The sequence below is a fragment of the Sprattus sprattus genome (genome assembly GCF_963457725.1).
Source record: "Sprattus sprattus genome assembly, chromosome: 5".
In the NCBI taxonomy this organism is placed as follows: Eukaryota; Metazoa; Chordata; class Actinopteri; order Clupeiformes; family Clupeidae; genus Sprattus; species Sprattus sprattus.
This window is the reverse complement of record NC_137924.1, coordinates 23362105-23434193: the sequence shown is the minus strand read 5'-3', so window position 1 is coordinate 23434193 and position 72089 is coordinate 23362105. Positions and strand designations below refer to the sequence as shown.

The 72089-nt window shown below is 40.6% G+C and overlaps 3 protein-coding genes across 3 annotated transcripts; 2 read left to right on the top strand and 1 right to left on the bottom strand.

Annotated features, from left to right (window-relative positions):
- Positions 1 to 12671: 12671 nt before the first annotated feature.
- LOC308365273 (CMRF35-like molecule 9) lies at positions 12672 to 14444 on the bottom strand (the record flags this gene model as incomplete). The annotated part of the gene is made up of 4 exons (XM_080838648.1): positions 12672 to 12942; positions 13249 to 13411; positions 13961 to 14296; positions 14405 to 14444. The coding sequence occupies 4 exons, from the start codon at positions 14442 to 14444 to the stop codon at positions 12672 to 12674; spliced, it is 810 nt and encodes a 269-aa protein (XP_080694774.1).
- Positions 14445 to 28369: 13925 nt separating this feature from the next.
- Positions 28370 to 38320, top strand: sh3bp4 (SH3-domain binding protein 4; the record flags this gene model as incomplete). The annotated part of the gene is made up of 4 exons (XM_080839160.1): positions 28370 to 28490; positions 28690 to 31028; positions 37480 to 37668; positions 38096 to 38320. The coding sequence occupies exons 1-4, from the start codon at positions 28373 to 28375 to the stop codon at positions 38318 to 38320; spliced, it is 2871 nt and encodes a 956-aa protein (XP_080695286.1). The 5' UTR covers positions 28370 to 28372.
- Positions 38321 to 47165: 8845 nt separating this feature from the next.
- On the top strand, positions 47166 to 47744 carry arl4cb (ADP-ribosylation factor-like 4Cb; the record flags this gene model as incomplete). Its single annotated transcript, XM_080839902.1, has 1 exon — positions 47166 to 47744. One exon carries the CDS (start codon positions 47166 to 47168, stop codon positions 47742 to 47744), a length of 579 nt encoding a protein of 192 aa, XP_080696028.1.
- Between the last annotated feature and the right edge of the window lie 24345 nt (positions 47745 to 72089).

Genomic DNA, 72089 nt, shown 5'->3' with positions numbered 1-72089 from the left:
CATTTTTGAGTTTTTTTTTTCCTCTTTAAAAAATAAATGTGTCTGTGCTTCAGCGCTCTGTGAAATCTTTTGTTGTTCGCCGAATTAAAGTAATCTCCGTTAAAGCACTTCTTAAACGCACGAGGGGGGTACCAGAACAAAACCTGCATTTGAGTTGTGATGGCTGAAGTGATTTCTTCGTGAGATCAATATGTGTTCGTTTGAATTCATTTGAAAGTGGAGCAGAAAGAGCCCATGTTGGTATCTCATAAGAACCAGTGGTCCAGGTCGCTTTTTAAGTTTCTCTGCCTCAAGCAGATGAGTTATCTCAGTTGTTTTTTAGTTTTTTTTTATTCCTTCCTGAACATGTCCTGGGTGTTTGGAATAATAATAGGATACATTTGATTGCTCCATAGAAGTCAGTAAGAAGGGGAAAAAAACTAAAGAAGAAAATGAAAGCTGCCAGATTTTAATGATCCATTCAGGAACATAAAATGAAACACTGATTAAAAGCCAAAATAGAAGTGGTTCTGCTCCCGTGTTGAAAGAACTCGGAAGAAAACCTATGAGTAACAGAAGTAGCAGCCATGGCACGTGGATGAGGATGCCAGTAAAACAATTCCCATAAATCAGTGTTTGCACTATGGTGATTAAACTGTAAATTGTGTGACATTCTAAAGCCTTCTCTGTTTTCTGCAGCCAATTAAAAGAGCTGCTTCTGTGGATCAATTCTCTTCAATTATGAATGATGTCATTAATCGATTTCCTGGAATGTGTACAGAGTGTGTCTGGTTTCAGATGCCATGCAAGTATGACCATCAGTGCACAACTCATGAAACGTGTCTGATGTCCTTGGCATCAAATTGACACTTGCTGGCGTTGATTATGCTGAGTAAAGTGATCTGTTACGCACTCCTTGAAGTCATGGGTAATGTGACATTTTGTGTGTGTGCCATGTGACACGGATCAGTTTTTCTAAAAACAGACTAGCTATGCCACAGAATGACATTACACTACCTTGCATTGTCCTCATATCATATAGCGTGTGAGACCATAAACTTTTTACATTTGAGTAGGTACAGTCTTTTCAACCTTGTTAGCAAAGTAAAAGTAGATGTGTATCATGAAGATCAACTGTACTTCCTTACTGACCTTGAAAAATCAAAATGGAATTGCATTTTTTTCTTTGAGCATGTATGTATTTATTTATTTATTTGCCTTTTTAATCATTTACACACTGAATGTGTGAGGAGGAACATTTCAAGACGTTTGCTAGGCCTGCTAGGACTGTTTGTCCTTCATGATATTATTGGACTTCTTTCTTTTTTGTCAGTCATACTTATGTGTTGTGTGGAAATATATAATCTTTGTCTGCCTTTGCCTGAGATAAAGAGCTAGAAAAAATTGAACTAAAAGAATGAAATGTTTATTTCCAGATATCATCTTCTAAACTTAAAACAGCTGGACGGCGTATCTGAGATTGGTGAAGAGAGGGAGTCAAATTCATCACGCTTGTTAATCCCCATTCCCACAACAAAGGTACAACAGTGGGGATCTTGAGGGGAGGGGAAGGAGGCAAAAAGGGTCTGTTTGTTTATTTATTTGTGTTTGGAATCATCAACAATTATATTAATTCCACAGCCCACAGACGTTATCCTTAATTTATCTGAAGACTCAGATCTTTTATGCTTACTGCTTTGCACAGTGCTTTCTTCACATCTGAGGTTTGATTGTGAAGCTGCTTGCAGCGCAGGCCTTGAAAGAAGGCCTTTGTGGGCGAGGGCAGAATGAGCATCACCATCTCTTTTCCAGTAAACATGTCAGGGTTTGGACTATTGGATCAGGGGTTACTACACACCCTCTCTCACTCACTTTCTTTTCTCAGTGCATCTCTAATGCAACTAGATACCAGGTGTGAAGAGATGTTTTAAAGAGAAGCACAAATTACATTAAAATGTCACACAAAATTATTCCCATTGCCAAAACTGGAATCGTAAAATGCTCAGCGCAAAATGTTGTTGTAGTATGCAGTATGGTATCTTTGTCTAAAAGTTTAAAAATAACTAGTTGCTAGCCAACAAGCAATCAGCGAGCTTGCTAGCTTGATTACTGATATATAACAGTGTTATGTTGTGATGGTGTGCTTTAAAAATTGTTCGATATACCACATAGGGGATAGTGGACAGCTGATGAGAAAGACACTGGTGTTTACAGTATCTCCCCTTCACATGACATTGAACCACAAAGATGAATTCAAAAAAGCTCCACTTTGTAATTTAAGAGACCATTAAGATAAAAGATAAACCTGCTTACTCATCGAACCTACTCTAATGCTCTCTTGAGGGCCAGCACCGATGCTATACCAGCCCAGAGGAAAGAGGAAATCATGTTCAATAATGGGGCTATGAAAAAGTGCTAAACTGTCTGTTCTTTCTCACATGGAAGAGACCCTCTGTTGGTGATACCCTGGGAGCTTTTATCTTATCCTCAGTGCTGCTAAGGGACATTTTAAACTCATGTCTGTCCATCAGAGAGTGGAGAAGCTTACAAAGAAAAGACGAGGGGGAAGCAGAGAAAATGTACCCTCAGTGTCCCCGAGGCTTGCGAAAAACATGACATGCTTTTAGGGCACTATATAAATGTTTTGATACGAAAGCATAGGGAACCCTCTAGATGGGTTGTAGCTGTAGTACTTCTGTAGGCATGTGAAATAAGTCTGTGTCAAACTCCAGCCTCGGGCAAAATTGATTTGATCCCTTAATTTACACAATGAAAGTCGTTTAAACTTTAGACCACGTGATTGATTATTTGCACCGATTTAGACATCGATTCATGAATAACTCATAACTAACATCTCTAAAGGATGATAACATATGGTTTATTGATCTGGTACAACCACAATCAATTTTTACAGATCCCAATATTAAGGTAAGATCAGCATTTTGTTAAAGGCAGGATGGCCATTAATGCACCAACACATCCCTAGAGATTGAAGATGAATAGGAGGTGATTTGTCACCTCACAGAGTGCAACTAAGGTTTTTGGAGGACCAGGTTCTGTGTGCTTGGCATCTGATTCAGAGATTGGTTTCGCCCCCGTGAGGAGTGCGTGCCGCAGTCCACCACGGCAGAATTGTGCATTGCAGGCACCATCATCCATCATCTTGTTTAGTGTAGTGAGATTCCAGGTGACACAACTCCTGGAGTGTTCTACCGCTGTCAGTTATTTTGGTGGCAAACTTTCACTCTGCGGCACTGCATGTTAAGCAAAACACAAGTGACCTTAACTATAAACGTGTGTTCCTCTGAACAAGGCAAATGTTCTATTCATTCCCCATGGGATGAAATATAATGACCTATTTCAAGCAGCTCATTGATCTGACATTGCTTACAGAGTGTTCAATAGTAATTGTTGACTTGACTATTATACAGAAACAATTATACACACAAATAGTGCTTACATATTGATAATTGTGGCAACCTCATACTAATACACTGTTAATGTCAGTTCAGTGCACAGGACCGTCTTGAAATCTTAGATATTGAAATGTCTTATTGGTGCTGAATATGCCAAGCTGTCTCTGAAGGAGGACTTGTTAAACAGAGTGTATATGCTGGACAAATATACAGATAAATAACTCCTGTCCCCCACCACCAACCCCAGATTATGCTTTCGTTTGCCCAGGTCCTGTGGCAGTGCTGACTGATGGTATGCTGGGGTTGTTTTCATCCATCATGCCCTGGAGGTCTAGGTAAGCAAAGGGGGAAGGGAACCACAAAATCATTGGTGAAATTGAGGTTTGGGATTTGAGGAAAAGCAATGTCAAAAGGATCATCTTCTTCCAAAAACGAAATCCTAATACAAAACATTGAGAGGTGAGTGTGCCTCCTCTTTCAGACCCCCCCCCCGCACACACATACACGCACACACACATTACCATCACCTGTGTTGCATGGGATGGACTGAGATTTACATTTAAGCAATTAGAAATAGCTTTTATTCAGAGTGACTTACAGTATAGCACCGATACACGTAACCCATGACCTTTATATCTTTGGTACCTTGCTCTACCAGCCAAGCCTCGGAAACACCCGGAACATCACATAAATAATCACACATGAAGTAAATGCGTATGTTATAAATATGTCATAAGTTTTACACATTCTATAAATCAGCCTTGAGGCTTGTGATATAGCCAGTGGCCAAGGCAGTTAAAGATAATGTAGACATATACAACAATGCGTTGCTGGTGGTTTACAGCATGTGATTGTGCATATCTATTTCATGTCAGGCACATTACAAAGCATCACAAAACCATTTGACTGTAGGTCTATAATTAAACAATTAATCAATTTATAATGCACTGCTGTTATTAAGTCTGGTCAAATGAGCACCTGCCAACAGCACGAGGGTAAACAAATAATAAGATTAATTGCCTCATTCTCTGCAACAAGGGTATTTGTTACTCGATTTGAATGTGGGGTGAATATTGATAATAGCCAAGTGCCTGGCTGTTTGTCATAGATTGCGTCATGACACCAGTGTCATTTAAAAAAAAGAGGACCAGGAGGAGTCTCTTATGTAGAACTGGCTGAAGCAAAGCTCTTTCTAATGCTAGTACTCATTAACATGAGAGCAATGTAGATGTGGTATATGCAGCCCCACATCTGCATTTAAATTCATCCCTGTTGAAGGACCACACTTCTTGTTGAAGGGGATTAGAGGCAGACAGTGTTCGCAATAGGGAACGTATCTATTCTTCTGTGAAAAGGAGAGCTCTGGTGTGTGATGACATGATGTATTTAGGTTGTGTTAAAAAGACTGCAATGCTTGCGTTGTGAGTGAAGGTGTAGTAGTCCTTACTTTTAATACTGATGGATAATGATACTGTTTAGATGGATGGAAGGACAACAGCTAATAGCACATTGAAGGTGGTAAATGCATAAGCACTGCTGATGTACATGGTCTGTGTCTGTTATCCTTTGCAACATACACTCTGTGATATCCGTATCTCAGTCTCTTAAGGTTAACAGGAAACTGGGTTAGTGCAGAAGTCAATGCCTTACTCAGAAGTTAATGCATGCAACTAATGACAACCACAAAAGTGTGCTGTTATGCACATATTTACATAATACATGCATGATTCATTTAAAGTAGAGAGAAAACAATGATAAAAGAAAAATGTACATTTTGGTTTGAAGACAAATTAAACTATTTATTGGCATTTGTGCGTTTCTTTGTAGTAATGTGTACGTCCTCTTGCAGATGCATCTGATAGAGTTACACTATGTGAAAGCATGCTGAAGGAGGACAAAGGAAATGAAAAACAAACACACATGCTGCAAGACAGAGCTTGGTTCTGATCCACAGAACCTACAACAAGAATCAATTGTCATGCAAGTAGCACCAGGGATTGTGTGGAGAACATGTCGATGCTATTTTCTATATGGATGGTATAGTTTCCTGTTTTACTGCCTTGAATTGCAATGGACCAAGGATCATATGGAGGCTACACTAACATCTCTAATGAGTCATACTCCGTGACCTCTTCCTGCCAGAGCTCTGTGAAATGTTTAATGGCAATACTATCTTTTGTAGAATGGTGCCAGTAAGCAATGAGATTTGAACAGAGCTGTTAAAGCTCACTGAACAGAGGTGTTGAACTGCCTCAGTAATTTTCCTTTTTTGTATCTAACTCATTTCAGAACATTATAATATACAAGTGTAAAAGTGTTAACAAACACACAAATGCAGCTACATAATGTGTATGATTTTGAAGGCAAATGAGAGAGTGGATTTGATAATGCTCTTCACAATCCACCAGCACCTTTCTCTGATAACAGGCACAGCCATGTTCACGGCTCATTTACGTTCATTACCATATCCTGTCTGCCTGACCGCATCAGTTCTCAGTGTGCCCTTTCATCTCGGCACTCTACCAGTCACTTACAGGCAGTTCCTGCAGGGTGCTGTTCAGTTCTCGGTTTATGGGGATGACGTACTGCTGTCTGCTCTGGGGAAAAAATAACAAAACCAAAAATCATGTTGCTCACAAAATCATTCAGGATGCCATATGTGTGTGGAAATCCAAAATTATGCTAAAAGGTTTCAGAGGGGATGGTGTAAAACTTTGTTGAATCTAAAAGTTACACAACAATGTATCCCACTTTAATGGTGGTCATTTTTTTCTGGTTGAATGACCAGAGTAGTTATGTGCTTGATTCAAGGTAGAGTTGTTGCTCTTGTCCTGTAATAATTATTGTGGATATCTTATCTTGGAAGGCTGAAACTACAGAGCCTTTACAGGGACTCTGGCTGATAGCTCTTGAGTCATGGCCTGCCGTGTCATTTTATCATACTGAAGGACACACAGATGAAGGAAACTGCACACAGAAGCTGAGCAAAGGTGTTTTTTTTTTATCTTGAAATGGCAAAAGATCAAACTTAGCTGTCCTCCAATTGTCAAAACGAAGCATTTCCATTGTACCATTTACAATTTACAAACTGTGAACGTGAAGAAGAATCTTCAGAGAAAATGTCACCTCAGCAAGTTTTCCTTGCACTTCAATGCTTGGCACACCAAGCAACAATAGCATCCATCCCTTTGGAGGTTTGGGATGTAACTGTGGCACAAGCAATGCAACTGGAGCATGAACAGCTGCTGCATCACCTTTCAATGACACACTAAAAGTATGGGCTGTGCAGCAAAGGAGACAGCATTTTCTGTATATGGGCCATTCTACCGAATTGATGCAAAGTCATGTCGGATATATTTTGAATTTTTTTATGGTTTATTCCCAAAACTTTGTCCATATGTATATTGTACCATATCTAAAGTACACATATCTAGTAAAAGAACAGTCAAGTTTTATATTGTATTTTCAGAATGTGTTGGAATGTTTTTCCTCTTCCAAAAAATGTCACTACCGAAACATCACATTTACTATAGTAAAAAAGTATTATTATTGACCTGTTCAGATTGTGTATTCTTCCCTTCTCTGAAGAGTATTTTTACAAATATTTCTTGAAGGTTTTCACAATGAAATCCATAGAAATTAATTTTTTACCAAATTTTCAAGTTCAATTTATCTGTTTCGGTAGTGACTGCACTGTTTCGGTAGTGACTGCACTGTTGGATGGATGTTAATTTCTCTTCCCAAAATCATCCTAAAGGTGCTCTGGGCCGCCCTTTAGTCCACACAACACATTTATTTAAAAATTATGGGATTGAACTACTTACCATTTCATTTTGTCACTACCGAAATCATCTGGTCACTACCATATGTTTCGGTAGTGGCTGTTTCGGTAGTGACAATTCTAGCTAACTTTAAGCATAAATAAAGAATTGTAGCAAGTACACGGCTTGCAAACACATCTTTGAAGAGGTGAACACACATACAAACATAAGATTTTCCATGAAACCCCAAAAGGTTTACTTAATTGAAGAAAACATGCGTTTCGGTAGTGACAATTCTTAAGGTTACACATCGATTTTCAGACTTTGGAACACATTTATATAAAAACTATGGGAGTTAGCTACTTACCATTCAACCATGAGGGACAGAGATGCAGTGTCACTGCATGGTCAAAAATGCAGAGTCGTGGCTAAAACACAGGCTCAGCCAATTAACTAAAACTCTTGTGTTTTGGTAGTGACATGAAAACTAGGGACATGATTTTTTGAGTATAGTAAATTGATTTAAAAATTAAACCCACAATAAATCTAAATATTCCAAGTTCTGTTTCAACCCAATCATAAAGATCTTTGAAATTAAATCATTGAAAAAAATCTAAAAAAATTGAAAAGTGTTATTTAAAGGCATTGAAATTTAGATGTCAGGGTTGGGGACAGCTACTTCCCAATAGAAAGTACCCTATAAATGATGATTTTGTATATATTTAGCTTATCACTATCTCATGTAATGCATTGGGTTTATATAGACCATAACATTTTCTAATTAAATATCTATGCCTAAATACCTAATTGTTTTGTAAATAGTTTTTATTGTTGAGGGACTGCATATTACACAAATTCGGTAGAATGGCCCATATGAGTTGACACAGCATTTCAGACCTGAGATGTTCTCCTTAAAATCAGGCAGATTTTACAATACTGTTAAGTGAAATGGTTCATGTTCAAAATCTCATAACACGCAGTGTTTTTACGTTATATCGTAATACAAAATCACTTTTCATGAAAGATACCCACAGTCACAGGTACACTGGAACTTGAGGTTGCCTTCCGACACCAGCCAGCAATCTCCCATCCGGTGCATTGCCCCATTTGCCAATACTGCTTGCACGTGCCTGGTGTCCACTGCCCCTCTTGCACATTATCCCTGTCATTAACCGGCAAAGAGGTAACCTCAATTTGGGTGGACATCATAAAAGGCTCCAACAATAAATGTAATGTGCTTAGCATCCATACCCCACAATTTTCCACAGCTGACCTTCCTCTTCTCGACATTATGCCAGTTCATCCATTGCCCTTGCTTTGCTTGAAAAGCTGCTGCTGCTTGCTCGTGAACAAAGCTGGTAACCATCTGCCTCCTCTCTTCCAGTGCAGCCTTACCCCTTTCCAACTAGTCCAAACCCTGCTATCTGAGCCTGCCAATTGATCTCACTAGGCTGTAAACCACTGTTCGTCGTCTTAGCACATTTGAAATCCTCCACCAAGCTGGTCATTGGTCAGTCCAAAATGTCTTCCATACAATGCCACAGTACTTAGACAATGTGGCTTTTCCCAACTCCCTTATTAAAGGGGGACTTAACAATCGTACTGATTGCCTTGACAATCAATTCCCCTAAGCTGTTGACAATTAATTCCTTTGGTCACTCAATGTGGAATTTTACCACCTGCCTTAACTCAATGGATTCTCTACAATAGAGGGAAACACCTCTGCATCAATATAAAAACTCAGTTTCAGTTTTCCCTTACTGATAGATACACTTCTAAACTTTTACTTTTATCCTTGCTCATTTCGGATTGTCATTCAACTTGGCTTACAGCCGGCGGTATATGGATCAGTTGTTGTAAGCGTTGTCATGTGATCCATATAAGTTGGATGGGAGGTAACCAGGTGTCATCCTGCAGCCTCTCACCACCAACAACCCATTTAGATGCCCTTCTAATGACCTCCACTGCCATGGTGAAAGCCAACTGTCAAATGATGCATGCAGCCATGATACCAATCTCGAAAATGCTGCCAGGATGTGGTGTAGTTACGCAACTAATATCCTCAAAATATGCTTTGACTAACGCTGATACCTTCTCAGGAACCTGACAGTAACTAAATGCCTTCCACAACAGACTTTATGGCACCATTCCAAAGGCATTAGGAAGGTTCTTCTCCTTCAGAATGAAAATGCCACCAGCCCGACGCCACATCCTCGGAATTGTTCCTTTTTTTCATCAATCACCATAAGCTTGAATAGATACTTCCAAACATCAGGCACCGGTTCAGGTAAAGACATGCAGACGACACGGCACAATGAAGTGTTCCCCCCTTGTAATCCAACAGTTTGATAAAGAGATAATAAAGACCTAGAAGAGGGTCAGGTGTAAGTATACTGGATTATGAACAGCTATTAGTTGACCGCAATATCATCTGTTATGGGCTAGCTGGCAGCTATTTTAGCAACAATTAATTTTGGTAAGTAATCTAGGTAAGTATATAGTCTGCGTCCGAACTAACAATCCAATATATTGTTGATAGTAACCTATGTGTGGGCGCACGTGCGAGGTAGAACCTGTGAAGGCCATAATTGTTTATTATCATGGTCGTAAACTGTAGGCTATGCTATACAGTATGTGTTTGCGTACTTGTTTGTGTCCATTTTTGGAAAATGGGCAAAATTGTCTCCATCTTCTATAAGATGTTGCATGACGCCCCTGTACCCACAACAAAAAGTGAATTGATTCAGTGAATGATAATGCACACAAAATATTTTCTTTTTTTAACACAGTTTGTACTTGGACGTTACCGAGAGGGCATAGGTTTCTCTTTTCCGAGGATTGCTGGTTGATAAAATCTTCCCATTGTATTAGTTTGAAATGGGAAAGTGTGGAAAAAGAGCACACATTCTCCATAATTCTTGTGGGTCATTTTTCATCCTTAGAGGAATGGTCTCTGCATGGCCCGAGCACAATAATTATTCATGTGCTGTCATAATTGCACCAGAGCATGCAGTTTCACTGGCTGCATATTTAACGACAAATAAGCCTGGAAGTCAGTGCTCTCATGTCTGTCAAGCCTCCAGAGAGGATTTTTTTCAGTGGAAACATTGAAATTGGATTAATATTTTTTAAGTTGAGTGATTTAGCTCTAGATTTGATACATCTTTTTCTTTAGTGTTGTGTGTCTTTTGAATATGTTTATGTCTGATGATGCTCTTGTAAACAGTAAATCATGTCATTGTGATCTTAGCATTGATGACATGAGCTACTAGTGGATCCAGTCACTGTCAATAAGATTTGGATAAGTGCTTGTTATCTATGCCCCTAGCCCAGTATCATTCAAATGGAACAGTTCTGAACAACAGTAAAATGGAATGGAATAGGTCCATTCCAGGCTAAAAAACACACCATGAAACTTTACTAAAAGAAATGTTACTTAAAAGGTCCAACTGAAGTCTTATTATGAAAGTAGTCAACTGGGTTGCTTGGAAAGTAAATCCAGGTATCTTTGAATCTAGGCAGTAGGTAATGAACCACTGTTTTTGTTTGGGTTTCGTTCCTAGCCATGCTCTTTCAGGGGGTTTGTAGCGTACACGTTTTGTCCATCTAGATGGTTCTCCTTTTGATCCTCCATCAATACCTCAGAATATTAGCTATAATAACTTAAACACAATTTATTTTACATTAGGGGTGATACAAAAATCAGATGTCTCTGCAGTACTCTGATTTCACCTGAAGTAGTCACATCATGTCTACACTGGATAGAAATATTAGCTTCACAAGATCTGTAAAACCATAGAACCTTTTATCTTAAAGAACCAAACATTTTCAGACAGTTCATGTTCAACTTTATTTTTAATGAAGCCTGGTGAGGCACCAATATAGCAATTCGAACATCAAGCGTCCAGTAAATAAAATTGCACTTGTAACACTGATTTGAGATTGAACGTCAATGAACATGAAAAGGCATAACTGCTAAATTGGATGATCTTACAGATCAGGTGGTTTTCTCAACGTTTTGATGACTATTACAATGTTGGAGGATGACATTGGTGGACAGAACAATATCAATCATGCAGGAGAGGAAATTTCATATAATCAAAGCCACTGATGGCATAACCCAGGCTAAGTAAAACAAATAGACGCATAGCGGTGTGTAATATGACCCAACACTGACTGTACAGTCTTTTTCGACAGTTCCTTTAGTTATTGAGGTAAACAAACAGGTGTATCCCTGTAGGGATGATGTCCATGTTGTTTGACCTCTGTAATAACATTTATGAGCCTGTCAGTGGCAAATCAAGTGGTTTACTTTGTCATACAGGCTCACCCTCACAGAAGTCAACTGGACAGATTTAAAAAAAAACCTGGACCCAAAATTACCTTAAAATAGGGCCCTATGTTGAAAAGTTTCCCTTTAAGATATAATGGTTATTTCATCATTCAATGAAAACACTGTGAATGGTACTTTTAAAGTAATGTGCAGTTACTTTTCTTTCCCACATTTCAACTACCATATATTTCAGACACCACCAATCTTTACTGAATCTCTAAATAGGAAAAACAAAACTAAAACTAAAGTTTAAGGAACTGTACTTTGTGATTGTGTCGGCTGTAGGCTACACTATAAGGGTGCAGAGTAGTAACACTGACACGGACAAGACAGGAGTATATATTATCTTAAATGAAAAAACAGTCATAAGCAGCAATCATCTGGCTCCAAGCACAATGTGCAAACTGGCCCAAGCAGCGAAAGATTGAATGATTTTGTTCAGTAAGGATTTAATGTCAAAACGGATTTTGAAAATAGACTAAACCATGTCAGAGGAACAGGGGGAAAAGATGGTGTAACTTGTTGTAGCGACATCTTAAGGTAGCGAAGCAACTTTGAACTTTTACAAGATATCGTAAGATCACACGATATTGGCTAGTGAAGTGGTAGTTTTTTGCATTGACCATTATTCACTAGATGGTGCTACTCCACAATTTAATCAAAATGAGATAGGGTTATGTACCTCCTAGAGGTGAAACATGATTTGAGCCTACAGGGGGCGCTAGCACGAAGGGAAACACCCAAAAACGATGTATTCCGTATCAGCCATATGGGGATACAATCATGACAAGTTTCTCATGGATTGGTGAAGCCTAAGTATATGATATTCCCGATCGAAATCTGTGAAATTTACTAAATATAAATAAATATTACTATAAAAATAAACAGATAAAAAAACTAACTTTGACAAGCACTATATGACCTTCCTGTGGAGCAGTGAGGGTCATAATACATGCTAGTGGAAATCTAAGCATTACAACTATGGAGTGTTTTAGCAACTCTGTACCTTCAGGAAGCTAGTAAGCCTGAAGGGTGCATACAGAGTAGAAAGTTACAACTGCCCCCATAGAAATAAAAAGATTGAGTATCAATGCTTTTTGTTATTGTTCTTGTAACAAAATGTCCTCCATGATCAAGAATCAGGTTAAATTCAGTTTTAGGTTCTTTTTCACACTTTTTTTTTTACTGTTTTCTATGAGTCTCAAACTGATTACCCCCTTTTGAATTCTTCCAGCCACGCTGTGTGCAACGCTGTTCATGCTGCTGTGCTGCAGCCACCTCTAAAGATAAGCTGCGACTTGATGCATTTGGTCTCATATGTGAACTTGGCCTGTTGCATCCAAAGTGACAATATGCTGTAAAGCAAAAGAGGTAAAGAGAGAGGCCAAGGAAGAGAATCCAACGTGTGATGCTCCACACACTCCAGATCAGATCTTGAGGTTCGTAGGTTGCACTAAAAACATAGATATGAACGATATGTATTAAAATATATGTAACATACATATAAACCCACAAACTCAACATATGTTTTATAGACTCAATATGAAATATTGAACACAGTTTTTTTTTTTTTACTTTTAATAACTTGTGTGATGAGACAAAATTTAAGCAATCAGCTATCACAGCTTTAATATTTTTTAAGGAACAGCAACTGATAACATTTACTCCTCCTAGAAGCAGTGAATACCATATACGTGACATTTGATGTAGACATACATGATCATTAAAATGTATTCAGTAATAGAATTGAGTTTGTTACCTTTCTCTTCTGCTTGTCAAACCGGTAGGGCTGCTTGGTGCTTGTTTGTGTTTATTTGTTGTAGATGGTAAAAATAAAGACGTCTGTGGAAAGCTTGTGGTCACCTTCACTGGAGAAGGCCGTGTACTTGTTCTTGAAGTGACTGGAGACTGGTATGGATGGCCTTAATGGTGAAGAAATTAAAACATGTGCATCACCATTATTGCATCAATATAATCACACAACTACACACACCAGCACTAGAGGAGGTTGTTGCAAAAAACATGATCTTACATACAAAGGCGTTGGGTGTATGGTGTTGCTGGCATCAAAAATAAATGCTCAAGGTTGTCTGACTACATGCCTTTGGCTGGAATTGCCATGGAGATGGGAAAATCCTTTGGTTGTACACAGAGCATCATCTTGCCTGTAATTTGGCTCTGATGTTTATTGGCAATAAAGACCCCTCTTAAAGAGCTTAGGTGGACACACAATTTGAGATGAAGTTCAGTTCAATAGAAACACGTGTCTGTACCAACCTATGGGAAGGATTCAGTCTAGCTTTAGACCGGAGATGTGCACATATGATAGTGTAAGCAACAGAAAACAAATATGGAACATGGATTGATGGCACATTTTGTAACATCTCACTTAAATCTCTTGTAGTTTACAAAACATACAGTCGGCTACCATTCAGTGCTTGTGACTTTAAAAGCCAAATGACATACATTACCTGCATCAACATCAACAGTTAACATCACAGCAACTTTTAGATGCTTGCTGACTCTTTCAATAGCACACCAGTACCATCCACTGTCCTCCATGCCGACATTCTTCATACTGATGGTAAATGTCCCATGGAGTTTGTCATCTGCTATCTGCGTTTTCTCTTTCATTTGATCAGCCTCATTTGTTTTGATCAAGATTGTGCAATGATTCCAGTAGTACCCCTTACACCAGTATTTCACATAGTTATGGTAAAATGAGTGGTAATGGCATGAGATAAGAGCAGTATCACCCACAACAAAACTCACTTCCTGTGGGCCAGACAGTGGAGCACCTAGGACACCTAAGACAAGCAAATGACAAGAAGCATGGTGATGACAGACACATAAAATGTAAAGAAGCAAAAGTATCAATTTGAATTAAGTTGAATATTTTGACTGTAGATTCTTACCCTTATTCAGTATCAGAATTAACACGATGAGGGTTCTCATGCTGGCCACTCAGTGTTCACAGAGGTAGAGATTGAGAGGAAATGATACAGTGCATCTTCATCACAATGTGGACAGTAACTTCCTGTGACATTTGTCAAGCAGAAACCACAGAGAAACTTTTTCCACTTTGTTCTATTACTGCTCACTAGCCACTACTGTTTGAGAGAGAGAGAGACAGAGAGAAAGAGAGTGAGAGAGAGAAAGAAAGTGAAATTGGCACAGGTTATTTTCTTGAGACCTCCTATCCTCCACACTGTGTCATTTGAATGCTCCCCTTGAAGCACAGCTGGGACGTCTCAGCAGCTGAAGCAGTGTCTTTGCTGCCTCACCAGATGTTACTCCTCTACAGTGTCCCAAATGGTATAATTGCCTCCCTCTCCACCCATTCCACTAATTTCATATAAAAGTAAGCAACCCACATGATAATGTCGCACATATGTGAAACCATCTTAATGGGCTATTATTTAATGCAGCAAATCCAAGGGGAAGCGGAGAAAGATTTAACAAGATGTTCATTAGATGATGCTTTCTGTAACAAAGTAACATAAGACACCTTTCACATGGGACGATGACAAACTGTGCATAACCTGGTTCCTATCTCTCACTGTTCCTCTAGGACAAGTTAGATGACCTTGGTCTGTGCAGCAGAACCGCTAAGGTTGGATGGTTTACGGATGTAGGTCTTTACTGATTGGTTGCCTCTTCTTCAGTCCACACTGTCAGATCAAACAGACATACTAGACAAAAAGTCAAACGGTGGTGAAAAACATTCAAAGCATAAAGACAAAATCTTCCATGTAGACAGAAAGCAGAACAGGAAGTAGTGACAGTAAACGCCTCAAATTTATTACATACTGAGGACATGATTGCTGATCCAATGCTTCCTGTAATCACTATAGATTTTGTTCCTTCACCTTCACAGGTACCTCTTAGTCCTGATGCAGCATTTTAACAGATAGTATAAAGATAAGGGGGCTGTACCAACATCAATATGACTTTAAACAGTCAACTCAATGTACAGTACTTTATGAACTGAAGCCCTAAACGTGTAAGGGCATCACATTTGTACATAAACACACCTAATTTTGTATGTTTTTCTTTTGATTTTGTACTGTGACTGACAGGAAGATTAACAAATGACAACTATACAGTCCAGCTGTACAACATAAGTATAACATTTTCTGCAATACTTGAAGTTGTCCTGCAAATGTTATTGTTCTGTAACTCCTTTAATGAAAAAACAGACCAGAATGACCAGAGCTTTTTTACTATTCAATTTAAAATATATAAATTATCCATTTTCAGTAGGCTATCAATGAGATGGAAACTATCAAAGATTGTATTAAAGAATATATACTGAAGAAGCTTAATACCAGTTTTCATGTAACATAATATCCAAAGTAATATGAAACATGCATATGTAAAAGGGCAAAAGGAAGAGTGGCGTTGGATAAATGCATACACCAATTTCAGCTGATTCAGCAATGCACAGTGAAAGGTTTTTTTTTATTTTCCAAGGTGAACTCCTATCACAAACCATATGCTAAGGTCCATCTGTAAACACCCAAGTGTTCTACTTTCTGTTGTCGGATACACTTGTGTTGGTGATGGCAATGCTATGGTCATGTGAAAAAGGCCTGATGCTGCTGAAGTCATGGATGGAACAATACCACCACCTTCTGGTTGAAAAGAATGTTACACACATATATGCCTTTTGAGTACCTCTAACTTTCAACAGTGACAAAACATGAAAAGAGAGTTTATGACATTACTGTTTTTTTTTTCATTACTATCATTCTTTAAAGAAAAATTTCAAGAAACAAAATCATATATCTGATATTTAAATGATATAGGAAAATTATATATCTAAGCATCCAGACCCCCTATTCAGTACTTTGGAACAAACTCTGAAAATACTTTTCTTGGACAAGTGCATAAAAGCTTTACAAATGTGACTTTGGCCCATTTTTTAGGCAGACTCTGTAAAGTGGAGGTGTGATCAAAAAAGTGTATTCATGTGCAATTTATCCATGTTTTTGTTGTTGTTGTTTGTTTCATTATATTCCACTTGTTTTCATTTTGAGGACCTGGAAAATGTAATGCAACATACCTAAACAAAAATCAGCATGTATAAGACGTTTTTTTTCACAGCTCCACTGGAAGGGTATCATTAATGTAGGTATTTTAACCGATTGCAACACTTTCTATTCATTCATTTGTTTGTTTATTTTTTAAACCCTTAACTGCTCCAGTGCACATAGAAACTACCTCCAGATCATATTTATTGAGAATTAAGATATTGAGCATTGAGACTGGAAATCTGTGGTTTTGAAATACAGATATTATAATAAAGGCCCAAAATGATAATCTGGCCAAATGTTATCCATGAGGACATTTAGATTACCTATGACAACAATATTACCAACACACATACTGTAGCTCAAATTGAATTTCTAGAATGATTTTTAATTGTCTCAAATATCTATTTACTTACTAGTTCTCTATGCAATGATGTTTTGTTTTTATTTAGAATTTGTTTAGAATAAATAGGCAGTCACTACTAAATATGGTGCTGGATAGAAATATAAGCTGCACAAGCTCTGTAAACCTATAGAACGTTTTATCTTAAACAACCAAACATTTCAGAGAGTTCATGTTCAACTTTATTTTTGAATGAAGCCTGGTGAGGCACAAATATAGCATTTTGAACATCAAGCGTACAGTAGACAAAATTGCACTTGTAATACTGAATTGAAATTGAACATCAATGAACATAAAAAGGCATAACTGCTTAATTGGATGATCTTACAGATCAGGTGGTTTTGTAAGTGTCATCACAATGCTCAACGTTGTGATGACACTTACCATGTTGGAGGATGATATTGGTGGACAGAACAATATTCATCATGCAGGAAAGGAAATTTCTTACAATCAAAGCCACTGGTGGCATAACCCAGGCTTAGTAAAACAAATAGACGCATAACGGTGCGTAATATGACCACTACATTAGGTGAAAGAATGAGCAAGATTTAAGTAAAAACTAGGAAATAAAAACAGTATAAATATATAAAAAGACAGAATGAAACCAATTTTCTTACCATAAAAGAACTTCTGAGGTATGATCTTTCTGTCAGCATCATGAATTTAAATTACCTTAAATACTTGCTGTATCATATTTCTTACTTGATGTATTTACCTTAAATACCTGGTGTATCATATTTGATACACACATTTTCAACACGTACCGAAAGGGGTGATATATCAGAGACTGGAGGATAAAACACTGACTGTACAGTCATTTTCAACAGTTTCTTATCAGTATATAAGGTAAACAGACAGGTGTTTCTCTGTAGGGATGATTTCCATGTTGTTCAACCACTGTAATAACATTTATGAGCCTGTCAGTGGCAAAATGAAGCGGTTTACTTTGACATACAGGCTCGCCCTCACAGAACTCCATTATATAGAAATTTTGCAGTTGCGGATTTTAAAAAAACCTGGAAAGTTTACCTTTGAGATATAATGGTTATTTCATCATTCTATGAAAACACTGTGAATGGTAGTTTTAAAGTAATGTGCAGTTACTTATCTTTCCCACATTTCGACTACCATATATTTCAGACCCTACCAATCTTTACTGAAGCTCTAAATAGGAAAAACAAAACAAAATTTAAGGAACTGTACTTTGTGATTGTGTCGGCTGTACACTAAAAGGGTGCAGGGCAGTAACACTGACACGCACAAGACAGGGGTATATATTATTATAAATGGGGGAAAAAACAGTCACAACCAGCAATCATCTGGCTCAAAGCACAAAGTGCAAACTGGCCCAAGTAGTGAAGGATTGAAAGATTCAATGTCAAAATGGATTTTGAAGTTAGACTAAACCATGTCAGAGGAACAGGGGAAAAAAGATGGTGTAACTTGTTGTAGCAACTTCTTAATTATGATTTGTTTGAAACTGGACAAATAGCTTATAGAAGCCATTATTAATTAACGTCCATTAAGAATGGCTATTCACACATTTATGTATGAGCTGCTAAATTTTGATTGGCTTTAGGTAACCATTTTGTTGAGCAAGCCAAATGTTACTTTAGGAGATGGGGGCAAATGTAGCCAAGTACAAGCATACCACATTTCCAAATATTAGCTCATGCGTTTCCTGAGATCTTGAGAATTGGTCAGTTGCAGCAGTATCGAGAAAATTCATGATATTTGGTGTGCGGTCAAAGGTTTTGGTAGTGAAGCAGTGTGTCAATTCCGTGAACTTTTAACTTTTACAAGTTATCATAAGATTACACGATATTGGCTAGTAAAGTGGCAGATTTTTGCATTAACCATTATTCACTAGATGGCGGAGCCGTGAAGGTCATAATAAATGCTAGTGGAAATCCAAGTATTGTAACAATGGAGTCCTTTAGCAACTCTGTCACCTTCAGGAAGCTTGACAAGATGGCAGATCAAACGTAAGCCTGAAGGGTGCATTTAGAGTAGAAAGTAACAACTGCCCCCAAAGAAATTAAAAGATTGAGTATCAATGCTTTTTGTTATTGTTCTTGTAACAAAATGTCCTCCATGATCAAGGATCAGGTTAAATTTAGTTTCTTTTTCACATGATTTTTGACTGTTTTCTATGATTCTCAAACTGAACACCCCCTTTTATATTCTTCCAGCCACGCTGTGTGCAACGCTGTGCATGCTATTGCGCTGCAGCCACCTCTAAAGATAACCTGCGACTTGATGCATTTGGTTTCATATGTGAACTTGACCTGTTGCATCCAAAGTGACAATATGCTGTAAAGCAAAAGAGGTAAAGAGAGAGGCCAAGGAAGAGAATCCAACGTGTGATGCTCCACACACTCCAGACCAGGTCTTGAGGTTCGAAGGTTGCACTAAAAACATAGATGTGAACAATATGTATTTAAATATATACAACTACATATGAACCCACAAACTCAATACATTTTTTATGGACTCAATATGAAATATTGCACACAGTCTATTTTTGTTTTACACATACATATACATGCTCATTAAAATGTATTCAGTAATAGAATAGAGTTTGTTACCTTTCTCTTGTGCTTGGTAAAAATAAAGACGTCCGTGGAAAGCTTTTGGTCACCTTCACCAGAGAAGGCCGTGGACTTGTTCTTGAAATGACTGGAGACTGGTCTTAATGTGAAGAAATTAAAATATGTGCATCACCATTATTGCATCAATATAACCACACAACTATACACACCAGCACTAGAGGAGGTTGTTGCAAAAAACATGTTCTTACATTCAAAGGCGGTGGGTGTATGGTGGTGTTTGCATCAAAAAATAAATGCTCAAGGTTGTTTGACTACATGCCATGGAGATGGACAAATCCTTTGGTTGTACACAGAGCATCATTTTGCCTGTAATTTAGACCCCTCTTAAAGAGCTTTTTTGGACACACACTCTGAGATGAAATTCAGCTAATAGAAATACGTTGCTGTACCAACCTATGGCAAGGATTCAGTCTTGCTTTCAATGGACAGGAGATGTGCACATATGAAAGTGTAAGACAAAATAATTGATGGATTGATGACACATTTTGTAACGTCTCACTAAAACGTTTTTTTTTTTTTTTTTTCAATCTTGTAGTTTACATTACATACAGTCAGCTAACATTCAGTGTTACTGACTTTAAAAGCCAAGAGACATACATTACCTGCAATTATAGTTAACATCACACGAACTTTTAGATCCCATTTATGTCTTTGAATGGCACACCAGTACCATCCACTATCCTCCATTCTGACATTCTTCATACTGATGGTAAATGTTGCGTGTTTGTCATCTGATATCTGCATTTTCTCTTTCATGTGATCAGCCTCATTTGTTTCAATCAATATTGTGCAGTCATTCCAGTAGTACCCCTTACACCAGTATTTGACATAGTCATGGTAAGACGAACGGTAATGGCATGAGATAAGAGCAGTACCACCCGCAACAACGCTCACTTTCTGTGGGCCAGACAGATCAGCACCTAGGACACCTAAGACAAACACATGACAAGGTGCACGGTGACAACAGACACATTACAGACATTTACATGTTAAGAAGCGACAGTATCAAATTTAATTGAGTTGAATATTGTTTCTGTAGATTCTTACCCTTATTCAGTATCATAATTAACAGGATGAGGGTTGCCATGGTAGCCACTCACTGCTCACAGAGGTAAAGAATGAGAGGAAATGGCACAGTCCATCTTTATCACAATGGGGACAGTTACTTCCTGTGACATTTGTCAAGCATACATGTGGTAGAGCAGAAACCAAAGTTAAACTTTTATACTTTTTCTATTACTACTCACTAGCCACTACTGCTTGAGAGACAGAACGAGAGAGAGTGAGACAGAAAGAAAGAAAGTGAAATTGGCACAGGTTATTTTCTTGAGACCTCCTATCCTCCACACTGTGTCATTTGAATGCTTCCCTTAAAGCACAGCTGGGACGTCTCAGCAGCTGAAGCAGTGTCTTTGCTGCCTCACCAGATGTTACTCCTCTACAGTGTCCCAAATGGTATAATTGCCTCCCTCTCCACCCATTCCAATAATTTCATATAAATGTAAGCAAACCCACATGAGAATGTCGCAAAAATGTGAAACCATCTTAATGGGCTATTATTTAATGCAGCAAATCCAAGGGGAAGCGAGAAAGATTTAACAAGACGTTCATTAGATGATGCATTCTGTGACAAAGTAACATAAGACACCTTTCACATGGGACGATGACAAACTGTGCCCAATCTGGTTCCTCAAGGACTGTTAGATGACCTTGTTCTGTGCAGCAGAACCGCTATGGTTGGATGGTTTACCTATGTAGGTCTTTACTGACTGGTTGCCTCTTCTTCAGTCCACACTGTCAGATCAAACAGACATACTAGACAAAAAGTCAAACGGTGGTGAAAACATTCAAAGCATAAAGACAACATTTTTCCATGTAGACAGACAGCAGAACAGGAAGCGGTGACAGTAATCACCTCAAATTTATTACATACTGAGGACATGGTTGCTGATCCAATGCTTCCTGTAATCACTATAGATTTTGTTCCTTCACCTTCACAGGTACCTCGTAGTCCTGATGCAGCATTTTAACAGATAGTATAAAGATAAGAGGGCTGTACCAACAACAATATGACATTAAACAGTCAACTCAATGTACAGTACTTTATATACTGAAGCCCTAAACGTAAGGGCATCACATTTGCACATAAACACACCTAATTATGTATGTTTTTCCTTTGATTTTGTACTGTGACTGACAGGAAGATTAAAGGCACAATATGCAACAATTATGCTTCAGGATTAGGGTTAGGATAAGCAGTTTAACCTTAAAATAACAGCTTAAAAAAAATTGGGGTGCTACAATGACTTTTAATATGGAGAATTGCGTCCGTGCCAATGGCATAGCAGGGTCGATAGGCATATAACTGCCTTCTGTAGTTTTGCCTGCCGATGCCCGCCGACCTGACTTTGATTACCTTCTGCCGATCTAGTAAGTAGCTTATTTGCGTCTTGCTTAGTCTTGTGTTGCACATGATTGATGTTTGACTGTGTAAGGACAGTCGTTGAGTAATTGGTTTGTCATAATGTCAAAGTCAGCACATTTCAAGAAATTTCGTTAGTTTTAGCTGCTAGCATACCTTTAGCGAATAGCTATTAATCCTTAATGCACCTTTAACAAATGACAACTAAACAGTCCATCTGTACAACATATAACATTTTCTGCAATACTTGAAGTTGTCCTGCAAATGTTATTGTTCTGTAAATCCTTTAATGACAAACAGACCAGAACCAGAGCTTTCTTCCTATTCAATTAATTTAATCTCTCCTAATTTGAAATATAAATTATCCATTTTCAGTAGGCTATCAATGAGATGGAAACTATCAAAGATTGTATTTAAGAATATATACTGAAGAAGCTAAATACCAGTTTTCATGTAACATAATTTCCAAAGTAATATGAAACATGCATATGTAAAAGGGCAAAAGGAAGAGTGGCGTTGGATAAATGCATACACCAATTTCAGCTGATTCAGCAATGCACAGTGAAAGGGTTTTTTTATTTTCCAAGGTGAACTCCTATCACAAACCATATGCTAAGGTCCATCTGTAAACACCCAAGTGTTCTACTTTCTGTTGTCGGATACACTTGTGTTGGTGATGGCAATGCTATGTTCATGTGAAAAAGGCCTGATGCTGCTGAAGTCATGGATGGAACAATACCACCATCTTCTGGTTGAAAGAATGTTACACAAATATAGTCAAATCCAATCAGTGCATATCGCACCATTAACCCTCCTATTATGTTTGGGGTCAATTTGACCATTCAATGTTTAAAAACAAGTGAGTTTATCAGTTTTGTTAATAGATTATATCTAAATTCTCTTAAGACATGCAAAGAAGATCAGCTGCCTTTTGAGTACCTCTGACTGTCAACAGTGACAAATCATAAGAGATTTTATGACATTACTTGTTTTTAATCATTCTATAAAGAAAAATGAAAGAAAAAATCACATATTAGATATTTAAATGATATCGGAAAATGAAATCTCCCTTATCTAAGCATCCAGACCCCCTATTCAGTACTTTGGAACAAACTCTGGAAATTCTTCTGGCCTCCAGTTTTCTTGGACAAGTGTATAAAAGCTTTACATATGTGACTTCGGCCCACTTTCTGAGGCAGACTCTGTAAAGTTGAGGTGTGAATAAAAAGTGTATTTGTGTGCACTTTATCCACGTGTCCGTTTTTTTGTTTGTTTATATTACATTTGCTTTCATTTGAAGACCTGGACGATGTGATGCAACATACCAACACAAAAAGCAACATGGACAAGACGTTTTTTCACAGCTCCACTAGAAGGGCATCATTTCTGTAGGTCTTTTAACCGATTACAACACTTTCTATTCATTCATTTGTTTGTATATTTTTTAAACCTTTAACTGGTCCAGTGCACATCGAACATTGAGAATTAAGATATTGAGTATTGAGACTGAAAATCTGTGGTCTTGAAATACAGATATCGTAATAAAGGCCCAAAATGATAATCTGGCTGAATGTTATCCATGAGGACATTTAATAGATTACGGATGACAACAATACTACCAACACACAAAGCTCAAATGTAATTTCTCAAATGATTTTAGTTCTGTAAAATACCTATTTACTTACTAGTTCTCTATGCTTTTTTGTTTTTATTTTGTTTAGAATAAATAGGCAGTCACTACTAAATATGGTGCTGGTAAAATACTGCTGTTATTGACCACCAACTATAGTCCCCATAGAAATTGCTGCTTATATGTTTATTATAATGTAATATATTAAATCCTGACACCACAACCTACCTTTTTGGCTGCATTAATAATTGCTCACAACGCACTGAAGACCTATTCGTTAAAGCCAAGGTTGGGAAAGTTCCTTTTGGAATGTATTGATATAGCGATTAGTAGTTATCCCGTTAAAATGGAATAAGTATTTATTGTTGTATATTTAATTACTTAATGTAACTTTGATTGATTACTTTTGATTGGCAAACGAGAGGCAGTGCTTGTGCAACTGCCAAATGAATGGAGCCTGTCTAGACGACAACAAGATGCAAAGCAACAGAATGAATGTTGTGTTCTAGATATAAGCTTTAAGCTTTTTATCAAAAATATATCGGATGTAACCCCTTTGTAACCACCAACATTTTGATTCGTAACTGTTATTTAATTACATACTTTTTCTTAGTGTCTGTCATAAATAACAACCACATTTATTTTGACAGTTAATTCTTAACATGAAGCTAGTTACTCCCCATGATGAGGGTTCTCCTGATATAGAATACCTACTTTTTAAATAGAAGGCACTACTTTACAACAAGCAGCCCATTCATTTGGTGGTAGCCTTGACTATTCAATGTGTTTACATTACCTAAAGTCAGAGTTTCCATCAGCTGTCACATTTTTTATGTTTGGAAGTGTTATTGGAATGTGCTTATCTGTACTCAACTATTTTCCATTCTATGCATCTTGAAACAATTAAGATAGCTGTAGGAGCAGTTAAACGCAGCCTTTTCTGACGGTCTTCAAACTGATTTTAGACAGATTAGGCTAGAATGCATAAAAAAATGAAATGTGGTCTTTACCGTATGCAATTTCTTTGTATCTAGACAGCTACGTATATACAAACAAATATAAAAAAATACTTGAACATGGGCACCAGTGCTGTAATCCTGCCTTGGCTAAAATCCAATATACATTTTAAGGTTTAAGACATCTGCCAGAAATTCCCCCATTGGGCTAAAAAATCTATCTGGAAGCTTTTCAATCAAGAGCATTGGACTGAAGCCACTACCAGTTCTGATGTTTTTTTCTTCTTCTGATGAGTTCGTTTTTAATAATTATCATAACTATTTTTCATGTAGCCTACTATTTAGACATCCTACAATCTGTTTTATATTTTAATTTGATTTTCCATTCAAATTGGTGGAAATGCATGTCTATTAATAACAGTATAAGATTTCACACCACTGATTTTCTGAGACCAAAGTATAACTTTATGTTTTGTCTGTATCAGTCTGAAAAATATGACATGCAATGTGCAATGCACAAAATTGCACGGACACTGTTCTGCGCTGGTGCTCATCCTTTGCCTAGCCCATTACTTTTTCTTAACGTTGACACTTCAATGTGCATTATCCCTTGTTCATAATGTGTATGGATGCCTGTTGCACAATGTTCACAGAAAAGCTGCGCGTTTCTTTGTTTCCTTGGGGTGGTGCTGTTTGCCAGAAGAAACATATGATCTTGGCGGAAAGTGTTTTTATATTCTTACTTTCAAATGAGCGTGTTAGTATGTGTTACAGGAGTAGTCGTGCAAGTTGGTGTTCTGTAATTACAATACATCTAATGACAAATGAATACGGTTTATGATAGGACAAGTAGTCTCTTAGGTCTAGATACTGTAGCTTATGTTAAATACTACAGCACATTTTCAAGAAAGTATTTGTTTGGGCTATCAAAAACAAGTTTTAAAACACATAAATGTTTCATATCACGGACAAAATTTTGAAGAAAATGAAAAATGATCAGGAAATAATACATTAGAAATTGGACTCCCTTTTCTTTCGCTCCTCCCTTAACCAGTGACATCAGCATGGGCTTCTCTAGAGGGACTTCGGTAAGTGGCAGAGCATCACAAAGTGTCGCGGGGAAGTGAAAGGATTGAAGACCTAAAACCTGAACATGTGTCCGTCCAAACTAACTGCGGTATATCTTTTCACCTAGGTAAGCAATTGCACTTATAAAGCCTCTTCTGGTTTGTGTGTAAAAGTGCGCTACTCGATAGAGGGTTAATGTGTGTCTCAGAGGAGTAGCCTACCGTGGGAAATTGCCGACCAGTATTCATCTGAGACCATTCATCTATAGTTTGTTTAAACCTGTAGCCTACTAACGAAGGCCAATATGGTTAAATGGATGGAAATCGCCTAGTCAACGAACAGTTCAGTCTCCTAACATGAGAAAATAGAGTAGGCAAAACATTAAGTCACTGTGCAATAACTAAATGCCAAACGATTCGGTTGTGAGGTTAATGGAGTATGAAAGTTGGTTTCGCCGACAACAATGCATGTTTCTTAACTGATGAATGGTTAAGAAAACGATATCTCTGGGGTTGAGGGAACGTATCCATTGCTACCAAGCACTTCTTTGGACAGTGCTCAAAAGCGTGACGTTCGTTGCCATGGCATCAAACATTCCACTTTTATCTGAGCAGTTGATGCGCGTTCTCGGAATGAAAAGGATATGCCTGTCCAAGAAGATGTAAAAATGGAAAACGTTCTTTGTAGCCTCACCTACCTTGTATTCTGTAGTCTATGACAAATGTTTGCTGTAAATGCTGGTCAAACAGCTACAACTTAACCCAAGAGCTAGTTTCTAGGTTTCTTGGAAGAAAGGCTCCACACTATTTCAGTCTATTGCTTCCTGGACGCATTTTAAAGGTCTTGGGCGTCTAATGGATTATGCGTAAAGTACTTTATTATAGTGGACTACTGTCTTCAAAACGACTTTATAATTGAAGTATTTTGTTGTTTGCTGAGGTTTTGGCTGTTGAAAAGACTGTTGCCAGATGCCTGAATCTTCTGTCAATCTGTAGCCTACTCAGGCTTAGCTACATTTGACCAGGCCTTTAACGTTAGTCCCATTGCGAGTTAGTTTGTGACTAAAATAACTAGTTTCAGTGACTGAGTAATGCTAAAATATATTAAGCTATTCCAGTTGAAGCATCACAGTACTGTTGACTGCGATAATGAAACTACGTTCATTGTTAAGTAGGCCTATTGTTGAGCTCATTGTGTAAATGAGGCGGCATGTGATCCGAGATTATCTGCATTATGGTTTTAGCATGGCAAGATAGCCTGCCTGATGCGGGGATGTTTATGATGGGGGATTTAAAAGTTAGCAGCCTGCATAATAATTTCACATTTAAAGGCAATTACCATAATCACTTTGTCATATAGGCCTATGTTTTTTGGGAAAGGACAGTGACAATGCCCGCTACATTTGACCACTTGTGAATATTTTACAATAAAGTGACCTTAAGTGTTATGTAACGCAGCAAACAGACCCTTTTACTATGTTTGTGATAAATATTCTCAGGGGTAAAGTAGCCAGGCTTTTGAGCCATCCGCGGGTGTAATGCTTCATTTGTCCCCAGCGGCTGTAGTCGTGGAAACGGTCTTGGGTGCCTGGAAGGAAGAGTGCTGTATTAGAGGGAGATGCATAAAATATTTAGATACACTTAGATGTATTGATTGCTAGTCTCAATAGCTTTTAAATGAAACTATTGTAGTAACAATTGCTAAGTAAGTCTTAATGTATGTAGGAAAACATAAATAACTTTCACAACACAGCACACAACCCTAAAACATTTCATTTTGCAACTCCCAACATGTCATCAAATAATTATACTTTAATGCAAACTAGCCAGCTGTGCCTGTTACCAAATCATGCATGCAGAAAAGTGTAAAATTGCAAAAGGGCCTTCAAAAGCTACAGGCATTAGAAAAAAAGAAGTTATTTAAAAAGGGAAAAATATTTTACATACCATGGACCACATAGGATAGCAGTCTTACCCACATATTCCAAATGATATTTATCATATCACTTTGGAACACTTTGGTTTTATCTGTCTACTTTGTATGTCAAGTATGACATCTCATAAATATGTCTAAGTTTACTCTTAAATGAAAATCTTTATACATCTTAAAGTAACACTATGCAACAATTTGACACTTTTTGAGGTACGGTTTTATAGGCAACTAGTTTTGGTACCATCCACAAATTCTGTTTGATAGCATATGGTCATGTGAAGGACAGATGAACACCTGTGTCTTTCCCACTAGCCATTCAGGATATGTCCTATGTAGTTCTGTATACCGGGCTGGAATACCCTGCAAAATTGGAAGAAAAGCTTTCACAGCATTACATTGCTAGCTATACTGCCAAATGATACCGGTTAGTGTGTTGGCAAGCTTCTTTTAGTGTCAACTGGGCTGTTAGTGGTGTTTGCTAGGTTTTTGCATGCCTTTAAGGTAGATAGCCTGCTAGTTTAGGAACAGAACTCCTTATTGCTGCTTTAAGGTTTATTCATTGTAGTCTCATGTTTATTCCTGTTTGTTTTCTGATTGCAAACACTACACTATACAACCCCAGACAATAATAACATGTCTTTCAACTTTCCACCAGACTGTACATAAACTTACAGACTGACATATCCTCCCTGAGTCTTGCTCATGCTCTTTGTCTTCCTCTTCCCGTTTCTCTTCAGACAACATGGCCGGCTGCTAACACTTGACATGTGCTACTGGCAAGAAGGGAGACCTGGCTGAAATAACTGGGATTAAAAAAAGAACTGAACATGGCTGCACATAGAATCAGAACTACCAACAATACAGTGCTACCCCGCTGCAAGTCAGAGGGGACTCTAATTGACCTCAGTGAGGGAGTGACAGAGGCCACTCTCACAGATGTCAAAGGTGTGTCCTTATTTTGATATGCATTTTTGCTTTTAATTGTGCAGCAGTTTGACTGATTAAAAGCGTTGCATAAAGCTAATATGCATGTAGTGACAGAAGTGTACAATATTAATGATATGTCATTACTATCTTAATTTTTGGCTCATAACTAAATGTTGGTGTGTATTTTGATTTTTGTTTTTTATTATTTTGGTTTTAGTACTTTCTCCAAGTGCCTTGAGACTCGATACTACTGCGGCTTTGGGTACTGCCAGGGAAGTTGTTGCCATCAAGGATTACTGCCCATCCAGCTTCACCACCTTGAAGTTCTCAAAGGGAGAACGACTGTTTGTGCTGGATACATCAGGTGGGGAGTGGTGGTATGCCCACAACAACACAGAGATGGGATACATCCCAGCTGCGTATGTTCAGCCTGTTAATTATCGGGATTCCTCGCTCAGTGACAGTGGGATGATTGACAGCATTGGGGACTGCAGTGAGGATGGGGCCAAGGAGCTGGATCTCCTTGGAGAGTGGACAGGAGTAGTCCTGAAGCCCATTGAACTTCAAAATGGAAACCCTTTTTCTACCAGAACCTCAACAAACCCTTTTCTGAACGGAGGTGTTCAAGGGTCTGTTGATCAGAACAGCAACAGGAGCTCGGTTGACATGCTACTTTTTGACACTTTTACTCCATCAGTCTCCAACACCACCAGCAGTAACATTAATGTCAGTGGTTTTGATGGCACCATGTTTGATACAAGCACCACCACAAACATGGCATTAAACAAAGACAACCCATTTTTTAGGAGCAAGCGTTCTTACAGTTTGTCAGAGCTGTCTAGCTTGAAGGCCCAAAGAGATTCCCCTCAGGGGGTCTTCTTCGGGGGGTTAAAAGCTCCAGCACCAGAGCAGTTTCAAAGCAGGGAGGATTTTCGGACTGCTTGGCTGAACCACAGGAAACTCGCAAGGTCATGTCATGATCTGGACTCTCTGGGTCAGAGCCCAGGGTGGGGACAAACACAGCCCATAGAGACAAATATTGTGTGCAAACTAGATAGTTCAGGTGGCGCTGTTCAACTGCCAGACACCAGCATCAGTATCCATGTCCCAGAGGGTCATGTTGCTGTGGGTGACACCCAGCAAATCTCCATGAAGGCTCTCCTTGACCCACCGCTCGAACTGAACAGTGACCGATGCACCACGGTCAGCCCTGTGGTTGAGGTTAAGTTGAGCAACATGGAGACAAAGACGGCAATCACTTTGGAAATGAAGGTGTCTGTCGTAGTGAAAATGGATAGCCGGCAAATAGCCAACGTGGTTTGTGTGCGGAGTGATTGCAAAGAGGGTCCTTACACGCCTGTGCCTGACGTGTACATGTACGGTGATACAGTCCAGGTATGCCTTGATAACCTTGAGCCCTGCATGTATGTGTCAGTTGTGGCACAAGCCCAGTCGGTTGCTCCGTACACCTCAGTGTGGGAGCATGTTGTAAAGAAGGTAACTCTTGGCGTGTATGGACCCAAGCATATCCACCCATCCTTCAAGATAGTGGTAGCTATTTTTGGCCATGACTGTGCCCCAATGTCACTCATGGTCAGTGAGGTTGGTAAACAAGCCCAATCAACGCCTCCAGTTGCCCTCCAGCTATGGGGAAAGCACCAATTTGTTTTGGCAAAGCCGCAAGACCTACAGGTGGGTGTGTACTCCAACATGTCCAACTATGAGGTCAAGGCCAGTGGGCAGGAAAGGGTGGTGAGGGGCTTCCAGGTCAAACTTGGAAAGGTGAGTCGGATGATCTACATGATCGCTACACGTACGCCGGCAGATCTGGCAGACTTCACCATAAAGATCCAGGTCAAAGACGACAAGGACTGTATTCTTGCTCAGTTTTGCGTTCAGACACCCACGCCCCCACCTACAATAGGACCAAAAACCTCAGTGCAGAGGCGTTTCTTGAAGAAAAAGGAGGTAAAGAAAATTGTGCTGTCACCACTTGCAGCCACCACTAAATACCCTCTGTTTCAGGAACGAAGGGTCACCAATTTAAAATTTGGTAAATTAATCAAAACAGTTATCCGGCAGACCAAGAACCCCTATCTGTTGGAGTACAAGAAAGGGGACGTAGTAGCTCTCCTGAGCGAAGAGAGAATTAAACTAAAGGGCCAGCTTTGGACCAAGGAATGGTACATTGGTTACTGTCACGGAAAGACAGGACTGGTTCATGCCAAAAATGTCCTTGTGGTGGGGAAGGTGAAGCCAATTTACTTCAGTGGGCCTGACCTGACGACCGTGATTCTCCTGGAACAGATTCTGAAGTCGTGCAAGTTCCTCACGTACATCTACGCATCAGTGAGGACCATACTGATGGAGAATGTTGGCAGCTGGAGAGCATTCGCGGACGCTTTGGGGTATGTGAACCTGCCCCTGACACATTTCTGCCGCACGGAGCTGGACAGTGAGCCTGAGAAGGTGGCCTGTGTGCTGGAGAGGCTGAAGGAGGACTGCAACAACGCTGAGGGAAAGGAGAGGAAGTCCTTCCAGAAAGAGCTCATGACTGTGAGTACCTGTTTGCATAGACTGAGTCAATGTGTTTATGTGTAATTTTACTAAAAAATGTTAAAATGTTTTTCAACTTCATAGACAAGTTCATATGACATAAAGACCATAACAATGCTGATGATTAATCAAAGAATAGGGTATGGATAGTGTTATGTCCCTTCCAGCAGCATAAAATACATTATGAAATTATTTCTGCTTATTTTCAGTTTCTGTTGAAGGCACTGCCTCGTTTTTGAGTGAATCTGCGCATTTTACTGCTTCTTGTCATAATCATAGCTGTAGTTTATGTTGGCAGTTGCTTGAAGGTGTTGTCCAGTTGGCTAATCAGGTCTTCAAAGCTCAGAATGCTATTTGTATTATATTCTACAGAAAAGCACAATTCAGATAATCTTGAAGCTTGGATGCTGGTGGGTAAAGGGAGCTTTAAGCTTACTGCAGAACGATGAGAGACAGGTGACTTGCATCATACAATATCTGAACATCATCTAACCTTTATATTGTCACATGAAAACAGACAAACTCAAGGGTATGATTACTCCTTAAGAAATAATGGTCAGATTACATACTTGCTGATTCCTCAAGACATGCTTCTCTGTTAGTGGAAAAACTGTAGATAATACCAGAAAAACGCATTATCATTTTGAATATTCAGCCATTTCACTTCACATTGTGACATGTAGTGCTCTCCAGGTTACCTTGGGTCAAAGTGAGTTATACAGCTATCATATAACACCCAAAACGTCTTATGTGTACCAACACTTAAGTTTTCCAAAGAATGATATAACAACATAGTCACAACACAGGCTTCAGGATGTTTACTCTTATAGAGCAAACAGCTGTTTTGAGACTCTGTCTCAAGTCTGTCTACCCACTTCCACTGGTGTGTTCTCATGGTCTCATCACCCTTGGATGACTGCGATGCAGTTTTATGCATGACAAACAGCAGTGCATCATATTGGCTTTTCTGAGGCATGTTATTGCTTATTCCACTGTCACTGACAATAAAAAAAGAGTTATATAATTATAATTTTTTTTGTAGGCTGTTGTTAAAGATATTGGACCAATGACAAATTGGTCTGTACATGAGTAATGTCCCCATAAACCTTGCCCACATAGATGAATCTAAAATTAGTGCCTGTAGTGCCTCATATACCTCACTGCCTTCAGACTGAACCATGCAGAATGCATCTAGATTTCCATAATTAATGGTGTGTCACAATCCCGGTAACTTTGAGTTGAGTGTGCATCTTCGTTCAGCACATGCAAACCTTGCCTTAGCTGTTATAGGACACCTGCATTTAGCAGTGGAAATTCCTTTCCCTCCCGCTGAACCATCAATCTTTTAAGTGTGTCTTGTTAGCACATTAGAAAAAAGATTGGTTTGATATTCGAAGGCTATTTTAGTACTCGGTGGATGCCATTTCACATTGCTTGTCAGTGTCCATTCACAATCTGTAATTGACAGCCGTGAAAGAGGATCATCTAATATTGTACACTTTAAGGTAGTACAAGTGCTGGCTTGGTATGCTTATGTCTTTCAAATGACCTGTGCTTTTATAAAGTGTTTGCTTAAGTTTCTATCATATCTATTTTCCTGGCTGTTATGCTGCCAGATCAGCACATATGATATCTGCCCCTCTACTTCACAGCTGTGAAGATCTCCCCACTGATGTTTTTAGATAATGGTGAGGGGGAACCAACCTACCTACTGAGTTTCAAGGCTTCATTTCGGAGCTGTTATAATCATCTACATCTCCATTGCTTGTGCAGCTTTGTTCCATTCTGACAGCTTTGTTTAATATTCTGGTGTAAAACGTTGACGAGGGGCCTGCAAGTTTATTTTTAGAGAAAAAGCTAAAGGAAATCAAAAGTAATTTTATGCACAGATGAAAGGGACCTGACAGAACTCCTACACAGATATTATAAGCTTCCTCTCTGTCCACAAGGGGTAATTGCAAATGTGGATGTCTGTTTTGCTCAGAAGACAGCTTTTTTTTTTATCTCCGATTGTCGGTCTGCCGAGGAACAAAAAACAAATACATATCTTGTGGAAGTGCTAGTTTAAGGATTCATATACTGCAAAGTGTGAATATTTTCTTTATTTCTTTATAAGATCTGTGGCATTTCCTTCATTAGTAGCCTTAAAACATCAGGGTTTTCATAATTATACAGACAATACAATAAAGTACAGATATAAGAGAGTCATTTGGGAGACATCCTCAAAACTTAGTTAACTGAGAATTAACAAGGTCCTCATGCAGTTTTGAGAAACATTTGTTGCAAAAAAAATTAATGTCCGATAGACCTTGTTAATTCTCAGATGACAACATATCAACCTCATCAGTTTTGCCAGGGACTGAGGCTTTGGCGGAGATGAAAGAGTTTACTTTTCTCTCACCTACGCTCCAGACTTCCTCTGAGCATTCTGCTCCCTCTTCCCAGTGTCAACAAAGCAGGAAGGCAAAGGCCTTGAGTCCACAGGAACCTGCAACAGGATGTTTCTCATGGCAAGAGCTGCGTGACCTTAGTGTGAGGTGTTCAGAGTGTGACAGAGTGTGACTTTCGAAACCTTTAGATGCAAGGAAATAATGTACGTGCTTTATTTACTGTACTTTACATTCCCCAAATCGAGACTACACATATATGTAAAATATACAGTGTAATCTGCCTTTGTTATGATTTAATAACATGTATGAAATGTGTATAATTATCCGAAATGAGCATTTGAGTACTTGTGAGCGTTATCAAATAGTTTTAGCAAAGATGAATGTTGACTTACGTAAGTCAACCCTGCCTGAAAGGCGTATGGTTGTTGCACTCTCAGCAGTTCAGTGGCTGTGCCAATGGCCTACTCTAAACAGAGCATTGTGTTGCCAACCAGCAGGGCGTTTGTTATATCACACGCCACACGTGTGGGAGGGAGGTTTTACCAGCCCGAGCCGCTCCCCACCTGGTGCCCCTCAGATTAAAGTCTTCCCTAATTCCTTACATCACAAAGGCATTTAAACACATTTATTCTGTACAGGAAGCCGCCCCGTGCTTTGGCTCCAAATGGTTCTCACTTGACTGAAGTTCAACATCAAAGCAGGTTGTTTTGTGCTGCGACAGTTCCCAGGCTTTTCCCACCAGAATGTTCACTTCACCGAATCAGTGCATAGATCTGTTCACATGCACGCTTACACGAACACACACACAAACGCAGTATTGTGGTTTCACATTAATTTTGAAGCACTTTGGTGTAAACACTTAATAAAACCAATGCCATATTGTCTTTATTATTTTAATCATGCAAATGCACACAATATAGGCAACAGCCGTTGTCCACATGAATTTTTGGATATTTAATAGTTGACAAACTTCTTATGCATTCCTCCAAAGAGGAAATTGAAGTTTCTGTCATATCTGGTGCTGTATTGTTAATTGAAACACTATAGAAACGGCAAAAAAATAAGAAGACAAATAAAGGTTGCTCATGAAAACAGCACTAACGGCATGCTGCTATTTCAAATCATGTTGCGTCTTTGGGTCACTGACCAGAGATTTGCAATCGTTTCTCGGCGTCAGGACATGTCTTTGTGGAGAATCACTGCTCTACAGATGTTTCCTGTCTCATTGTTAGTCTGTAAACACGAGTGCCTTATAAGGAACAGGAGGCGCCTGCCGACCTCCCCAAACTCACTCAAAACATTGACTCCCAATTCAAACTTGCCCAATGGGGCAGATAAGTCTGTATGTTATTTTTCTAAATTGAGATTCGCTGTTCTGACCTGTATGTCATTGCTGACATGAATTAGTTACCACTCACACAGTGTTTTACTGTTCCTTCAAATCATGTTTGCCTCAAGAGATGCTAACTGTTTTGGTTCTAATAAGATTTGCCATCCAAACATTTATGGGTAGCTGTTGCCTCTGCCTCTATAAGTGGTGTCTGAGATGGCCAATACGGTTTTGTTTTTGTTTTTATTTGTCAAGATTGGATTGTTGGTGTACCAGCAGTCATCTCTCCATACCTTCTATTACTGGGTTAGAGCTCACTGTGAAGATGAATCAGTGACTGGAGAATGTTTGGTTTGCTGAATCTACTGAGGAAAACCTAATCGAAAATGGCATGAGGAAGAGTGTCAGGAACGCAGGATGCTTGTTGAGGCAGGAGCACTTTCTATGCTTCTGATTCCTAACTTTGTCCTTAAGTGAAGCAGCTGAGCTCACTTTAACATGAACATTTCAGAATGTATCCCTGTCTCTGTGATTTCTCTGTTTGTTATATTTCGATCAAAATTGACAGACAGTTTTAAGCGTGGCCAGTTTAAAGTTTGTGAGGTTGGAAGCTCTGCAAAGGAAACAGGAGCTTTTCCTCCTTCAGTATTGCACAGGAGTATTTCCTCCTTCAGTATAGTGTTCTTCAGAGAAAATACTCAAACACACATACACACTTTCACACAGAGTTTATTGTAAACAGAACTGTTGCTGATTTGTTGTTGAAAAAATGCTGATTTGTTTCAATTGAGTTACTTCAGAGACGGCAGACAAACAATTATACACAGGATGTAGTAAAATCCTCCTCACCACTCCCTCTAAAAACACACTCAAGGGCGAGAGAGAGAGAAACGTATTCAATGGTGCAGTGTGGTGAAGACACCCTGAGTAGCTCCCTGCTGCTGCCCTTGTGGATGACTCCCATTTGTAGATAACTATCCAACCTGGACCCCTGCTATCTCATTCTCCTGTCTGAAATTGAAGCCATCCCTCAGTATGAGTGTGAGTGAGAGAGAGAGAAGAGAGAAGCTTTCATAGCCATCACTACTGCACCAACCCCCCCCTCCTCTCAACCCCCCCACGGATTTCCTGTCATTCCTAGCATTCTTGCTTCCAAAGCCAGAATCAGAGCTTCCAGAGATTAGCGGGGTGTGCCTGATAATGTGTGTCACGGTGCTGATTGTCCATGTCTATCAATCTGGGAGGAACCTTACAATGGAGTAAATATTAAAGCACAAGAATCTAAAACATATAAATCAAACAAAGAAATGTGTATTCTTCTGTATGTGTGTGTGCGTGCCAGTGTACAATCTTGAACATGAACATGGTTATTAGCACCATGACTGCTTTTGAAGTGTTGAACATGTATTTGCCTGTCGGAAAGAATGACAGCGTTTGCATGTCTGAGACAGGCAGAGCTGATTACGCGAATCAACGCTGCGTGTTTGTACTTGTCAGACTGGTGTCCTTCACACGTAGTCTGATGGGAAAACCCCATATGTGTCTTGTGATAATCTGTGAAATTTTAACTGAGGCTGTTTGACAGTTTTCTCCCTCCCTGCACTCCCCCCTCCTCACTAACTCACACACCTCCCTCGCTCCGTTTAAAAATGAAGTTGTTATCCCCAATACCCCCGGCTCGCCATGCCCCATAATAGCACGTAGTTTCCTGGTCCTCTGCCTATCTGTGCATTCATCAAACCGCCCAGCACGCCAGCAGCTAAACAGGCCTGAACTGATTGGCGGCCGTCTCGGGCAGAGCTTAGAAACAGCCTCCCAGACACTTGTGGTTAAAATCAAAACCCGCAGGACAAGGAATTGTGAAATGCGTCGTACACAGTCTTCTGCAGCTCCTATGTTCTGCTTCCTGGTCTGTCACAACACAACAATCCATCATGTAGAGGAGAGCTCAAACAACAACGAACACGCTCACAGGCATGAACAAAACGTACGTGCTAAAAAGCCCTTTACAGATTTTACAGACGTTAAGGAATATTGAATGGAGCGATTTGAAGGGCTCTGTTGTGATGACAGTGTTGTTTTTGTTTTGAAAATGAGAGGACCCTGAGTCACAACAATGCACATAGAGTAGGGGAATGTGGGAGAGTGACACCAGGACACAGGGGCGGGTACTCTCATTGTGGGGAGGTGGGGGGAAGGCTTTTGCAAAAACAAAAGTTATGAGGGAAGTGACTGAAAATCACCCTTGATATTCTCAAGGGGTGCTCTGGCTGTATGAAGAGGGTGTGTATCATCCTGGTGGCATAAAGAGTGTGGGGAGAGGGCAGTTCCCCAATCAGCCAGAGCTGTTATCCCCAGCCCTGCGCAGGCCTGTGTCAGGATGTCAAGTGATACCATGCTGGCAGCACCCTGGTGTTAGTCAGAGGTCTGGCTGATTTACTCACGATATAGGAGATGAAGCCATGTCAGATTTATTACATTTACCAGGGGTCCATTCATTCTTTCATCCAATTACATTTTCAGAAAGATGCAGACATGCATCTGTCCACTGGAGATCGGATCAGTCATTGCCAGTATTATGATCTTGTTATTGGTTAGTTATCTGATGACAACCAGGACTATTTCAGTCTGTTATTATGAAGCCACAACTTGTCAGCACTCACTGTCAGCACAGCAGTCACTGCAAAACCATGATGTTCTTTTTTATTTATTTAAATATTTTCTTCCATAGGCCCTCTTGAAGATGGACTGTCAGGGCTTGGTGGCACGTCTGGTCATGGAATTCGTTCTGCTGACCACAGCCGTTGAGATCGCCGGCCGCTGGAGGGAGCTGGCTGAAAAACTGGCCAAGATGTCCCGGCAGCAGATGGACGCCTACGAGGCTCCACACCGAGACCGGAATGGAGTGGTGGACAGCGAGGTGAGTTGACCATTCAGCTGCGGTCCACAGCTGGAACTGGCTGGAAAGGGCTTATTGTGTTCACCAATGCCAGGCGTGAGCGGTTGCTTATTGATAAAGCCGAACACAACAAATAATGAAGGTTAAGATTAGTGTTGGTGAGAACATAAAAAAGGAACCAATCAGATTATTCTGGTTTGAATTTACACACTCACATGCTCACACACACATAAACGCACACGCCATGCTCAGAAATAGAAACACATGTCACATAAGTCATATATGACTAATATGTAATATGTGTCCAACTATATCACCAACTGTACCAGCTGACAATTTTTGCCTTGCCATAATGCCCTTGAAGGATGCCCTCTAGAATAAATCAAATTAAATATTAAATAATCTTTCATCTTGAACTTACACCTTATTTCCTCTTTGGTGGACCTAGGCCATGTGGAAGCCAGCCTTCGACTTTCTGCTGACGTGGGCGGCTCAGATTGGGGACAGCTACCGCGACGTGATCCAGGAGCTCCACCTGGGCCTGGACCGGATGAAGAGCCCCATCACGCGGCGCTGGAAGCACCTGACGGGGACGCTCATCCTCGTCAACTGCCTGGACCTGCTCCGGAGCTCTGCCTTCACCTCAGCCCACCAGGACGACTGTGCCATCTGAGCCCCTCAGATCCACATCCTTATGCGTCATCCTTACCCATTCGCTCACAGCATTTTCAGACACTTCAGCCATCCACACTGCCTTTGACTGGTCCCACCTCTTCAGTTAGATCACACTCAACCTACTCAAGACTTTTATACCCTAATACTGAATATATTGCAGAACTACAAAATAATGACACTACGCTTCATATTTAGAAAATCGTTCATGCTTGTGCACATTCTGCTTCGTTCACCCACTTGTCCACATGCTTGCATGATGCTGTCCTTGGTTTACAAAGAGGTCTGTAAATGCTGCACGGTGCTTTATCAAGCTAGCTGTAGAGCAGGTAAAGGAGGAATTGAAATTATTGAATTGGCATGATCAACTCTTCTGTTTAGAAATAAAGACTGTACATCTGCTTCATATTAATCTCTGGCAAAAGCCTCTTTTTACTATAAAACTATGAAAGGCTACTTCTTACAAAAGGCTGTTACCAAATCTGCAGTATTGTTCAAGTAATTTTTTATCGTTTATTTCTGTCACAGGATATATATTTTTGAATATAGCACAGAGTAATATTTTGAACCACTTTGACACTTTTTTGTTGTTGTTGACTAAATACACTGTAAGAGAGAAAATTATTACCATTTATATTTCAGTATGTATGGCAGCCAAATGCATGTGTTTTATGTATGTAAAGGTCTATGGTGCGTTTCAAGTCAATCTGTTAGAGAGAGCCTCTTTTTTTCATTCTTTTGGTCTCCGTCACCAAAAAACATTTCATATGAGGTAAAAGATTTTTTTTCTCCGACAGTTTTGTACATTTTGTATCAAGCATTGATAATCAAGCTGTTTTTATGGTTACATGCTTTAAATGTTTATGTCAAAACACTGTAGTTATAAAGGCCAACGATGTCTGGGCAAACGTGTTCATGCATTTCTTTGTGCTAGATTCAGTGCTGTGTACTGTATGCTTATTTAGCACATGTATATGTTGCATGTATATGGGACTACATACTATCATTTGGAATAAAATATTAGCCTTTATACTATAGTGTCCTTCATTGTGATTCACTGACTGAAATGTGTTAGTGTAATGTTTAAACCTAATCAATCTCTTTAACATTTATATAAATATCAATCATTGATACCTAAACAACAACAACAGAAAACAATAATAATAAAAAAATATTCCCAGACTTATCTATGAATCACTTCATTTACAGAATTGTATAGTCTAGGAGGGTCGGAGGCTCAGCTGAATCATACTCTCATCATTAGAAACGGGGGTAATAAAACCATGCTGAGTGAAAATAGAGCCAACTATTTAGTAATGTTACACACCAGACATGTGGAAGGAAATGGGGTAGCTCGTGTCGCAGCATCGTCATGCAGCTCACGCTAAGATGGCCTTCAGATAGATCCAAAAATCATCAGTCTGAAAGGTTAAGAGACTTTTCTAAAGCCTGGTCCTTTATTTAAGAGTACATTTATATTCATACAGGAAGAACATACCAGTATGCCATAGATTCATTACAGGACCAGTTAAGACCCAAATGACTGATGCATTGATAAATGGTATACTATAATATCAGTAGTTTCCCTTATAGTATGTGCAAAATCCGTGGTTTTTATGTGCCGTGTTTCACCAAAAATGCCCAGGACCTGTTTGAGGTATGACACACATCCTAATCTTACCTTCCTTCCTGTTATCCATGGATTTATCAGCTTTCAGTATGATGATTTGCATCACACCTGGGTTTCTCCGAAATGCTCGGAGAGGCAAGGTGGTACTTGCCCTGCTGTGTGTATGCATGTGTATGAGAGAGAGGCAGAGAGAGAGAGAGAGAGAGAGAGAGAGAGAGAGGTTTATGTCAACACTAATTGAGTTTACCCTACATTAACTGAATAAATCTATGAAGTTCTTATATCAAAAGCAAGCCTTGCCTTGCCTTGCCTCTCCTGAGCATTTCGGATGATATAGTTTTGATATTGGATATTCTAGTGCTAAGGGTGGGTTAGCGTTTATAACAAACTGGGATTGTCAAAGGATGAAGGCTGCTGCTCTATGCAGAGCTCTTTCAAAACACTGAAACCATGACAACCCCTTGAGAGTTTAGTGCCTGGGCCTCAAGGGCTTGCACTGAAGATGTCCAACAGAAGGACAACTCTCTTCACAGTAGCACACGCTACACACAATTAAGACACGTCTGGGGATCTCCTTTTTTGTCAAGGAAGTCTATTTATCTCCAATTATTAAACACCTTAACATAATGGATTTGAGGAAAAAATTGCTAAGCATAGGCCTTTAAAAAAAAAAAAAAAAAAAACATACATTTTCGTTCCGGGACAACAATATTATGCAGCATACTTTTATACACTTGTTATTGATTTTCTTTGCAGAATCAATACAATTACACATCACAAATATAATGATTATGCAGCATATTTTTATACAATATAATGCAGCTGTAATGTGCCATGATTGCTATTTTCAAGTATGTTAGCTTAAAGTTTGAACAAGATCAATCCAAAGGAGAAGGGTCCCTATTGTAATTTAAAATCCCTCTCTCTTTCACAGTCATTTCTGTAACCTAATCCCTTTCATCATCGCCTCTCTTCTCAACCTGATATGTCTCTGCCACGTTCAGTCCTCTCTTCTTCATTCTTTCATGAGTTGCGTGTCATCCAGCTGGGGTGCGCATGTCATTCACCCAGTCGAGGGCTTGGTGCATGTTCAGAAGTGAAACAGGAATTACTCATGGGATACTGATTCTCAGCAGAGAACTCCCGTTCTTGGCCTCCGAGTCGAAGTTTGGGCTATCCCATCATGCTTTGCACTGGGTTGCCTTATGTCAGAATGGATTTGGTCACTTGCCTCTCCTACCACCTCGCAGCTACTCTCAGCTCTTTGCTCTACTATTCTACTAGCCTGGTGACACCAGCCTACGTATTTCCGCCTGAATTGATTTCAAGCTCATACTCAGTCTGGCCCAGCCCCATTGACAATCGTTTCCAGAACTCAAAATTTTGCCGGACCAATCAGCGAACAGTTCAGAGCTGTGACGCAAAACTCGCCTTGCCGAGTTGCATGTAGTCCAGCCGAGTTTGTAGTTTAACAGTATAGCAAAAATGGCTACGGAGGAAGAGACACGAAAAGCTATCGGAGAAGTTGTCTCAACTCTCGAGAACATCAGACAATTAAAAGGAGAACAAGAGGATTGTCTTGTAAGTTTTATGATGAGAAAGGACGTCGTAGCTCTTCTCCCAACTGGCTTTGGGAAGAGTTTAATCTACCGAATGCTTACTAAACGTTGCTGATTGGTTAAGGGAACTCCAATGATTTTAAACCTCAAGATAAGCACCCGCCCATCTCGGAAACCAAAATGCATTGGGTTGGCCCAGACTGACTGACGGAATGAAATGGAGTCACAGTCTGGTAACGGCCAGGCTACTATTCTACTAGTCTCACATTAAATATTAAATTCTCCAAAATGAGGACAGAGCTTAAAAAAATACTACAGCCCTGACATGAATAGGAGAGGGGAGGATAGTACTCCCCCAGTACAAATACTCTAGATTGAGGAATTGAAGTTGTTTGGCTTCACACCATTCTTTTTGTCCTTATTCCCTCCCTCAAAAATATCTAATAAGTGAAAGACCTGAAACATGGGGATGAACGGCTGTGCAACCCTCCTTAGAGTTTAAACAGTAGCAGTAGCCAGGGGGAAAGGAGCCATTGCTTAAAGTTCCCCATCCTCCACATTTGCCTCAGGGGTGAGAGCGACCTCATAGATCATTGAAATACTTAGATTACCCTCAGGGACCATGGACATGAAAATACAATTCTAGTCTCAATTTTCCATCACAGGAGAAAAATAGAAGGACTCTCAGTGGTATTTTTAGAACTGTGACACATTGACATTGTAATAAAATAAAGCCTTACTCTGGAATAGAACTCAGTCACATCAATTTGTGTCACCACTAATACATTTATGTGTGACTGGGATGGTTCTATGGAATGATAAAGGGTTATCCAACTCACAAATTCCTTCTTATTGGATTTTGTCATGCTCAGGTTCCCACCCAACTGCGTCTACTGCTGAGTAGACTTTGATTACTAAGCTACTCAACTGCTCTGAAATAGGCTAACTTTACTGTATGCTGTCTTCTGAGTGAAGTAAGGCCACAGGGATGAATTTGCACCCAAGCATTGTAATTTGTGTGACCTACTTTTGTTTGTTCAACTTGTTAAATGTTTAACAACTTGCCACTTAGCTAGATGTGTGTCTTTTACTACCTTGTGCAAAAGTGACAGCCATTAAAATAATCTTAAAATAAGTATCTAGGAGCTATGAGAAGATACCACAAATGTATTTTTAAATCTCACTACTTTACTAGTAGCAGGCCCATGACAAAACTGAAGTAAGAATTTGCACAGTTTGTGTGGCCTAACCATCACTGTTTTTTTTCCCCGTTTTTTTTCTGGAGGCATTGGCAAATGGAGGCATGTGTCCAGTACTCATGAGGTCAAGCCCGGCCTAGCGTCGTGTCTTGGGCCCACTCCCCCATCACTCACTTCCTGTCTGGTCATTACTTCTTGATCTGTCAGTAAGGGCTAGAAAAGCACACACACTTAAAATTCATAACTATTAAGTTCGCACATAGTGTGATACTCAAACATCTGTGTTGTTTCTGCTTAACTGATGAGCCCTATTTGAATTTATTTCGGTAATTTATCTTTTGATGTACAGGGGGATGTCGTACACCACTAAAAAGCTTTTGCAAGCCTTTTATAGCACCAATGCAAAACAAGTATGTATGGCACTACCACATGTTCATGAAGATCCCAATTACATCTCTCTTTCATATGAAAAATTGAAAGAGGAAATGTGCATGCATATTGAATAAACTTTTACGGGCAGAGAGAAATGACTGACTGACATGAATAAATAAAGTGGCAATTTCTGTGTCGACTTCCCTGGTTCACACGGGGTAATAGCACAAGCTGATTGCAATAACATAGTGGTGGAAATAGGGATAGCTAAGGACCACACCTCCCCCTGTTTATGAGCAAGATATAAGACTTATTGACTGTTTGTGTGTGTATGTGTGTGTGGTGAGATAGGGGTGGGAGCCATTTTCTCAGAGAATGAATCAGAGAAGGAAAATGTATTGAAACTAAAAGGTTGTGGCCGGTGGCGTACATCCTGGTGTGGGAGATAGCGCAAGGCGTATTTTTTCACAGGCTTCTAATGTTAACCTGTGGTGAGCACAAAAAAAAAACATATTAGTTTGTTTTGTCAGACATTTATCCAAAGACAACTACAGAAGAGGTGAGGTGGCCTGAGCTACAGAAACAGGCAGATTTTTCACAGATGTAATGCGCCATCTAGTGGTGATTGATATTTGTTGTATTGTATTGTATTTTCTTTTTTGTTAGGTCATTGGAACAGGTCTTGATGCTCAATTTGCTTACATTTTAGGCAAGAAGTTGCAAGATATGAATACATTTGATACATCAATATGGACAAATTCGCTCAGGGAAGTACAATGTCAAACACTATACAAGTTTTGGAAATGTTTTTCCTTTTTTCAGTGCAAAAAGGGACTCAAGGATACACCGATGGATTGGATGTAAGCTTACAGATTTGATGGAGAGAAAAAGTTTGAAATGTTGTTTTTGATCAATAATATAGTGGGGAAGACACAGTAGTTACTAAGTTACTATAATAAACCATCACATTTGACAAAAAAAATGTATGTGTAGAGTCCAATGTATTCCAGACATATACTCCTATACTCATATCTCATGTCTGGTGGAATTTCTAAATGCTCAGGAAGATGAACTACTGGCTGTACTTACAGCACATCCAGTCAAGGTGAATGAAATGCACAGATGCTTGTGACTTTTTTTTAAAACTTTTTTCCACTAGCTGGCAGTTTTCATGTATCAAACCAAGAGCAGCACAGTCTAGCTGAAATGGCACTCATGCATCAGCTATGGCAAATTTGGTTCATTATGGAACACCCATCCAAATATTAATGAATTTCATGAAAGGTATTCATGAATAAAAACCTTTGTGTCATTCTTGTATTATTTTGGTATTCGCTGTTTTGAGTATGACATTTTGTGGTATGCATGCAATACCTTGGTGCCATATTCCTCAGACCATTTTAGTTTGAATTTGTCTAAAAATGTGCATCCATGTGGACATTTACTACCTGGTAAATCTAGTATCTTCTAAATCTGTGGGCTGCAATATTTTCTCTGTGTCTAACATTGTGTGAAATAAGTTGTATGAATGATAGCATAAAAGGAGCTTTAAAAAAACAACAGAAAAAGCGGAGCATATCTCTCTCAAGTGTACAGCGTGTGGCTGTAGATTGTTCTCGTCTCCATCTGATAGATGAATCTGAGGCTGTCTGTGCCAGTGTTCCTCTGCAGCTTGACCTACAAAGGAATGCTCTCCCAAATGAGGCCTCGGCGTACCAGTCACGGCCCCTCTGCTGCCTGATCTGCACACACACACACACACACACACACACACACATACACACACACACACACAGACACACACACACACACACACACACACACACACACACACACACAAACACCAGACAGAAACACATCCAGGTTGAGAGGGGTGGTTTTTGGCAGCTTCTGTTTTGCATCAGACATACCCGCACTGTGGTACTCTAATGGTTCTGAAGGCTGAGGGTAGCCTCAGCAGGTACAGCCTATTAGGCCCATAAGATGGCTATCCCACAACATTATCACATAAAGAAACATTAAAGCTGTCGAAAGCAGGTGTCAGTGTAAAACAATGAAAGTGCTTCTGGACTTGTAATGATGATAATGTAACTGTTGCGGGACGATAAACTGTATTCCTCTAATTTCACTTATACACAGGACATTAGGAAAAATTTCTTGCTACTGGTTGGGGACTGCCAATCCTGTAACTGTCACATCAAAGTACTCATACCCAGCAACCTTTCCTAACCGATATAACAACTGCTCAACCATAGATCCTGCATAGCAGGGTACAACAACAAACCACGCACATGTTGCACCAGGGATCCGTAAAGGCCCTCCTTTACATTACAGCAGAAACTGTCCATAGCCCACAAGTGCTAAACACAACAACATGACTGCCCAAACACAGAACCTGGGGGGGTATTCCAAGTACATGGTTTGGTGAGTATCACAGGATAAGTTAACTCATAAACCTCCTAAAAAAATTCCCTATGGCTTTGTTTTGCTAGGAAAATGAAGCCATAAAGCTCTCCTATTAGGAGGTTTACCACTTACATGGAGTTAACTTATCCAGGTTTGTCACTAAACCACGCTATAGGAATACCCCCCTGAGCAGCAGGAAACAACAACAACAACAACAACAACAAAACTGCTTTCATGAGAATTTCACTGGGATTTTTAGCAGGCAGCTTAGTGTCTGGTGCCTCCCAGACCCACCCCCTTCCATACTCACAATGAATTAGAATTATATTAATGCGCAATTTGCATTCTTCCTGCATCTGTTTCAGCACTTTCTTTATGTTTTACTAAATCTATTAAAAAAACACCTAAAACCAACTATCATCATGCAAGGAAGACACAGGGATCATCCTTCTGATATGTCATTATTCTAGGTCTTTCCTTTATTTCACAACAAAAAACCCTGTATGAGAGATTGGCCTAATGCTGAAGATTTGAAGTTTTTAAAGCCCTCTTCTATGAATTTGTATGCTTGTGTGTGTGTGCACATGCCTGTATGTGAATGTCTTAAGAAAGAGAGTTGAAGTAGGCTGCTGGAGGTGGTTGAGGCGTTTTCCCACATCAAGTCAGTAGGTGGAAGCATCCCTCCAGAAAACGTTGCATTTGATCGTAGGGTGCTGCGTATCATGCAGAGAGAATAATAATTCGTCTTGTCTAAATTTCTTCATCCCCCAAATACCAAATCGGCATATCACATAATGGCACTACAAATGCAGGCTGGCCCTCAAGTCAAATTGTATTCGGTTTGAGAAGGGCCAAACTGAAATACCATAAAGACCGTAGGGGGAATCAATAGTAGACTAATTAATGTATTTTGAAAGACTTTCAATTCTTTCACGCGAATATAATGACGATTATAAATACTTCATACAATTACGTGAAAACTTCCTCTGGTCATTTTCTCGACTGATTTCCTCGTCCACAGCGACCTCACCAGTACTGAGATATTTTGGTTGGAGAAAGGCCTGGTTTGTTTTTGAATTTGTGGGCGGAGTATCTTTAGCGTAACGCTGCTTTGCAGTCTTCAGCTACAAACATTGTAGTTACTAGTCAGTGCGTGTGCTGCTTCCACCGGTGTGGTAGCCGACTTGCCACCACCCTGGATGTCCTACGCTTCACCGTCCCCGGACTAAAACCGCTCCAAGGTGGTCTACACATAACAATTGCATGGTAACTGGATGTACTGTGTCAGAAATACCTAGCGGTTGTATCGGACAGAAAAGGAAAGCGCACCTTTGCCTCAGTGCTGAAGAAAGCAAAGGTATTTCAGGCCAGGCTGCCTTCTGAACCGGTTGATCAAGACTGAGAAATCACATATATGAACTTAAAACTCAGGTTTGCCTATAGACTGCTAATGTAAGCCATTTTATTAGTCTTTGCGGAGGGGACTCTTTTACTGCAAGGCTATAACTCATCGCTGGGCAGGTATCGGGATTATACATCACTGGTATTTCCTACAGAATTCGTACCATGCGACATTGAAGCTATTTCCTTGACGCGTGGAAAAACCAGTCGCATCTTGGGACTTCATGCTTTCGGACACGTAGATACAACTCAAAGCTGCGCATAGTCACCTGTTATAAAATGGGCAACAGTTTCTCTAACGTGTCAGCCTTCCAGTCTCTTCATATTGTGATGCTGGGTTTGGACTCCGCTGGCAAAACGACTGTGTTGTATCGTCTTAAATTTAACGAGTTTGTTAACACTGTGCCTACAATTGGATTTAACACGGAGAAGATCAAATTGAGCAACGGCACAGCTAAAGGCATCAGTTGTCATTTTTGGGATGTCGGTGGGCAAGAGAAGCTGCGGCCCTTGTGGAAATCCTACAGTCGCTGCACGGACGGCATCATATATGTTGTCGACTCGGTTGATGTGGATCGACTTGAGGAGGCAAAGACTGAGCTTCACAAAGTCACCAAATTTGCGGAAAATCAAGGTACGCCACTGTTGGTGATTGCCAACAAACAGGACCTGCCCAAATCTCTTCCCGTTGCTGACATTGAAAAACAACTGGCGCTCCATGAGCTCACGCCATCAACAACATATCACGTTCAGCCCGCCTGTGCAATTATTGGAGAGGGACTTCACGAGGGCATGGATAAACTTTATGAAATGATTTTAAAGCGACGGAAATCGCTTAAGCAAAAAAAGAAGCGGTAGGCCTGGTATGGTCCATGCAACCGTTTTCGCACAGTTATATGTGACATTATCATGTGTTCTTTGGTATATTTTACCAATTCTTTGTTACAACGTTTACATTATTAATTTGAAGTGTTTCCAAATTGGTCTCATTTGGATTATGTTTGAAATTGAAGCTGGAAAAACATACCTGATGTGTTTTTAAACACAACACTTCCACCATGGCGCAGGTGGTTCGCTATGATGAACCAAAAACTTGAATGAATACGAATGAGAACAAAACAAACGCCTAGAACGGGCTGGCCCGTTATTTGCTGCTTTCACTCATCATTCATTTTCAAACGGATGGTGTATGGATGGAGTAGAGCACTGTGAAGATTTTGGACACGCTGCAGTTGATCATGCGGAATGCCCGCTTTCTTTCATACAACCATTTTCTCCAGGGCATGTAAGGTGGATGAGGTCCATGCGCTGAAGTCAGCTCATGCTCCCTGCCATCAAGTGACAACCGCATTAAACATTGATACTCGCGGAATTATTGAAGTGTGGACACCACAACAGCTCGATCATGACATAATACTGTAGAATTGAAATCTTGCCTCGGTCTCAAATGGACTCGGTGCAGGTTCTCACTTTGTTCCTGGAGACATTGAAGTCATGCGGCGTGGGCTGTCCCTAGATTTGCCTGCAACATGGACCACTACTGAGCACTTTTAATTTCTTACCAAAATAGTAGAGTAAAACACTGTATAGCAAAACCGATGCTGTTCCTGTAATGAAAGCATTCATGATTACTGAAGTATTTTTATTATTAAAATGTTGGAACCAGTTATATATCTTGTGTTGTTTGTGTTTTGGTTTAAAGGCATTTCTGATGTTATTCTAACACTGGCTTGTACACAAGCCCTTGGTTCAAACCCTTTTTCAAAGGGTATGGTCAGGTGTACTTAACGTGAACAGTCTGGTTGGCCCTTTTCATTAAAGCACAATTGAGGCCTTGCAATGTTAACCCCTGGTGAGAAGAATGAGCCAGCCTTCCCTTGGGGGTGGGGTGGGAAGAGGAAAATGTTAATTTCAAAGGCTCAGCCTTTGAGACCTGTTGGGAAGCCATTACAAAATGCTGACAGGAAAAAAAAGAATTTGAAAACAGATGTCCCAATCAGTCTTCCCATCTCAACACAACATGCTAATTTCAAATTGTTGTGTTGATGAACCTCCACATTTATGGCCTGTACTTTGTGCTCTATGTTTCCAGAGACCTATACTGTTACTCTTATCTGCTGATAGCTATCGTGTGTTTATTCCTTAATTTTATGGATCTGCAATGCAGTGTTTGGCACATTCCCTTTTAGGGCTGTTATCTGTTCTATGGTTGCTAGTTTCAGTACATCTATTTAGTATTTAGGCTGACTGCCAGCATGCCAGCTACAAGGGACCTATTAACAGCCTTTCATGTAAACATCCTTTACAGCTTACCATTAGACATGCCCATGTCTTTATACAACATTCAAAATATCTAGTTTGCAGAGCTTTTAGCTTGATGGTTGCAGATCCATTTGCGTCCAGTGTCACAGAGAATGCCTGTTAAGACATCGGTCGATCATATAGTTATCAGAGTGGCATTTCAAAGATTAATAGTATTAACACCACCAACATCACTTTCTTGTTTAATTGCCTGCATGCTATATATTGTTCTTGTCATGGCAGTGGACAGACCAGTAAGGTAATTGAAATGTATCAGCTACTTGCATGAATCACTTGTAACAGTCACAGAAGTGACACTTAAGTGAAGATATTCAACTGGAAATGACCTGTTTTAATCAATACGTAGAAGCTTGAACTGATGCTTTCATCTGTAGATGCAATGGGACTATAGGAGATCCTACGGTTTTACACAATCTCTCAGCCAGATGTTCTTGAACAATGTTTTTCTCTGTTTTGTTCTTTGTGAAAGGCCCGAAAGCTCTGCAATTAGCCACATTGGTGACATTTTCAGAAACTGGTTTGTGTTACATGGATCATTGACTTGAAGAATGAGTTCCCTGTCCTATCTTGCTTGTTTTTTTCACATCATGGAACCTCCCCCAGCACATCACCAGTGTGGAAAATGTATATTTACTAGAATAAGTCAACGGTAGTCTTTCAGCAGAGAGTGTTGTTTATAGAGTTTGAAAAGAACAAATAACATTAATTTCGAAAGTAACAAGGCAAAACATTGCTAGTCTTCCAATTTAAACAACTGGCTTTGACTCATGTTATTTAATCATTGATTTTTTTTTTTGGTTAAAAGTAATGCTGTTGTCAGAACAATCTGAGTAAGTTGACTTGATATTCTGTAGCAATATTGAATCAAAGCATAAAGACATGGTTTCTACTCTCAGAAACAACAACAACAAGAAAACAACATAAATATGTGAAGTAAGTTTCTCTGAGGGCATCTGACATGAAATTTGATATGTGGTATTGTTTGTCTTCTTTACTCGTGCAGAGAAAGGAGCTGGTTCTTTTTAGTATCTTTGTCTGGCAAGCCAACGCGGGCATGACAAGCCTCCTTTTATGCTTGCAAGTATCTTATATTTCACCAAGCTTTCAGCCATATTGTCACCACAAAACCTGTTCTCTTTACGGCTGGCTCATGTTCACCAGTAGCACTGCTTTTGTGCTGACCAGGGAGGCTAAAATGACAAGTGGTACTTTATTGCAGTCGTCTGCCAAATGTGACCAGTTTGTAATTATTTGCTTTAGTTGATAAGTCTTTTGCAAGACTAATTCTGCCCAAGTCATTTGAAGGGAAAATCTCATGACTATTTATGGTGGCACACTTGTGTCAGAAGCACAGTTGCTGGGGAGACAGCCCGAAATAGCAACGTTCACAACAAACATCTGTTAATGCGGGGATTATTATTTAATGAGGCCAGGATGATTGGAAGGAAGTACGTCCTGTCTTTAAATGTGATCCTGTAGATGAAATGTGAGACAGGTGGGTGAAGGGTGAATGCTGTGTGTTTGTAAGGGAGGTGGGGTGAGGCAGTTGTTCAGTGTTTCATCTTGTCATTAAACTTTTATGAAGATTGTTTTCTGAAAAGATGGACTTGATGAAAGCCTTGACAAGATGGTCTGTCATTTCTCGGGACCAAGGACAGATTCTTGGTCTGATTCAAAATATACAGTGAGCGCGATGACACCGAATGTTCTGCTAAGCGAGATAAACGTCACCCATCTCTCTGTAGCAACAGTTTCTCAGTGTTTGTCACTAACACAGGGTTCCCAAGCACACGTCACCTCTTCACTTCTCCTTCTCCCATCAAACAAGTAACTATTTGTGTCCGCATTTGTAACCCCGGTTGCCATGTGTGTGTGTTGTGTCTTGACACAGTAGTGTGGCAACTCTTGGTAAACTATTCATTGAAAAGGGTAAATGAGAAGAGGATTGCCACTAAAACACCCTCTCATAAGCACAAATAGTGCTTTTGTCGGCAACTATGTATCTCTCCAGACAACCAATGTTGATTGCTGAAAGACAAGATTATTCTTATCCAAAATAGAGAGTCATGTCTCAAATACAGAAGAAGGCAGGATGTTAATAACTCTCACTCCTCTTCAGTGATTTAATTAACCAACAGCGAATCCTATCACTCTTTCATTCAGAGCACAGTGAAAAGATCATGTCAGAGTGTGCTTGCATGCCTATCCTACACCAAGGACACTTGTAGCTACTTTGTTGTCTCGTCTGTATTGTTTCCTGGAGGAGGCTGATAAGGGACATATTGTTTTTCGCTGTTGACACACAGTATATAGGTCACTGTGTATTTTTTCTAAGGGCATGTCTGTCTCTATATGAGTGGTCGAACCAACGTGGGTTTCTTGTCTTGCTCTTCCATTCGAAAGACATTGCATCAAGGACATATAGCGCTAACAGGAATGCTAGAAAGCCAGCACCAACTGTATCTCCAAGAAGAGATTTGTAATCACAGTCACTATTTAAGGGTAAACATCAACTTTCCCAGCCAGTCTTAAGGGCCCGCTGGCACGGAGCCTGGATTGCCTGAATCTGAAGAAATAAATGTTGTCAGATCGGCCTGTCCCGGCAGATTGGGTCACTGAATCTGCAACCTTTTGAATTTGAATGGCGAAGTGCGCGATTTTAACTAGTCCTTTTTGAGTGCTGTGGTAACAGTGATTTCAGGTGGTAGAGAAGTCGTTCAGCAATCGGAACATTGATAGTTGGATCTCGACTTCGGTCTTCTGTCACTTTATGCGCACGCTCCATGACGACTTTACAGCAGATTCAACCACTCCGCTGAACGCAGATTTGTCTTGACACGGCTCCGTGTGAGCGCAATAAAAAAAGGTACCGGATCCAAAAATGTTTCCGGATTCAGGCAATGAAGGCTCTGTGTAAGCGTAGCCTTAGTGCAGCCTATGTGGGGATGAGACCAGTTGTCAATCAAACTGTATATCCTAACCTCTTGCTATTCTTGAGATGCTGATGTGGTGATTGTGTTGCCAGAGTGCAGGAGAAAGTCACTCCCAAAAAAGGGGGGGGGGAAACTGGCAAGGGTGTGGGTATGTTTGTGTGTGTGAGTAGGTGCATGTGTGAGTGCACAAGTGTTAATGCATATGTTAGTTTAGGTGCATGAATGTGTGCTTACACTTGTGTGTGTGTGTGCACAGAGGGGGATGGGTGTCTTGGCCTGAGGAGAAAGGGAAGGGGAAGGAAGGATGTGCTGTTTGGTGGGGGAGGTGTAGCGGAGGGGAGGACAAGGGACGGGGGTGCAGCCCAGGAGAGAGAGAGAGGCACAATCAGGAGCAGGAACCTCAAGGGAGACTCGGAGTTGCCGGGCACAGAGCAGTCCAATTCCTCCTGCAACCCCCCTCCTCATATCCATGCCTGCCCCGTCACTACTCCTCCTTCCCTGGCTCCGAGAAGAGAGCACACAAATCCTCTCAGGCCGCCCTTTTTAAGAATTGGCCCCCAATCCTCACGTGGGGGTGGTCTGTGATCACTGAGGGAGAAACAAACACCTACATTAGCTGCACAAAATATATCAGCAGCTATTTAAGTGGGGTTTTTTTGTCGTCTATTGTGTCTTCAGAATAGCTGTTGTTAGATCCAAATGCAAAATGTGTAATAATATCGTAATATCAGTTCTGTCACAAATTCACCGTGCTTTGAGGTGACTGCCAAGAAATGCTTGAGCTTAATTATTCACACTGGTGATCAACCACAGGTGCTTAATCAGAGTAGGTTTGTTTGGTGAGGTCGTTCTAAGATAAGCCATGTCCCTATGAGAATGTGCTTGTCGACTCTACTCACATAGCTAAAACACATACGTAAGGAGGAGATAGGCTTCGATAAAGCCATTATGTCTCCACTGTGAATACCACAGCACTGGAGGTAGCACTACGCAGTGACCACTAAAGACATTTGGTGAAATTAGCATGCAGTGAGAGCCCACTTGCTCACACAGTTAGGGTCGGGTTAGGGTGGGGGATAGCTGAGCAAACATCATCTGTCAGGGAGGGACGACAGCAGCCGTCCCACAAGTTCATTTGTCAGTGAACTTCTCTGGGCCGGACAGAGTCCAAGCTCTCCTCTGTGTCCCTGCCAGGCCACCGTCTCTTCCCCAGCATGCTCAGAACACATACCGTCGCGTACCTCAGCCTGCATAAGACAACAAGGGTTGGAGGACTGGAGTTATTATGTTAACAGAATTCTGCTTGGAAGTCTTGCCATTCAGGGGATTCGTCTTCCTTGTCAAAATCAGATTCAAGAGAGATAGATAAATAGGCAGAGCTACAGTGCTCCTGTCAGGCATGGAATTGCAATGTTGAATAGTGCTTTTGATATTTGATGATGACAATGGTCTGCATGCTTGTGTGTGTGCGTGTGCGTGTGTGTGTGTGTGTGTGTGTTTGTGTGTGCTTGTAATGTAGTGGGTTTGTACATGTGTGTGTGTGTGTTTGTGTGTGTGTGATCATCCATGTTCTGTATAAACCTGGTTAAATTTGAGGGGCCCACCCTTTTGTCTGTGACAGAGCTGATTAATGCCCTGGTGTTTGGTTCAATGTTGTCTACTGGTAACATTCTCATTTAATAGAGCACAAGGCTTCTGGAATATTCCATGCATACCCACATCTCAGTACATTTGTCTTGTTGTCCGTATCCATTCCTCCCACACACAATATCCAGGATAATTAATCTCCTGGAAACCAACAGTAGGGGCAACCAAAATCCCCCCCCCCCCCCCCCCCTTCCCACAGCTAGTAATGTATAGATGAATTATGCATTTAATCTGATGACAAAGGAGTGCTGTCAACCATAGAATAAATAAGCATGCTCTCAACATGGCCAGGCATGGGAATCCATCATGAGCACAGCAGGGCAAACCACCTGTCTATGAGCTTTCCTGGTGCCACAACACCAGGAAAACAGTCAGAGAAGCTGTGTATGAAGATGTGATGTGAAAACATGCCCCCCTCATCTTTTCCTGTCAAAACAGCATCATTTTTAAATAATAATCTGGTGCTTGCTTAGGCTGCTGAGAATTTAACCCAACCTTCCCTTCATAAAAGAGCCTCCTCCATTGTCAGGGAAAAATGGGTCACGTTGTGTTGCCATGCATTTGCCCCTAACATCCCCTCAACCCATTCTGCTTTTCAGGTCACGCTACAATGTAATCATTGTTTCCCTGGCATGATTCCCCTTGATGTTTATTGTAAATGTTGAGACAAGCCGGTTTAGACTAGACAGCTATGAGGAGGACGTCACATTCGGTGTTACAATTCAGTCTGCCATTTTAGGCTTGCTCACTTAACTCTGATAACGTAGCATATAAGTATACCTATAAAGTATACAGAATACCACTACTCAAAATGTGGTCCATTGTGTTTCTTGCAACATCAGCAAAGCTACAGAGAACAGGTTGCTCTGACAACCGAAGAAGGTTACTGTGATGAAGGTTATCCACTGCCAGATTTGATCACTTCATTGACCACTGATAAATATGTTGATTAGAACATGTCTACTATAGTATGGGGAGCTGCTGACTACTAATTTGAGAAAAATAATCTTCATGCAATTTTCTGTTCCATTTTATCTTCAACAAAATACAAAGAGCACAGCAGAGAGGAATGGAGTGCATCGAGACATGTGCTTATGTTAGTTCACTGGAATGTTCAAAGATAGACATGAACAGCCTAATCACAGAGAGTATTATACTACTAGTAGTGGAAGTGGATATCATGTGGCCTTATCAGCACAAATAAAGACATATGACATTACAACCACTGTAGAGTCACATGACAAGGACACATTGTAGCTTTCTTAAATACATTCCACTCTAAAGACAGCAAGTCCACAGCCAGAGTATGCTGATCCCATGAAGACAGGTTACGTCTTTGATGTAACAGTATGTTTTGCTTGTTCAGCTCCCCAGAGTCGTGGAGGTAAGCAACAGCTTAGCTCCTTGTGCTCTTGCAACTTTAGTGCTCTGAACAAGGTCTAGTCTGCGACGAATATAGACCAGCCAGTTGTCCATCATCCATCCACAGCCTGTGTTAATCTCAGGCTTTTGGGAAAGACTAAGAGTCCTAATCTCTTTGTTGTTGTTCTGTTTGTAAGAATGGACCAGACCACCATTTCAGTAAGGTGCACATGCGAACAGCCAACTGTATCTGAACTGGACAAAAAGCTGTAGTCGATGTGAAAGCTGAAAGAAAACATTTGTTGTTTCTATCTTTTTTTTCTGGAGGGGGTGGGTGCACACCCGAGCAGAACTGTGTCTCTCTCCATGGGTCTCCTGCTTGGTGACCAATGAAGCGAGAATGATTTCCTCCTTCAAATCTCCCCGGCCCAAGCTGGGAAACTCCTTTCAGATGGAAATTCGGCAGACTTTTTGTTGCCCTTACTTTTCATAGCCTGCTCCTCCACCTCTTCCACTCACCCAGTCTGTCTCTCAATCTCTGAAGGAACGCAAATTCCACTGCAAGTTTGTTACTAAATTATGAGGCTTATTACAAGACACTGACAGCATTTTTCAAGACTTTTTTGTAATTTTAACTCCAGTGACCCCTTGCCCATTTAGCTCTTTTAAAAATAACATTAAACATGTACAGCTGGGAACACGATTCTATGAACATCTTCAATGGACCATATGTGCAAAAAGAGGCATATTGAGCAAAAAGTAAAAGCAAGTTGCCAGCATGGCGAAATGCAATTAGGACATAATTCTAAAAGCATGACTGTGAGATGATTCATCGGCAAAAGTTGCCCCTTACTGTTGTTGAGCAATGCTTTCTTACTGAATGAGAGCAAACTGAGTTGATGGAATGGTGGATTATCACACCAACCTTCACGAATGCCTGTTATCTAAAGTTAATGTTTTGACACCGTAACACAAGAAGGAAAACAATGAAACCTTCCACTGTACTTCAATTCTACTATAAGTTGCATGGCAGATGTACTTTTAAAGCACCACATCTCTTGCATCAAGTGAATGGATAGAGAACTGTTTTGGAAATTATTTGTACTGTGAAATTCAGAGCGAAGTTCCAGTGCAAATAAAAGTGATCTGTGGCAATTAGTAACACATCCTTCAAACAAAGGGTCATTTCACACTATTCCTGTCACCAGCCAGATAGATCAGTCTATCACTTTAAATCTTCACACTTCTTTTATCTCAGAAGCAATAAGCCTATTTGCTTAAAACACATAGAACAGCCTGTGGAAACAAACTGCTAAGACCTTGATATCACAGGTGTTTGTCAAAGCAATCACTCCTTCGGTTTAGATCAAATGATGAGATTGTAATGAGTTTTTTATCTTTTGCCCTGGTATTGTCAGCGCGAGTGATTCTAAGTGACTTTAAATAGCTTAAAATGATTCTAATGGTGCATAAGGTAAAACGTAGCTTCATGGCAATGTTGAAGCTATATTGTTCTATATTTAAGTTACCATTGCAATCAAAGCCTTAACCCACTGTTCCAATCATTTGTCTTGAGACATTTTGTTCTTTACAATAATTTTTCTTTTCAGATTTCAGAATTTCATATTAGCTATTCAGTCAAATGGAATTTCAAGTGGATCTTTCAGCCATCAAATACTGTGATCAGATAAACAGCTCAATTTATTGTCTCAATTGTAGTTTGATTTTGTTTTCTTTTAATGTACGGAACGCTTAAATTTACGAAATTCACCCTCACTCCAAACTTAGCTGTAATCATGACCCCATAGAATGGCATGTCAGGGTATGTGAAATTAAGAAAGTTAATGCTGCTTTTACTGAGCTGGCCGTCTTTTTAAGATAGCTGCTACTGTTAGCCTCTGGCAGGTTAGAAAAAAAGGTGTCTGTGACAGAGTGTCGTTACTCAGGTGAGTATGCGCTCTGACTACCATACGAGCCTGGCTCTTTGGCATTGTGGTCAGGGTGCTGGTTTGGTACCCTTGTAGACCTGGCTTTGAGGACGGATGGGTGACTAATCTCTCCCTTTGATCCATTTGGTGTCATAAGTGGGATGGCTCACCGTGAGGCCATCGGAGACGTGCTCAGTGTGTGAGCGATATGAGGAACTATTCATGGGTTAGGTTTGACCCCTGTGTAAGGGACCCCAGAGATTGATGAAGCGCCAGTGTGTGGGGTACCCTGGGATGGGGGGAGTATGTTGGGGGTGGCAAGGGATGCGTTAGAGAAATACCTGTGTGAAATGCATGTGTGTGCTTCCCCGAAGGGGAGGACAGTGTGACGGAGTGCCGTCACTTCAGATAAGTATGTGCTCTAACAACAGGCCAGGCTCTTTGGCACTGAGGTCAGGGTGCAGGTTTGGTACCTTGTAGACCTGGCTTTGAGGCCCGGGTGGGTGACTTATCTCTTAAAGGGTTTCTCCATTTGCTTCAGTGTCCATATGGTCATAGCAGGATAGCAAAAACAGACATGGCACTTGATCACTTGCCCATTTTAAGAACACATGACACTGATGATCTCTTCTTAGCTTACTAACTGGAAAGTATAATAGTATAGCCTCCTTGCATGTACAAGGCCTGCCAACTAAATTACATCTGTCACCATTATGGGTACTTTATCTCAATGATTTTTGTTGTATTTTACATCTGCGCTTTAAAAGTTAGCAACTCGTAGTAGTGGGAGTGTATCATCTTCCATTGTTTCTGAAGCTACTGACTAAACAGTTCTCTTCACAAATACACTCCAACCCAGACTTCAGCTACACCAAGTCCACCTCCTGTTTTAATTATCTGTAAGGGCTGGAATGTAAAGAAATCGAGGGGGACCACACTGCTTGCAGACACCTCTTAAAATTAAATTAAAAGACAAAGAGAACTAAAAACAGATAACTCTTGTCTAATCCTCTACTTATCCGTCTGTGCTTGTCATTGTCTGTTAGAGCTATGTGCTCAATGCTGCACTTTAAATGCGTCACATTCTGCTGGTGCATGAGGAGGACAGTGGAACATTCCCATTAGGAAGAGGTCAAAGGTTATTTCTCTGTTGGTCAGTAAGTGGAAGAGCAGGATACCAGAAGAGAATGGGCGCTTTTTAGGCGGAGGGGAGGGGAGTTATAGAGGGCTAAGGTCAGAGGGTAGAGGTTGTAGCAGCCATGCATGACTAAGCAAACAAACATACATGTGCCAATATGGGTGCTCATGCCAGTGGGTGTGACAGACTTATACTTGATCTTAGTGCTTTAGATGTCTCCAATGAATTTATCACATATTTCATTGTATACAACAAGTGGGAAAAAATGATATAAAACTCTACCATGTTCTTCTAACATTATTTCTTTTTAGAACATCTTTTTCTTCAGATTTCCCATTGTTCTTTCAGTATTTCTGTCAAATTGGAAAATCCAAAAGTATGTACTGTTAGTGTACGCTCACTATTTCTTAGAACACACTATTTCTGTGGCTTATAGTTGTCTGAGAGGTCATTTATTTTCCTTTTTCCTTTGCCACCCTTGAGCTTCTAGCAGTTAAAATACAATGGCAAAGTTCCTGTAAACTGACATGGTGTAAATCTGTGGTTCCCTGGAGCTGAGTGGGAGTGTAAGAGAGGCGCTGTCCTGTCTTCCTGCTTGGCACTCAATAATTTGTGTGAACAAGTCCAAACAGCTTTCGGTGTAGACGGTGATAGTAGTACTTTGTACAAAAAATCATGGCAAAGGCTTCTGCTTAATGCTTTTTAGATTATGGAGAAATGATTGCTACCAAGCTGTAACATTGGGGTGTGATAATAAATTGTGGCTGACACAAAAAGAAACACAGAAAAAGTTGTTGAGACAGGCTTAGTAAATGCCTGCTTTTTCACAGTTATATAAAAGGGGGGGGGGGAGTTTTGGCCAGGGCTTCACTGAGGATCATTATCAACAGAGATGATAAAAACACTGACGGCCTAGCACAACTTCAGGGCCTCAGAAGGCCTGTTTTAAGCCCTCCTGATGTGTTGCCAGTGGGACTGGGGGTGGAGTGGTGAAGGCGTGCATGATACCAGGGACAGTATGCCATCACGTCAGGATGCGGTAGACCCCATAATGGCTGTTTAATTGTTGATGATGGAAGGATTTCCTCGTCTCATTATCTCTACATAAAATCCTCTTCATGACCCCATGCTGTGGCACAAATTGAGCGAAAAGCGCCCATTATGTCCTTAAAAAAAGACACCATGTTCACTGTGGAAGCCTTTGATTTTGCTGCGAAAAAACGAATGGCCCGGGAGTTGTTCATCCCCGTTTCGAAACGCACAACAATTTTGAGCAAGCACGGTGGGCCCTTAGGCAGATGTAGACTCCTGTGTTTGTTCAAGTGCTGACTCTACTTTTATTCTCCTCCACCAGTTTCTATCCACGTGGATGTGAGCATGCATTTTTTTGTGTGTGTGTGTGTGTGTGTGTGTGTGTGTGTGTGTGTGTGTGCGTTTGTGTGTGTGTGCGTGTGTGTGTGTGTGTGTTTAAAATCTTTATTAAGTCTTTTTTTCTGCTTACAGCAGGCGGTTGCTTTAACGATAGGCCGAATGGAAAGAGGAAGTCTAAGTGAGAAGGGAGGATATCAGCAGTTCGGAGGTGATACTGCTGGCATCGCACCTTCTGAGTGCGAGAAGCAGTGGTTGCGAGAAATCATTATCACTTCCTGCCAGTGGAAAATATGCACAGACGATTACTTATTTTTGGGTGTCACTTCAAGCCAACTCAAAAAGGAGGCCTCTGGTTGAAATGATATGTGAAGGTGATAATCTCTTCGGCATGCTCTCGATTTGACGCCCAACAGAAAACGTATCATTAAAGTGGCACGTCTTCTCACCACGTAATGGCAATAATACAGCAAGGGTGAATGTATAGACAATGGAGTCTGTCTGGTGATCTTGGATAAACATACGATTAACATGGACTGACCTTGCCACCAGAAATCGTGTGGTTAAGGAATCGTGTGTTGTTGCCCCTGTAAAGAAGTGAAGCTTGGGAGAAGCTCCCAAAGCTGTTGAGACTGAACACTGGAATTCTTTATGTTGAAAAGACATTGTGCACATAAACGAGAGAGAGAGAGAGGCAGACAGACTGTCTAGATGGAAAAACAGAACTGTTTTCTCAGCTGATGGTGTAAGATGCAGATGCAGAATGTGTGTTAACTGAAGTGACAACCAAATTAATAATTGGGAGTTACATTTTTTATTTCTTTTTGTGAAGTAACATGAGGGCTTTGTTTTGGTCATACCGAAAGCTAGGCGGTGATCGGTTGACATGGCAACCATTCACAGCTGTCTGTAGGCACTGGGTACACCAAGGGGGCTGCACACATCCATCAGAATGCAAAGGATTACGTTTGAATGGAGTCCAAAGCCCCACTTTCTCTCCATGGTGATGGGTCCCACTCTTGGCAGCCAATCAAATCGCCCTAATTCACGCGCGGCACAAAAGTGCAGCTAATTAAAAGGTAACAGGGACATGTTTGTATGCCACGTACACAAACACGTGAGAGGCAGAAGAATCATTAGATGCCACCCATTCTGTTTTAAGAGGACACATGACAGAAGACCCTGTAAAGAAGACTTTTTCTTCCCACCAGCTCATCAAAAATCAACATATGCAAGAGGACCCCTCAGAATTCCACAGAATGAAAATTACTGCAAAATATCTCTATGGTGTTATTTTTGTATTTTTAACTGACATCTTCCCTCAAAGGATACCTATGAAACTGTGCTTCACTTTCAATGAGTTGAATTGCTGTATCTTACAGTAACTAACTCTTTGACTGCAGACAGTGTTCTTGATGGATTTCAAATAACAGGGTTTCCTTTTTGTTTGTATTCTGCCACCTGTGGCATTCAATTTATCCATTGGTTGGAGACACATTAGCTACCAGTGTGCCATAGTCAGTTCACTGAACCCCACCTGTGACAGTGCTGAGTAGTGTCTGAAGAGAATCATTAATCCTTGTCTAGCTAGTCAGCAGTGTCTTCTGTTTCCGCTTCCAGCCCTGTGAATACATTTCAGTGCATCCATCTTCGGAGGAGGAGGATGAGCATTGTGTCTGCTACTTGGGTTCAGATCATCTAAATTTATCACTTTATTTGAATTAATATAGAATGCACTGAACATGCAATATGTCCCTCAGCATTTATTAGTGTTAACTCTTAGTCACGTATCGGTGTCACTGCAAGCCCTTTTTGTATGCCCTGTCTTTTGAAATGGCTCCATTATAACCTGTTTGGACAACTTCCCCAGGACTGTGACAATACCAGTACACTGCTTTAAAGGCTACCTTTACAACCTCCCTGTTTAAACATCCCCTGTTGAGTACGGATCTCATTCAGACACTGCCTTTGATGGAGCAGGTGAGCAGCTGTTTTGTTTGCAAAGCACAAAGACAAACCCATAGGCCCATTCGGTGTCTCCAGGCTAGGTGGCTTTGCGTTAGCAATGGAAGCTCAGCCTCACTACACGCCACGGTGAAGAGGCTGCAGCCACAGACTGGTGTTGGAAAATCACAGGCATGGCATCTCATCTCCCATATAGCAACGTAAAGATGCGAGGCAGCGAAGGGGACAGGCTGTGGGAGACTTCCCCCTAGGCACAATAGTGTCATTGTCCAGCCTCCTGTCAGCGGAGCCGTTCCCACACACGGCCAGACCTGACGGGGGTTGAAGCCGGCCTTTGTGTGGGGGAACCAGGGGGTCAGAGGTAGTTCGGAGAGGTCCCCAGCTGGAGAACGTAAATCCTACCCCAGTCCAAATAGCCTTTAAATTAGGAGTTCCTTTTTACGGGCAACTCCCTTTTAAATTACAGTCTTTTTGTTCTCTAGGAGTGAGAGTGTAAAATGTAACTTAGATTAGAATCACAGACAGAATGTGGCAATTAGATGCTTGCAAAAAAGTATGATTCTAGACTATGAATGTATATATGTACAGTTCTTAACGTGCATTTAAAAATATATATTATTTGTATTACTAGTTGTACTTGTTTAGTGTTTCAGACAGACATGCTATAAATCTGAATTTCATGCAGCCATGGTAGCTAAAAAAAGAACAACAGATTTGCCAGATTGACGGGTCAGACGAGAGGTGTAGCCAACACTCACGTGTGCATGGCATGTGTGTTTGGCGTGTGGCATGTGTTTGGCGTGTGTGTGTGCGTGTATGTGCATGTGGCTGTGTGAGACAGAGGGACAGTATTCACTCACATGTTTTGGCTTGCATTTCAAACTGTGTGTGGGTGCACGTGAATTGGGGAGCAGAGACAACAAGTCAGATCCGCATAGGAAGTTTGAAACTTTAGCACATGTGTTTGGTTTGACAGTATATGTCACCTGCTACATGCTCCCACAAGTCACATATTTAAGTCTTTTTGAAGGCTCCTGCCCTGTAGGATCGCATTTCCGTGTGTGTTTGTTCAAGTGTAAAAACACTGTCAGCGTTCAGATTCAGTGCCACACAGCACAAATACAAAGCTATAAGCAAATATGAGTCATAACTGAAATACTTCTTCATTCCGCTCACACTCTTGTAGACACTATCACGTTTGTCATTTTCCTTGCGAAACACTGAAATGTTGTGTTGTACTAACATCATTTCCTGGAAAACGTCACTTCTCACTTTACCACACATTTGAAATACCTATGGCAGACTAATTCACAACCAAGATGGCAATCGTGCATCAGTAGAATGTAACTCAACTGAAGTGTCATGGCACTGTTAGCCTTATCTGATGATCATTCTGATGCAATCACATTACAGAAGAATAGGACAAACAATAGGAGCCTATGAATATTTAGCCCCATAATCTGGTTTGGTTGGAAATTATCCTAGTCATGTTGTCATATACAGTATACTGATGCTTTCTTTTTTCACTGTCATGTCACAGGAGAAGAAATGCTTAAGTATTTAAAATTATTTGTTCAAATATTTGAAACTAAACTTGCTATACTTATGACTCCTACTAGTCATGGAGATCCCAGCCATGATGTTATTCACGATGACACCTACTGTTATTGTCTGTTTCTACAAAATACTCTAAAAGCAGTGGAATTTGAATTTGTTTACATGAGAAAACATATTTTAAGAAAACATTTAGCCTTTTCTGTACTGACTGACTTTTAATGCCACATGAATACGTAGACTACCATATTCACATGGCCCATGAGGTAATGCCTGAACACCATATGCTAATGTTGTGTTCTTTTGGTATCTGGTGTTTTGCTGAAGCTAGCATTGTGTGTTGGATGTTTCACATCTAAGTCACTGGGCATACTAAATGACTGGACATACTGTTATTAATGTGCTCTTTTCTTGAAAAACATGTAGACTGGCTACATGTGCCAGTGATAGGAAAGCTAAATGTCAGCTGAATGATTGTTGTTCAGATTGTCCAGTCAGAAGTCAGGCCAGATCATCTATTGTAAACCTGACATGTATCCTGAGACAGAGTACAGGTTTGAATAGGACAAATGAGGCATAATCAGATAGATAATTGTTGCATACGGTAACCCTTCATTTGAAGAGTGACACTCATTTTGGAATTGTTCAGATGTGCTTTTGACAAGACCTCTTCAACTGAATGTTTTTGAACCATACCATCACCAAAAGATCTTTACAGATGTCTACATTTTTGAACGTAGCGTTTCCTCTCAGAGTCACTGGACTGAGCAATCTCCCAGCAGTCCTTCCTGAGTAGCCACATTCCGATTGACCTGGAGCCTCTCTGAGAGCGCTTTGTCTAGGGCCTGAATGGCCACTCCAGTTTACCGCAGCTCAGGTGTCCCCTCCTTCTAATCAGAGGTGCTTCACCTTTCATTAGCAGAGCCAGACCAGTTCTGTGATTTCAGCCCTGGAATGTTATGAGTAACACAGCACTGATTTACAAAAGGGTCCTTCTTCTCACTGAAATGAGTTTCACCTTGAGAACAATTTGATTACAAAAATGCAGCAGGGCAAATGATCATTGATTCAAATGAGAGAAGCAGTGGCCACCAACTGTCCTCTTTTGTCATTACAATATAGTGTGACCTGGGATGTTGACCCATGGCTAATGTTCTTATTTGTGAGGCAGTTACCTTCTTGAGGAGGGCTACATGCTTCTCCCAGTGTTTACGGGGTTAATCAAAAAAAAAAAGCCATGAAAAATATTTGCCTCCGTCATGAATGTATACCTTGCAACCTCAATACAAGGTGTACATAGGATGGACATAAACTTGGCTCCAGGAATCGCACAACAAGACGAGACATATCAATTACCCGTGAGGACAAGACAACCATCCCCCTACCCTTTGTCCTTGTAAGATGAGGACAGATCAAGCAAAGCCTCACATGGAGATAACAGGGTCAGCTCTACTGATGACACAAGGAAAGGTGACCTTTAAAAAACCCTGCTTCCACTAAATCATACGGGCTGTGTAAAAGAAATGCACACTGTAGTCACTGGGAGAGTTGTTATTAAGAACCCAATCCAATTACTGGTTCACTACCAGGACCAGGAATATTTCATTTAGCCAGCTAATGCTTCCAGGGTGGTCTTCAGAAGATGGCGATTAGTTTTCATTATTAGAGCTTCTGCAAATGGCTGAAAGGTAGTGGACTGCAGTCAATGTTTCTACGACTCTTGCATCAGGCATGACCAGATTAGGTAACCAGGGGCCTTCTGTTCCCACTGACTGATTGAACCTTAGCCCCCTCAATTAAAGTGTGTAGTGCACTGCTGTTATATAAGACCGTCCTCAAGTGGAACAAGTTAATGAAGTCCCAGGATGCTGCCTGGGAATGATCTGTTTTGCTCCGTAACTTTAACAGCAAGCTTTGAGTAAATGCCCCCACAAGCTGTGGTTGTTGTGCATAGGATGCTTCAAAGTTCTGTCATTTTCTCAATTCTTTTGTTCTGTTACCCAGCCTTAGTTCACACATCAAATAATGTAACAATGATCATTAAATTTCTTAGTTTTCCCTTTTTTCAGCATATTTGCTTAACAATATTTTATTTAGGAGTATCACACACAGTTAAGGTTAAATGTATGAAGATTATTGTTTTTATTTCTGCATAGACAAAACGTTATTTTAGATTATCCAAGCTCAATCCCATCTCTAATAGACATGTTATGAATTACTGGTGACAAAGCTGACATTTACGTTGAGACTCTTAGGCTTGAAGGCAGAGGTCTGTTCATTCAACAATACTGGATTCACTCCCATGGGATGTGATCATAGGAATGTGATCATGACATCTATTTTGGCCTGGAGGTCACAAAGCCATCCTAAATGCAGATCCCGTTACTATACAGTGAGGGACCTCCCTCCGAAGGGATGTGTTAAGAATTCAATCTATGGGGCTGGATTCTATGCATAGCATCTAAAATAAGATGGGTGGTCGGAATGGCATCAAAGTGTCCCCAGTGCTTAGAAAGTCCTCCACCAATAACATCGCCCCCATGTGCAAATCCCTGACAGACATGCCCTAAATTGCCAGGCCAGCTGTCTGGCGTTGTTTTGGAAACAGAGTATACATGCGAGTGAGTCCAGGCATTTTCTAGATGGCACTCCCCTAGCAGTCTGTGCACACAAACACACACAAACACACACACACACACACACACACACACACACACACACAGCCTCATGATGGCACTCCCCTCTAGCAGTCTGTGCAGTATATTTTTGTCTTTTGAAGGAATTCAGATATCCCAGATTTGAAAATGAAATGAGAATGTTCAAATGTCCTTTAGCTCCCTTGCAGAAAATAGCATCCAAAGCATGTTCCTTCAGAGGGAAAGATGATCGGTTGAGTCCCCATACCTCCATCCTGCTCTGTCATTGGTGCTAATTCTAATCTTCAAAGGCACCTTGACCCATCATGGACTGGGAATTGCATACAAGAAATATTTTTTTCTCATTCCACATGACTTGCAGTACCTTATTTAAGGAAGACCATTCCTAGAAATGTGTTCATGACTTCAGAGAATGAAGGCTGAAGAAAGTGTTTGTATCCACACACATGTAGCCTGTGAGCGTGAAGTGTGTGTGTGTGTGGTTATGTGTGTGTGTGTGTGTGTGTGTGTGTGTGTGTGTGTGTGTGTGTGTGTGTGTGTGTGTGTGTGTGTGTGTGTGTGTGTGTGTGTGTGTGTGTGTGTGTGTGTGTGTGTGTGTGTGTGAGCGAGTAGTGTGCGCTTGAAAGAGTGCCTCTGCAGTCGGGGCATCGCTGCTTCTAATGTTTCACGGCAATCCCCAAGCAACCTGAAACACTTTCAAGAATCAGAACGGCTAAAGCCATGTTCTTCTTCCTAAACATGGGTGCCCGCTGAGCAAAGAGATCCAACATAAAGGGGAATATTGATCACGTCTCAGAGTGCAGTCAGACGCATGCTTTGTCCCGCAACGCCCCAACATTCCTATGTTAATATGCAACACGCCACAATCTGGCACAGTGTCACGTGAGATATAATACACAGCTGCAGACCTTCTATTTACCCATCCTTGGCCGCTGACAGGCCTGTAGATGTGTTTCATTTCAGACTGGTGAATCATATCTGTGAGTAAAAAGGTAAACATCCCTAACTTACTAACGAGAAAGCTTATCCGCCAACTGGATCGGTTCTTCAAATGGATAACTAGATTAATATTTAATGGAAGAAATGGTGGGAAATTGTGGAAATGGTGGGAGATTGTGTTAAGGGGTGACACAGACTCCTCATATTTGACAGACGCTTGACTAGACAGCCCAGTTTTGGCTGCGGGAGAATTCAAGTCATGGGGGGATTTTCCAACACCTGCTCCTCTCAGTCACTCACGCAAGAATAGCAGGCGTACATGAAGCATATCTCCACGATATGAAACATAATGAGCTTAAACAATTACTGGGCAAATTAAGTTGGCTTCTTTTTTTAACCTTACAATACTAAGCCACTGGCTATTGAACCCCACAGTGAATGCAGTAACCTTCAGTGTGGTTTAGCCAGCACATCGATGTTATGGATCACTGAATCAGGTTTCTTGAGAGGAAGTGGTGATCAATAATAGGTTATCACATTTCACTTTGCTTTCAAATTGATGTGAGCCTTTTTTATTTATCCTAAGGCACCATACATCATCTAAAATGCCTCAGTAGTAAACTGGGGTTAAATGGCAATAACATTTAGTTTTCTTGTTTTTGATGTAGGTCAAAGTTTTGCATAAAGACGCACATGGCAAGATGTTGTATTCCTTGAAGCTGTTGCCTTAAAAGATCAATGACCACTGTGTATGAACTGTTGACATTGCTAAGTCTCTTCCAATGCAGCTAGTTCACTGAATCTATTTGACTATGGGTAGAACATGATGTACAGTGTTCCATTTTCAGAACTTTGGTATTTGAGTTAAGGACCTTGAGGCATTTCAAATAGTCATACATCACAATGATGTATTGTATTTCTTCTGTCCACTTTGAAAGCAAAGTTCAAGATTGTTGTCCTCTGCGTATAATGAGTGGTACAGTGTATGTGTGCGTGCATGCAGACAGGCTTCTTTGTGAGTGTATGTGCGTGCATGTGTGTTCATATGTGTGTTTATGTGCGCACACACACAAACATGCTCTCACACACATTTGTTTTCATGTCTGCATGTCTGTCTCTGTGTATGTTTGTGTGTGTGTATGTGTGTGTATGTGTGTGTGTGTGTGTGTGTGTGTGTGTGTGTGTGTGTGTTTACATTTCTCTGTGTGACTAACCAACCCCCCCTTCCGCCCTCTCTTCTTTCCCCATCTGTGAGTCTGCGACCTCCCCGGGGCTTCCATCCAGGCGTCTCCAGCAGAGGAGCCAGGGCTGCCGAGCGCCGCCACGGTGGCATCAGTTCAATTACAGGTAGCCAAAGCCCTAATGGACGCTCCATCTCCACACAATGCCGGCCTCCACCAACACCCCTCTTTTTCTGTGCACTTAGCACTGAAACGCCTCCCTCTCCAACCCTGTGCAGTCCTTGCTGCAACCTATGGAGCACAACCCCCCCACTTAAACAACCTACCAAAACAAGCCTAATGAAGCCCGTGGGCAAGAGAAGGCAGTCTGCAGAGGCCCAAGCAGTCTGGATGTAATGGAATGTGCCAAATGGTTTTCATCCCAGGCAGCAGGGGGTTAGAAACGGGGATCGGCTGGGCAATGTGGTTGCTGTGGCAACCGCTGTAAACTAGCCTTGTGAAAGGGGGGGAGCGGATAAGAAAAACACAAGCATCAAATAAACGCCAGTGTTTATGAGACCGAAACATGCAGATGGATGCTATTATGAGCTAGATGCAGTTTTAGAGGTTTGATAAATGTCTTTTTTTACTTGGTAATGTTTCCCAGAATGAACATTTATGTTTACTGGTAGGAGACAAACTATACGCTTGAATCCTTAAACAAAACCTAAAATAACTATAGTAAATAACTGATAATTTTTAGCCTTAGCTTTCCTACCTGCCACCTAAGAAAATTGAGTTGTTTACCGTTCTGATGATTGGTAACAATGGGTGAAAGAGAATTCCTTCCTAAAAAAATTTTTCTATCTTTTAATTCAAATGATTCCTTAGTCACCATGTAAAACTTAATAGATTAACCTAAATTAAGTCATTCTACACTGGTGTCTCTATCGAGGTTTTTTTTTTCTTCCTTTGGTCTGAGATTTTATCTCTTGGCAAGGGTTAAGAAAGGCAAATGCACATTTGGCCCTATCAGACTGTAATTAGGACAGCAGAGGATGACTGCGAGGCATAAGGGGTTATGGTAAGATGAGATGAAAGAGAGGCCAATTACTCTCATCATCTCTCATTTGTTCCTCTCTCCCTCCCCCCACGAACACATATCTGAACCAGTCAAGAGACGTCGTGCTAACCATCCCCATCCTCTCAGGGGGGATCGCACTGACTCAGTGAGATGGAGAGCTCACATCGCCTGTCTGATGAGCGTCTCGGGACTGAAAGGGTTAAAGCGTGCCTGTGTCGGTCTGGAGTGATGTTTTTTTCTGTAGCAGGTTGAGGATTCCAAGCGATCAAACTCATGTGATTGAATTGGTACTGATTAGAGATTGGCTTTTGGAAAGAGGAAAATAGTGCTTGATAATGAGAGGAGCGGCATTGTAGCTTCACTGTTATTGCTCTTTACAAGAAATGTATCACAAAGTATTGTAAACGGCAAGCGTGATTTATATGTTTTTCTTTTACAGACCTTTTCCATATGCTTTTGCAACTCTTCATACATTATAAAATTCATATGCGGTACTAATTACTGGTCTTCAGGTTGTCTTTGTTGTTTTGTTTGTTTGTTTGTTTGGTTTTTGTTTTGCTTTCTTGCCAACAAAACCAACAGGACCAAAGCAAGGGAATGTTTTCAAGTCCACATTGCATTAATATGAGACCTGTCTGTGAAAAGTATCTGTTTCCAAGACATGATCTCAGTTGATCATGTACATTACTAAAACACACTTTCAGATCTCCGTTGATCGTGTACGTTACTAAAAACACACTCTTACATCTATGTCCAAAGCTAAGGGGAGCTCAACCTTGAGTTCTCCCCAAACCACATGATGTGGTGTAAAATGTGAGCATTCCATTTGGGCACTGGGGGGGAGTTCCTGACCCCTCAGAGCACCTAAATCCATAATCCAACATTCCCATGCCAGGCACCTGGCTGGGTGAGTCTCTCTGGGTCCGCAAACCAGGAAACAATGGTTCCAGCCCTAATGGGCACCAGTGGGGGAAGAGCTTAATGAAGCTACTGACCCCTCCCCATGCTATCCCATGATCACTTATCACCATGATAATAGTGCTGGACAATGGGGCCAGTTTCCCCCACTGCTTTTCGGCCCTTGTCCCACACAACAATTGAGGACTACAGTCAGTTCTTCAAGCTTGGAAATAGAAAACAATGTTTTTGTTGAGACAGAGAAATAAAATATACCACTGCACTAAGTTTCAATTTCCCCCTCTAAATGCAGCTGACATGGAAAAAACTGAGAATTTTCACACTTTCAGATTTAACTGTTGGTTGATGTTGATTCAAAAACACAACACTGAGGACTGACAGTAGCTCATGCTGTAGCAGTGATTGAGTGTTTAGCCTTAGGCTGAGAACAAGCTCAAACAACCTTTTCCTTACCTTGCTGGGCAAACACAGTGGTACCACACCCTCATGGTGTCAGTTTACCCCTCTTTCCTGTAAGTAACAACATGCAGAAAACTCACAAAAGTTTCAATTTCAGTTCAGGTTTGTGATATCTTCTTTCAGGCAAATGTGAAATACTGTAAGTATGTAATGGTACCCATTGAAATAGGGCCTAGCTTACATGTTCCATGATTTCCATGTATTTGTGAGATGTTGTGCAATTTGGTTATGGATTTTTTTGTTCTCCTTGAACTGTTTTACATTTTCACAATAGGAAAAGCAGCCTACTATATTTGCATTTTAAGTGCTGGACTTTGGCACAATTGCACCACAGTTTGGTGACAGAATGTACTACAGCCTTTTAAAATACTAGCATTCCTTGTTTTGATTCACAGTCAGACATATCTGTAATGGTCAAACAGAATGTTCAGATGTTATATGTATATACAGTAAATACTCCATAAACCTTTCAAGCCATGATACAGTACTTGCATTGGCCTTAGATAAAGTGTCGTATTTCACAACTCACTTCTTGTTCATGGATCATGAATGGTAGGCTGATGTGTGATCTCCACAATGTGCTGTCTGAAGGGCCACAGCTCTTAAGAGCTTGGGGACTGTGCAAAACCTCCTTTATTTGCCATGTACATTTTAAGACTAACAAAAGCCCTCCCAACAGCAACCTAAGCAGAGGAGCACCAGAGAGGCCAAGTGTTATGATTTTCATGCCCCACTTCAATATCATGATGTTGAGATAAAGAGACTGGTGTCTCCACTCAGTGGTATGTGATCCCATTTCATGCATGGTGATGTAGTTAAGGTGCCCCCTTGGCTTTGGGCTGCATACAAATGAAAGCATTTAAGATTCCTCCCAAGGACTCCTCTTACTGTCTTACACCTGAAATAGTCACAGTATGTTACTGAACCGTTTGACATCAGGTTGCATTTTTAACGGAATCGCTCAAAGAGAAGAGAAGAAAAAAACAAACACACATGCAAAGTTTGTCTCCTCCTTTCATGGCAGTGCCCACATCCCCCTCTTCAGCGGAGAGTGATCCCATCTCTCCCTTGGAGGCTAGGTTGCCAGGCAACCATGTCTGGTCACCAGACTTAGCAAGGAAACCCAGAGAATTGGTAGAGAGAGGACTGAGGATTGGCCTGCATCCAGACACCCACAAAATATGAATATGAATCTGTTTGTGAGTAAGTGTGTCTGTGAGTGTGTATGTGTGTGTGTGTGTGTGTGTGTGTGTTGTGTGTGTGTGTGTGTGTGTGTGTGTGTGTGTGTGTGTGTGTGTGTGTGTGTGTGTGTGTGTGTGTGTGTGTGTGTGAATGTGTGTGTGTGTGTGTGTGTGTTTGTAAAGGAGCAAGCCAAGTGCAGATTGAGCCTTAAGTAGCAAATGAAACTCTGTAAACCATTCCTAGTAGGCAGTTGGCTAATAATTGCTGGAGTGGTGAAACTGTCATGTTAAAACACCCCAGAGAGTCTGAAATGCCATTGACCTTAATTACATTGCAAAGTAGCCTACTGCTACTCACCAGGCAGGATGCAGGCTCTTTGGAAGAAGCCTGCTGTTGTACTGCAATCGTTATGCAAAGTTAACATTCCTGTAACACCTTGTTTGTATCTCTGTTTGCTTCAAAATGGATAGCTATAAATCAGGGTGAAGTTTATGAACACAACAAGATGGCGAACACAAGAAGATGTGACACATGCCCTGGATGTGTTCTTGAGGACCTCCACCAGCAATGCTTCATCTGCTTGGGGG